General features: G+C 40.4%; 1 protein-coding gene across 1 annotated transcript; it reads left to right on the top strand.

Annotated features, from left to right (window-relative positions):
* Nucleotides 1-2,035: 2,035 nt before the first annotated feature.
* THBS2 (thrombospondin 2) lies at nucleotides 2,036-47,430 on the top strand. Its single transcript, XM_074948787.1, has 22 exons — nucleotides 2,036-2,370; nucleotides 3,850-3,924; nucleotides 4,832-5,388; nucleotides 6,611-6,695; nucleotides 16,561-16,757; nucleotides 17,593-17,733; nucleotides 18,106-18,202; nucleotides 19,243-19,413; nucleotides 20,468-20,644; nucleotides 22,902-23,075; nucleotides 23,557-23,684; nucleotides 23,809-23,961; nucleotides 25,246-25,464; nucleotides 28,752-28,859; nucleotides 31,021-31,180; nucleotides 33,412-33,530; nucleotides 35,898-36,132; nucleotides 38,282-38,509; nucleotides 39,679-39,950; nucleotides 41,970-42,067; nucleotides 43,011-43,150; nucleotides 45,163-47,430. The coding sequence occupies exons 1-22, from the start codon at nucleotides 2,364-2,366 to the stop codon at nucleotides 45,168-45,170; spliced, it is 3,549 nt and encodes a 1,182-aa protein (XP_074804888.1). The 5' UTR covers nucleotides 2,036-2,363; the 3' UTR covers nucleotides 45,171-47,430.
* The last annotated feature ends 15,069 nt before the right edge of the window (nucleotides 47,431-62,499 follow it).

Here is a 62,499-nt window from a genome sequence, read left to right as displayed (position 1 = left end):
GAGACCACTTTGAGTTGGTCTTTCAAAACAGCAGGTTGCCTAGGAAGGATGATCTGTGTACAGATTTTAACTTTCCAGTGCGGGACCCACTTGCAGGGGTGGGTTACATTAAAAAGCAGATGATACTTCCATGATGATAATAGGAGACTGGTGGTTGTTGACTTAAATGGGAGCAGGAGCAGAACAGCTACCCTGGAGTTGGATTCAGGCTCCCATAAGGCAGTGTAGACCCTGGAGTGCCAGGTTGGGACTCAGAGTTCAGCAGTTCCGAACCTGGGGTTACAAATGAGTGTAGAGGCTGGGTCTGCTAACTCGAGTTCTACTAAGCCATGGCTTACATTACAGGACAGACATACAGTGGATCGCTTAGGAGGCTGTTGACTCAATGGTCTTCAGCAGTGGAGAAGACTCCTGTATATCCAATGTCTTGAAAAGTATCACATCAATCACCAGCAGCATCAAAGGTAAACAATGGCAAAAGGAAAGGTGAATTCCTCCGCCACTTTATTCAAGGTACTCAGCTTCATAAAATCAACCAAAAATTGTTCCTGGAGGTGGGGGGAGGAAAAGTGAAGAATTTCCTGCCTGCATTCCTCCCCCCCCCCCCCCCCCCAATGTCCTGGGGAGCATGACTGTGTTTGCACGTTGAGGTATTTTCCCTGGCTTTGTCTCGGCGCTGGTGTCACATTGCGGTGCAACTTCCCGGAACGTGCCAGGGTTTCCAGGAGTGAAACATACATTTCCCCCCCCCCCCGCCGCCCCCCGTTCTTCGACCCCCATCCACAGCCTGACACTGGAGCTGGAGAGCGGCGGCTGCTGCTGGCGGGCCTCCAGCCATCCACCGACCCAGCTAATGAGGGCCAGGTTTATTCCGCAAGTATGGCTGCCAAGGAGCCAATGTAGCTAGAAGAAGGGAAAGAATTTCACGTCAGACACGACTTTCCCTTTCTTTCTTTCTTTCTTTTTTTTTTTTTTTTAAAGTGCATACATTGGGGGGGGGGTGAGAGAGAGAGAGATCTGCTGGGATACATACAATATTACACAGCACTGCAACCGATGAATAAGCATGTACTAAATAACCCCCAGGCAGGGCTGTCTAACACGCACAGCTTGCGCTATGAAGTGTGTGTGGACAATCACGCTGCACTGCATATAGGCAGCAGAGTCATATACTGGATACAATGCTTTAGCCATCGACCCGTTTTCTCTGGCAACACACAGCCCACTGCTTCCGTCATTCAGGCCGAGCGCTCCTCTTCTCTCCGATCCGGAAAACAAAGGCTCCCACGCGTGAGGGGGCTGAGGTGTTATCCAAATGCAACGCCGGGCAGCCCTCAAGAGACGTACAACCCGAAAGGACCCCTTCCCCTCTCCCACTCCCCTCATTTTTTTTTTCAAGGAGGCCAGGGGCGATTCAGTTTGCGCCCGTTCTGGCTTTCTTGCCTTCTGTTTTCAGACAGTCCGTTCTCCAGATCGGTTGCCGGTGCGTTTTAAACGACTTACGGGGGGCACCCAACTTTTGCGATGCAACTTTTGCGGTGTGTTTAAAAGCGAAGGTTCCGGGTCATAAAAAGAAAGGGGGTTCTGGCTGGGCGGGGGGGGGGGGGAATGTGGTGATTGCACGGGGCGACCCGAGGGGAATTGGCAGAGCCGGGCCGATTTCCGGGCGCACGGCGAAGGTCTGAGCTAAGCGAGACGTTGCGGGGCGATCGAGGCGAAGGACGCCGGGTAACAGGCTCGGCCGCCCTTGGGGGCAGGGCGCCGTGCGGTGGCCTCGTCTCGCGCCCGTCCCAGGGAAGGCGGCGGCGCCGCTGCCCGCCGCGTTCCTCGCGTCCACCCTCGTCAGAGCCAGGGCTGGAGGCGCCGGGTTCCTCTTCCCAAGAGAGTAGGGAAATGCAGGGCGCTCCCCGTCCTGCCAGAAGGCTAGGGAAAGTAAGAGAGTGACGTCCCTTTTTGCTTCGTCTTGCTCCTCCCTTGCCCCAGCGTAGGACCGTCCCTTGTAGAAACAGGAGAGGGGGCGGGGCGGGATGGCGCTGGGGGGCTGGAGCTGGGATCGCCTTCCAGGTAGGCGAGAGCAAATTGTCAGGTCAGAAACGGGAATTATGTCATTCCTGCGGAGGAATGAATGCAAAAGCGCTTCCTCGTGTGGCTGATTGACAGCAGTACATGCGAAGGAGAGTATATAAAAGCGGAGAGCAGCCCCTCGCAAGCCACTGGAAGGAATCTCAGCCAGGCTGCAGCGGATTCTGCAGCCCCGAGGAAGCTTGGAGTTTGCACTTCGCTTTTTCAAATAACTCCCGCTCTCTTTCTTTTTGGATTTGATTCGGAGCGTGAACGATAAAAGAGCAGCAGCAGAGCCTTTTATGCCGGGTAAGGGGGGGACGCCTTTTAAGAGTTCACATCTGTAAATGCCGCGATTGGCAGAAAACTGCTGTTGTTAGCTGTGGGTGATGGATTTGTCTGTCTGCTTATCTGTCTGTCCCTCCATCTCCTCTTAGGTCTGCTTAGCTCAGTATTAGAGCATCTGTTATTCAATCCATCTTTCTTTTGGACGACTATCTTTTCAGCTGTGATGATAGCTGGGAATTTTGTCCCCTAAATACTTCGTGTTAACTAGTATTCATGCTTTGTGCACATACAGTACAGGTTAATTTTTTGCACAAACAGATTATAGGACATCTTTCCTGGGGATGGTTAGTGAGGTAGATAATACGATTACAGAAACAGCATTTAGAAATGGGGTGTAAACACGTTTGTTATACTACTGCTCATTGTATCCTATCTACCATAATATGTACATTAGATAGAAAAGAAAATATGTGTAAATGACTGGTGTTGCATCTGTCAAAATGTACTTGAAGTAGGATTTTTAGCTATCCCCCCCCCAAAAAAAATTTTTTTTGGCAGATAAATGGTTTTGTAGTAATGTCCTGAACAGCAAACACTTATAGTTTTATATTGAAAGTTTGTCTTTGTGTAAAAGAGAATGTCCCTGAGCTTTTTTGGAAATGTAGGTTAGACATTTTTTAAAGTGTCAAGGTAGCATATTCGTATCTTGAAATGTGTGTATCTATACAGTACAGCTGGCAAACTGGGTTTGCTCTGTTTAACAGACATGCATGTACATACACAAGTTTAGATGAAAATGCAGATATACTGCTTACACATCTCTATAACCATACAGGAATACCTAAAGGGATTGCTATCTACCTAAAAGTCAGCATTGAGATAAATATTGTGTGTGTCACTTTAGAAAGTCACATGTTAAAAAGTTGAATAGAACTCATGAAATTCCATTATCTTGCAAAGAATTCAGGTATATGTTGTGATTCAAAGTGGAGTTAAGATGGAACAACTAGTATACTGTCTATCCTGTCATGTAAAGCCTTGATGATGTCTCATGGAAAAACCTTGAGGAAAATTCTGCTCACATAGCATAGATTTTCTGTATATCTTTCCTTTAGGGACATGTGCATAAATACAGGATCTTTATTTTTAAGAATTCACTTGAAATCATCATGCTCTGCATTTGATGTCAAAAATCAAGTCCAGAGCACACAGCTGTGATGTCATAAACATAAGAGCATGACCACATATAAGGGAGAAGCAGCAGAACTCTTAATCGCAAACATCCTGTTTCATCTTAAAATGAACCAACAAGCAAACCGCAAACAAACAGGAAGAGAAATACTGTGAATTAGAGATTTTATTGTATATTATATGTGCTGTTGGATATAAACAGAATTGCTTTTGGTCTAAGTTTTTTTTCATTACAGTCTATGAGGCATTTGAAGGTCTTTACAATAGAAAAATAACATTTTCCTAACTGATTTTTTTGTTTATTCATAGGAGTTATGCTACAGAGGAGCAGGCTGTTGTGGCTAATTGTCTTGCTAACTTTGTGGGCTTCTTCAAATGCTCAGGGTAAGTCCTGAAACTTCCTAACTTCCTGAAGCTTGAAGCATTTGAAAGCAAGGAGAAATGACAGTAATTTGCAAAGCTAAATGTTGACTTTAAAAATGAGACAGCTAAACCACTGGAGACAATCCAGTAGGAGCATAATCTAAGGAAAACCTGATTAAAATGAACAAAGTAACACAAAAACTTTAAGATAAGTCTTATTACTACTGGCACATTTGGATGATAACATTTACCTATTACTGATAAAAGAAATATATAAAAATAGTTTTCCCCTACTGAGCATTGACCTAAATTTACCTATTCTTAATTGCTAAATGATTTCCTTCTGTAATGTGTATGTAATATGAGACTTAATGGACTGGGTGGATGGGAGCTGCTTTGTCAGAAATTAGAGAGAAGAAAATCTCTATGGATCAAATCCAGGCTGGGTGTAAAATGGCACAATGCCAGATATTCATTTCCAGGTGGCCTCCTGGGCAAAATTCATATCTCGTGTAACTCTACCCTCTTCTTGAGAGCTAACCTGTTGTAACATAGTGGGTGTTCATAATTTGATTCTTCTTCACTGAGAGTTAGAGTAGGTAGCTTGAAATCCTGTCCCTGTAAAAATAAGCATGTTTATGTATATGGAATTTTGTTCACTTTCACTGAGGATTTTTTTTACATATAAAGTTGCCAAATAGATGAAAGTGCTAAATAGATGGAAATGCTGTTTATTGTGCCATGCCAAATATAGCACATGTGCTTCTATCTTCCAAGCAGTTGGAAGTAATGGGTTTATTGTGCCTGACAGGTAGCAAACATGCTAGTGTCTATCAAATTGTTAGAATTATTCGGTGTATTATGCACGCTTGTTTTCCCTTATGCCCATTTTTGTATTCACATTGCTACATGCTATTGACTTTTGCAGATGGTAACAAGGAAGATGAGACTACGTTTGACTTATTTCAAATCAGTAACATAAACCGAAAGACAATTGGAGCAAAATTATTTCGGGGTCCAAATCCCACCGTCCCGGCATATCGTTTCATCCGATTTGACTACATACCTCCATTTAACCCAGAGAAATTCAAACAGATTCTCAAACTCATCCGGAAAAATGAGGGCTTTATTCTTTCAGCCACCCTAAGGCAGGACAGGCAATCCAGAGGTACTATCATTGCTTTAGAGGGCCCTGGCATCTCACAGAGACAGTTTGAGATTATTTCCAATGGCCGAGCCAATACCCTGGACCTTATCTATTGGGCAGATGGCTCCCAGAATGTGATTTCCTTGGAAGATGTGGACCTAGCAGACTCACAGTGGAAGAACATCACAGTGCAAGTAACAGGAGAGAACTACAGCCTCTATGTTGGTTGTGACCTTATTGACAGCTTCATCCTGGAGGAGCCTTTCTATGAGCAGCTGAAAGCAGAGAACAGTAGAATGTATGTGACAAAGGGGTCCATTCGAGAGAACCATTTCAGGGTAGGTAATGTGAAAGCGTTAGGGTCAGTGGTGAAGTAAAGAATTTAGCTACATTTAATATTAGAAGACAATGAGCCCAATTCTACTTTCACATGCACTCCAAAGTCAATGGGGAAGCATGGGTGAAAGAACAGAATTTGCTCCAGTGTGTCTTTTAGTTGGTTGCTTGGGGTGAATTATATGAATCTTAGTCCTCATGAAAGTGAAGGACTGATACAGCACAGTCTAGAGCCAGGCAAAATGCACTCCACCTCTGTATACGTTTCCCCATGCAGTGTCCAACAGCCCTTTTTCCCATTTGTGAGGCTTCCCATACCAGAGTGTCAAGCATGCCATATTTTGCAGTGAATTTTAGAGCTGGTCAAAAATTTTCCAGCAGAACATTTTCTGTCAGAAAACAGCGGATCAGTGAAAGTAAAACATTTCATGGAAATGTGTCAATTTTGGTGAAATTTCATTTCAAAAGAAAAATGTTAAAAAACATTTAGACAAGGTTGAGACATTCCATTTCAACCTTTTCAGAACAGGACATTTTGATTTTCTAATTTTAAGTGACTTTTGTTTCAATTTTAAAGAATTTCTTTGATATAAAATAAAATTTTCAAAGTCAAAATTGGAATGAAACAGTTTGATTGACCCAAGATTTCGGGGGGGGGGGATTTTGTTTCAAGCAAAATTTCAAATTTTTTGAGTTTGTTCCATTTCAGAATGGAAAACATTTTGAAATTGTGGATTTTCCTGCAAAATGAAAAATCCAGCTCCTATCCTGCTCTAGTGATTTGTACAAAGTTCTTTAGGGGATAGGTTGAGCCGTCCAATTCTTTATACCTGAAATCAAACATGAACTCTTGTCTCCAGAGTTGAAAAGCCAGTGTCTTGCAACCCACTGTGCTACGAATTGTATGGAAATAGAGATTCGAACTCACAAGACAGTAGCATGAAAATCTAGTCAAATATTACTTTATCATGACTCATTCTGAAAAAATCGCTTCCTTTTGCACTTCATTAGTATAATAAATAATAACGTAACCAAGTTATCAAAGTTAACTTTTAGTATGTATTTCTCATGGATTGTATCCTAAATTACTTTTGAGTATTTACGTGAGATTAAATCCAGCCAATGGACTGGGGAGGTTGATAGATGGAAGAGAATACATACAAAAATCCCAATGCTATAAATTTAATCCTGAATTGATCTGAAAGTTGTTTTCTTTAATTACAGGGTCTAATTCAAAATATTTATTTAATATTTGATACTTCAGTAGAGGATGTTCTGCGTAACAAAGGATGTCAGAGGAGCCAGACAAGTACGTATATTTTTTCACACTATCAGTGTTCAATTGAGTCTGAAAATGAAGAAGCCCAAGGTTCATATATTAACCTCAAACCATGGCATAGCTCCCATTGAAGCCAGTGTGAATTGGGGCAGAGGTAGAACATGTCTCTGGAAGGTTTGGAATTGCTGGCAATGAACATTGTTTGGCAGTGACAAGCAAAGCAAATTGTTGTAAACTTTGCTATGAAGGTAGTGAATAGATATAATCAAAATATTGCTTCTGCCAGATACTCTGATCTTTTATCCCTGCTGCTCAGATTCAGAATTTTGGTTCTTTATGTGCAGGTTGGGGAAAAGCTAATGACCAAGGAGACAGTTATTGAAAGTTGGAAAAAAAATTTAGTATATGTGCAAATATCCATGTGCTTCCATGAAGGAATGTTCTCCGACGATTAGAGCAAGGGATTGGGGATGTGTCTACACGTCAGTGTCATTTATGTGAATAATGCATACCTCTGAGTGACATAAGTTATACTGACATAAGTGCCAGTGTGGACAGTGCTATGCTCTCCCGCCGACATAGCTACCACCTCTCCCAGAGGCAGGAGATATTAAGCTGACAGGAGAGCTCTCTCTTATCAGCTTAGAGCAGCTTCACCAGAAGCGCTACAGTAGCGTAGCTGTACAAGTGCTGCTGTAGTCCAGACAGCCTAGCAATCACATGTCTGGGTTCTAATCCTGGCTATTTGACTGGCTCACTGTGTGACCTTGGGCAAGTTTTAAAGAAGTGAAATTGTTAGGTGCCAGATCTATTGGAGATATTATTGAAAGGGTGTTGTGGCTGAATCTTCGTCGGTTGTGATTCAAAAAAAGTATTAATTGGGCCAGAGAGTGAGTGAGAATGACGCTTTGGCCGAGTCGGTGGGGCACTTAGACTCTGCCCTGCTCTTATGTCAGTATAACTGTGCCGCTTAGGGGTGTCCCCTCACACCAATGAATATTTAGTTATTTATACGTGGTGGAACAGTTCCATCAAGAGAGGCTGAGAAAGTCCTGCCCTAGAATACCTAGTGCTTAAAGAATTGTGTTGAGAGGGGAGAGACCCAAGTCCAAATCACTATTCCATATCAGGTAGAGGTGGGAATTGAACCCACATGGTGGGTGAGTGCTCTAACCACTAGAATAAAAGTTATAAAGTGGACACCAACTCCTCCTGTAGCCACTTTGTGTGGGGTTAGATATGTTCCTAGGATGCCTAGCTGATTGACCTTGCATGCACCTAGGGAATTTTTGAAACATTTTATTAAGGCAAAGTTATGATAAAACATTAACATAGTACATCGTACATCACTTATTAAGGATCAGGTTAATATTCAAAGAACCTGGCTAAAGATTCTGGCTTGCTGGCTGGGGAGATCTCCTCCACTGAGTACTCTAAAAAAGGTGACCAAATGTCTAAATACCTATCCTCTTTTGGCACTTCTCTTGTGTGTGAACTTGGTATGAAACTTTTCTACTACAAAGACACTCCATATTTGATTAATTCCACAGGAGAAGTCAGATGTTTCCCATAATGTGCAATTCAAAGTCTTGATGCTAACAATAAAAAATGAAATGAAATTGTCATTCTGTTTATAAGAGAGATCCTGTACTGGAACATTAAGTAAGAAGCCCAGGGGATTTCTAGGAAGACAGCATTTTGTCATAAGAAGAATCTTTTAAATAATTTCCTCCCTAAACTCTCTAATTCCTGGACACAACCACCATATGTGCAAGTATGTCCCCCTTTCCCCACAACCCCTCTAACAGAGCGTCTCCCTAGCAGCAAAAATCTGATGGCTCTTAATTGGAGCCAAAATGCCATTTATGCAATAATTTATTAAAATGTTCTTTATGAACCACACAAATTGAAGATGTATATCCCCTCTCTCATACAGAGACCTGCTCATCCAGATCAATTTCTTTGTCCGGATCCCTCTCCCATCTTTCCTCTGGGTTGTTTTCTCAGGAACAGCTTTTTCAATCAAAATTGTATGTATCTTAGAAATTAAACCTTTTGTTCCAGCTTGCTCCTGCATCAACTCCTCAAATATAGTTGAAAGTCTAGACAGAGCTGCCCTGTGTCCAGATTTACAATAAAATGTTTGGCTTTTAAATAATGAAAATCCCATCTGTTTATATTATTTACATCACATATCTGTTGGTATCATTCAGATCAGTACCTAGAAACAGCTGTCCAAACTGAGTAATATCAGCTGTTACCCACAACAAATAGCCACTTTGAAATTTCCTAAGGATAAATTCCTGATTATTAATGAAAGTAGCTAAGGGAGAGGACAGGAATTTAAAAACATTGTCTAAAGCTGTGGTCGTTTGGATGAACGGGTGATATTTCTTTTTAACCCAACAATTACTATGAATAGCTATATTTGTCTTCCAGTTTTGTTTGAATTTTACTCAGTGTTTGGATGGTCTATTGTTAACCAAATCAATCACATCTTTTATTTCAATGCATAATGATAATAAACCAAATTGAGGCATGCTAGTCCACCCCACTTTGTAGGTTTACACAGAACTATAGCACTCACCCTTTGTCTCTTCCATTTCCATATACATTTTAATAGTGTATCTCGCCGTGTTTTTAATGTCACGGCAGGGATACCAGTAGGGATGCACTGAAACAAAAATAGTAACTCTATGAGGATATTAATTTTTACCTATTTAGCTAAGAAATTTAATATTTGTTCCATTCCTCCGAGTCTTTTATTACTGTATTCCACAGGGAGAATAATTTGCCTTAAAAAGATTTTTATATTTCTCCACAATATTTATTCCTAAATATTTTAACAATTTCTTGCCTGTTTAAATTTATGTAGCTGACAACAGTTTGTTTTGACCCTTTTGGGAATATTAATTCCTAACATTTCAGATTGATTGTAGAGTATTCTGAAGCCTGATACCTGCCCAAATTCTGGAGTCAATTGTTCTATAAATTTTAATGCGGCTTCTGGATCCTGAAAATACAACAAGGTATCGTCAGCATACAAAGCTATTTTGTGTTCCAGTTCAGAATGCGTTTTAATGCCCTTTACCAAGGGGCTGTTTTTTTCATATTTGTGGCAAATGGTTTCATTGCCAAAACAAACAATAAGGAGCAGCCCCCAAGGGAATTGTAATGGTGGAAATTTAGGTGCCTAGGGGCTTTGGCAATCTACAAACCTAGGTGACAGCTGAGCAGGGGTTTTGAGGACCTCAGTGGTGCCTAAAGTAGCAGCTACGTACCTAAATCCACTTGTGGATCGAGCTCTTAGATACTGTAGTGATGGGTATTTTAAACATTTGTAGGCTTGATAGTTGAGTATCTTACTTTAGGCAGCATAGGCATCCAGGCCTACTATCATTCGATCATTGTGGCACATTTCATTTAAGCAGGCTCCTTTGCTCGGGTTAGGCGAGAACTCTACATAAGTCATACATGCCTTTCCCACCATTGCTGAATGGTAAAAGGGAGGAGGGAGTAGGCAGGGAAACATCTCATTGCTAATGTTTCCATTCTGAATAGAGAGCAAATCAAAACCTGTGATCAGTTTTATCCATGGCTCCCTTGTTAGTGGCAGGACATGTGTGGGTGAAGGGACAGGTATGAGAAAGTGTAAATCTTGTTTTGGTCTATGCCATGGTGCATTCAGAGTAAAGCAGAAGGCTGGCTTCCAGGATGCCAAAGTTCAGGCATCACTTCCCTCATTCCCAGCAAAGAGTGAGCTTTGTAAATATCAAGCTCATGTGGACACCAAGGACCACATTAAACCATCTGATCCACAAGGCAGAGCTCTGAAATCTAGAGTAATTGATGTAATTAAGGGACTGACAGAACCCTCTCCACCTAGATGAGGATATAATGGCATGATCTGTTGTGCCAATACAGAGCGGATCTCCAGATCTTCTCTATTTGTGTTGGAAGATTACTAAGAAGGGAAATAGTGTCATTAAAAGTAGATTGGATCATGCCAAAACCCATGGAAACATACTATAACGAGAAAGTAGAAGGAAAATTATGACAGTACTGCATGCTGATACTAACCTTAGCTGGAATACCTTGCACACTTCAGCAATTGCAGTTGTTTAGTCAACTAGGGAGTTGTTTTGCTACAGGTGTTCCTCCCCCAGCCATATCCGTCAGCTATGTCTGGGGTACAAACACAACAGCTACAAATCAGGTACATTACACAAATTTGTTTTTTTCACCCTCTCTGGAAGAAGGTGGGTCAACAGACCAATTAATAATGTTCTTATTTTTATTTTACAACTCTAAATTGAACACAATGGAATGGAAATTCCTCATTCAAATACATGAGGTGAAGTCGCGTCATTTTGTGGCATGCATGTGAGTAACATGAGACATGCCACACACATGGTTGTAGTTAGCAGCTTCATGACGCTGCCCATATAGCTTAATTACCACAGTAGAAAAGCCATCGGTGATATACTACTCACTTGACTAACAAGTTTAACACATGCCACACTGTGCTGCATTCCTTAATGCACTGCAACATATTGATGGGGGTGTAACATTCTGTATTTCAAATCATCTTAATGATTCAAATCATCTTAATGATCTGATGTTGAGTAAAGACATGAAAGGGAACACTGGATTGCTATTCAGGCCAAGCCTGTATGTGCCTCTTCCAGTTTAAGGTACATATTGATGTTCTGGCTTATTATTATGTGGACAAGGGCCACCTTCCCATTATGAACTTTTGGTCCATGTTTGTGACAGAAAGTGATTGTTTCTGCTGCAGCTCTGGGTTAGCACCTATCACTGATACTGGCAGGGAATTCTGCAAATGTGCCGGGAGCTGCCTGCAAGCTCAGCAGCACGGTTTCTGTCCAGGCTGGCTTGTGCTCCTGCCCTTCCCCTTGGCTGGATTGCACCCTTCTATGGGAGGTTTGTGAAAGAACAAGGCTAGGGCTTTAACTGAGCATGGTGATGCTACACACTAGAAGTATTTGATCAAGTTTGGCAGGTTCAAAACTTGTTTGGGGACAATTTAACATTTTATTTGAAAACCATTTAAAATACAGCTGAGAGAACTGAGAAGGTTGGGAAGTAGGAAGGTTGAGGGATGTTTTCTTGGAGCCTGGAGAGAGGCAGGAATGGTTGTTAATCACTTGGACTCTGGAGAGAGGCAGGAGGTGTAGGACACTGGACCAGCATGTCCATGGGAACACTGAGCAGGCAGGAATATAGAATGGCCCTGCTACTTCCTGTTCTTTGGACTGTTCTTTGCACCCGGGGAGCCTTATATTAGCAGTTCTTGTTGCTTCTTGCTTGGAACTACCATGAAGATAGTCTCAACCTTTGTGACCTGTGACATTCTTGCAAAACACATTCTGGGATCTATGAAAATCCATCATGGAGCAAGCTGTCAGATTATACTTCAGAACCTTGGTATTTCAGCACAAATCTAAATTAGGTTTCACATATTCTCTATTTAGACAATTCTCTATTGTCTAAATAGAGGCTATTCTCTATTTAGACAATCGCTGTACTTTCAGATAAGAAAACAACTAGTTAATCCTTGGTATGGTTTGATGCCAAGACAAATTACTTTCAATTAACAACACACACCTTCATCAAGCCCCAGATGCTAGTCTGTCCGAAGATTGACCAAATGTGACTGACATATGGATCTGCATTGGGTCTTTTTGGATCCTTAGTTGCCTCTAGATGTTCAGATAGCAGCAGTGACCAAGAAATCTTTGTCCCGTCTACACTTGATTAGCTTGCAACCTATTCTTTAGAATTTGGACCATGAGTTGCCACAGTTATTCATGCCTGTGTTACTTCCAGATTGGATTACTGCAATGTACACTACTGGAGGGTATCTCTAGGGAACTTCAGCTACTGCAGGATGCGGCTGTCCACTTACTGAGAGGAGTTTCTTGCTGGGAGTGTGTGGCAATGTCTTCCACTATTTTCCTGGGTGCAATTCAAGGAGTTAGTTTTGATTTATGAAACCTTTAATAGCTAGAGACCTCTACTTTTATTATTATTATTATTTATTTGTATTATGGTGGCATCTAGGGAATCCAACCCGGTTCAGGTCTCTATTCTGCTTGGTTCTGTACAAGCACATAGGAAGAGAGAATCCATGCCCCCATCTAAATAGACTAGACAGACAAAGGGTAGGAGAAAGGGAATGTGATTATCTCCCTTTTACAGGAAGAGAACTGAGTCACAGATAGATTAAATGATTTTCCCAAGAAAGTCTGTGGCAGGGCTGGGATCCTGCAAGCTTTAGGACAATGCGTGAAACAGAAGGCTGCCTTTCCTTTCTCCTTCGCTGATTACATGACAGCGGAGCTGAGGTGCCTGAGCAAACTGACTCCAGGTTTAAATGTGAGGGGGGCCAGGCATTGTCAATGAAATGCCCTCAACTCTGGGATTACTCCTGTTGCTTTTCTGAAAGGGGCCTGCATTTGTTGACTTTCAGGGCACAGGGCAAGGCCTATATATTTTTAAACCCTTTCTGAGAGGAAGGCTGACTAGAGAGGTGGTCCAGGAGGGAGCTATTGGGTTGATGGGTGGGGGAGCCTCACTATAATGTGTGCATTATGTGCATTGTGTGCATTTTAAAAAATGATTTATACATGTGCACAGAGATTTGGAGAGGCATGTTTAAAAAAGCTAAATAAATACATAAAATAAAATCCCACCCACGGCCAGGTCAGAGGAATGAGAGTTGTGTTTGGGAAAAGATGCACGGTTTTACCTGTATATTAACATTTGCAGTTTCAACACCTTTACCTTCCAAAGCGAGTCATCTAGCCCTAAAGAAATGAGCAGGAAGCCAGCCCTGTAAAGCTGACTCCCCAGAAATCCCCAGGTGTCTTCTTTCGCAGATTGCCGGGGGGAGTAGGGAGTGTAGATGTAATGCTTCTAAGATAGTTTAGGACTGCACTCTCTGTTGAGATTACAGATTTAATAATGTTCTTAAAATGCTCAGGTCAAGTCAAAAATCTCCATTGACTTGACAGTATGAAATTAATGATTTGAAAAGTATCACATGGCAAATCATAGAAGCCTAATGTTTCCTCATGGTAAGAAAACGGCATTCATTTCAAGGAATCAAAAGGCAACTGAGGTAAAGGGAGTCACACCACAGATGATTCTGGCCCATCGTGCCACATATGTAGTTTCTTTCTGTCCTAGTTGCTAAGGTACCAATATTTTAAAATTTGATAACTGGAAACAATTCAAAGTCGACTGTGTCACAGGGTATTCACAAACCATGAGGTAACCAAGAATAAAATCAGCCTCCTCGCTGCATTTTTTAAAATTCCTTTCACCTCGTGTGGCTGTTTACTGAGCTGAGAGTGAGGAATGGTGCTGATGCATTTGTGATCATATGCTATATTGCAATCACTGGACGCATTTCTCCTTTGGAATATTTAAGGAAGGGCAGAGTGTTCAAATCAGTCTCTCTAAGCTATGTTAGGCTCTGGCTCACCTTACCAGATTGAGGTACTATATTGACACTAAATATGGTGAATGAATCTTTACTGAAAGGCAGGGAAGTAAAGCTTTCCATATAGCTGAGATTAATATTGGGCCACATCCTGTAGCTGTTACTCACACAAAGCTCCCTTTGAAGTCAAAAGGAGCTTTACCTATTTATGGTGCGAATAGACACTGAGTAAGGACCTCAATGGTGCAGAGAAGGATTTTAGTCCCTGTTTATTATCATTATTGTTTGTTAAAAAAACTAGTTTCATTAAATAAAATCTTTTGGCAGAAAGAGAGTCCTCTTGCCACAAAATGTTTGGAAGAATTATTTCTGCTGTTTTCTGTCATGCTGATTTCCAGCAATTTGCTATGCACAGGGAGAACTTTTAAACTGTGACTTCAGAACTCTTCCCAAGCCTTTGTTCAATTATCCCTACGTAATGCACCATCGAGTGCATTTTGTAGAACATCTGCCTTCTTTGGGAACATTTGAAGTGCCCGGAGCCAATTTATAGCCTGGTCTTAGCTGGGCCTACAGTTCACTCCAGAGTTTCCATGTCAATGTAACAGCTCCTATGAGGGCTGTCACCAGCCATTGCAACTTAGGCTATGGCTACTCTACAGAGCTTACAGCAGCTCAGCTGCACGGATGCAGCTGCGCTGTTGTAACACTGCTAGGGCAGATGTTCTAAGCTGGTGGGAGAGAGCTCTTCCGTCGACTTAATTACTCCAGCTCCCGTGAATGTCAGCGGGAGGAGCAATCCTGCCACATAGTGCTGTCCATACGGGTGCTTAGGTTGGTGTAACTTACGTCGTTCGGGGGGGTGGCTTATTCACACCCCTGAGCAACGTAACTTATAGCAACGTAAGCTACAGTGTGTACATAGCATTAGACTAGACTGGAGACTTCTATAAATTGCACTGGTCCCTGAACTAGACTAGACTCAGGCAGCACTAGGGCTTAAGTGGGCAGAAAGGTTGCAAAAGCTGCTTATACTCTCCCTGCCCTTAGAAGTGCACTGCACTTAAACATCTAAGAGTCTGGCCCTAACACCTTCAGTAATTTGGGAAGTAAACTGTAACTGGAAGATATCCTTCGGTTCCATTCAGTATTGGACCATGTTGTTCCCTCATTTACTCAGAGGGGGGAACAAAAAAGGCCTGATTCTGTAGTCCTCACACTGGCAAAACTCCAGGGGACTTAAATGGGAATTTTGTTTGCACAAGGACTGCAGGATTATGCCAAAAGCCATTTTTCGCTGTTCATTTTCAGTGATGATATTTAGCTGTCTCCTTTCTTTCTGCCATAATTTTCATTGCAGTTTAATAACCAAGCCTTGGGTTACTTAGACCTCACACTCAGGGGTATGGTACACTAGCTAAGAGACCTCAGGACACTCTATCACTGGTGGAATAAGTAGAAGAACAGAGTTTTCACTGCCACCCGTTAGTAAATGTAGCAGCTCAGCTGGTGTCTTAGTGTTTTTGCCTGGTTTCATGGGTGAAACTTTGAATAAACTTCTTGCTAGCAAAACAAAACCTCTCAGTCACACAAATACACAAAGCTGTTTGCAACGATTGCCATTACAGCCGGCTATACTACTTCTCTGGATGTAGAGGGTTGTACCAATGGGGAGAGAGCGTTGACTGGACCACAGTGTTTTTTGGTGTGTGTGTGTGTGTGGGGGGGGTCCCAGATCCCAGAGATCAGGTTCTAGCCTGGTCCTGACAGTCTACACTGCAATTAAACATCCCCGTAGCTTGAACCCTGTGAGCCCAAGTCAGCTGACACCCGCCAGCTGTGGGTGTTTAGGTTCAGTGTACACATACCCTAAGAAGCTGTTACTAGCTGGTTAAATTTAGACGAGCCACAAGGCTGCTATGAGATGTGCATGGGGCTGAAGAAGGCCAAGAAGTTGGGGGAGCACAAAAGTGGCTTAAAAGCCACCTTGGCCTCTTAGTGGTGGCCTCATTAGTAGAAGAGTCCTGTCTCTGTGACCCAAACGAAAAGGATAGTCCTTGTCGCCTCATGAAAAATGCAAAACTTTTCATGGCCTTGAGAGGACTTAATGTGTATGTTTTTATGACGTTCTATGTTTTTATTATCTTTTCTTCATAAATGAGTGTTTTACATTGCCAGTAGTGCCTTGAAATGATGACTATGTGAGACGGAGCTGGGCTCATAATTTTGAAAGGGAAGTCTATAATTGGAAGCAGCTGACATTCAACCCCACTCTTTTATTCTTGGGTATAATTTAGCATGAAGCTGTTCCAAAAGAGCTGCAGTTAAACCCTACCTACAGGTGCCAGTCTATAATTCCAGCTGTAAGCTATAATCAGCAGAAGACTGTTGTAGTCACAACTGTTTTTTCCCCTCTCTCTCTACCAGCTGAAGTGAACACTATCAATGAGAGTACTGAAATCCTTCACCTTAACCCTGCTGTCACCACGGAGTATGTTGGTGAAAAGACAGAGAAGCAGATGGAGTTCTGTGACCGCTCCTGTGAAGAGCTGGGAACTATGTTCACTGAGCTCACTGGGTTGCGTATTGTTGTTAACAATTTAGTTGATAATCTTCAAAAAGTGGTAGGTATCTCTGGACTTAAGAATCAAAAGATACAAAACGTCAATTATAGAATGTTGTCTTCTCTGTCGCCCTCTGTCACTTTGCTTAAACATCTATAAAGATGTTGGGGGAGGGGAATCCTACATTTTCAAAAGTGACTACAAATGATTTTGCGTGCCTGACTATGAGACTTTACTTGGGCTTGATTTTCACAGGGCAGGTTTAGAACAACATTTTCTGAAAATCAGGCCTTTTAAAAATATTTCAGATCTGGTAATCAAAATTCAAAGCACCCAACATCACGAGTCAAATTTGGCCATATGTGTACTGTATATCCATATGTCTGTATGTCCATATCTATGCATGTGTGTACATAATTTATATGTTTATCTTTATGATATCCACATATTATAGCTAAGGGGCAAATGAATGCATGTGAGTTTTATCTTTTTATCTTTCACCACTGCAGTATGATGAAGTGTGTAGTTACTTAAAGTCTTAGTTATGAATCATGTTCATACTTTCTAAACAAAGTTTTAATAATTTACTGCATGTGATGAGATTAGAATTATTTTCCCTTCTGAAGATGATGAACTACATTGGGGAAAAAAACCCACCTTTTACAGTAGATTTTATTGAGCGCTAGGTAATCATGATCATAACGTTAGCTGAAAGAATTGCACCCTGTGGTACAGTGACTGACTTGTCTTTTTCTTCTTGGCTAATGTACAGGAATGCATAAAAGTGTAAGTTTTCAATCATAAAATTAAAGTCGGGTGACTGAGCAACAGTTTCTCTGTTTTTTGATTTAAGGCCCTTTAGTTATTTAATTAATTTATTTGTTTAATCTTTCAGTCTGAGGAGAACCAAATTATGTGGGAATTGATTGGGCCTAACAAAACTCTAAAGAACCAGTCGGTCTGCTGGCAGGATGGCCGTGCCTTTTCAGATAATGAAAACTGGGTTGTGGATAGCTGTACCAAATGTACCTGTGAGGTAAGACTAAAGAAGGAGTCCCCCTATTTCCAAAATGGACAGTGGACTGAATCCAGCTTGGCTACTCAGTCCTGTTCCAGCATCCAACATTTATTCAGGGCTTGATCGAAATCTCACTGAAATCAATAAACAGACTCCTCATTGTCTTCAATGGGTTTTGGATTAGGACCTCAGTTTATAATGGACAATACTGCAGACTTATACTGGTAACTGGCTTGGTTTAAAAATATTTCAATTCAACAAAATATTTTTGTTTTTTAAAATGATGACAAGGAAAATCTTCAATGTATGGGTATAATTTTTCCTGGATACACAGATTTGCCTGTATTTGAACATAAACACAAGCCAATATATTGCTTTCTTTGTCTGTAGAATTCTAAAACCGTGTGCCATCAAATCACCTGCCCAGCAGTGTTTTGTGCCAATCCATCATTTATTGAAGGTGAATGCTGTCCTGTCTGCTTTCATTGTAAGTACTTAACAAAAGGAAAATCCACCTGTTTGGCAGTTTTAAAAAACCTTTTCATTTAAGGGGTGGTAAAGGAAGAGTTAAAAACCAGCTCAGCCAAAGAAAAATCATTATTTAAGCATCAGGATAATGAGGTTTAACTGCATTTTCCGTGGCTGCACATTCCAATTTCTCATTGCGTATGCTTTTCTTTTCTTTTCTTTTCTTTTCTTTTCTTTTCTTTTCTTTTCTTTTCTTTTCTTTTCTTTTTCTTACTAACTGGTTAAAGTAGACTGTGGTGAGAGTGGATTAGTGTGCCTGCCATTCCCCTATAAAATGTGTTTAGATTCTAGAGACTAATGGGAATTTCCTGTGTTTCAGTATAATAATTGTTGGAAAGGCAAAAAGTCTCACAAATTTCTTTTCTCTTTCAGTTGTTTTGAATCTTACAATATTTTACTTATGTGGAACAGAATAACAAAAGGATTTTTCCAAGATAGCACTGCAGTTTGTGGCTTGCCTTTGTAGTGAGAATAGTTCTGGAAATATATCTTGCTCTGGGCTGGACAGGTCTATTGCAGAAAAAAATTGCAATACGTTTTTAATAGTTTCAGTTTTCTGAAGTGTAATATTTATTGCATCGTATTCAGGTTTCTTGCCTATTCAGATCATATACAGCACATGTTTTCATTGTGCTCTCAATCACGTTTATGGTTATATTGTGTTCAGAGATGGGTCCAAGCCTCACCTTTTGGATCTGGGTCCCAAAGTATGTGGATGTCTGGAACCAGAGATTGGGTCAGCCCATTACAGAGATCAGTCCCAGATCTAAATTTACAAAATGTGAGGGTGTTCAGATCCAGGGATCTGAGTTGGGCCAATCTCGAACTATGTTTTCTTTTTAAATAAAGTTCTCTAACTTTTCTGTGATAGATTAAAATAAAAATCAGAACCAGAGATCTAAATAGCAAAGAATAAGTTCTAACAGAAAGACATGTGAGAACAAAAATCTTATGACAAAAGGAATTCACAGTGTTAAGCAGTTTTTGCTTCTTCTGCAGCCAAAGACAGCGAAGATGGTTGGTCTCCATGGTCTGAGTGGACAGAGTGCTCAGTGACGTGTGGCTCTGGAACACAGCAGAGAGGACGGTCATGTGATGTCACTAGCAACACTTGTGTAGGCCCGTCCATCCAGACAAGAACGTGTAGCCTTGGCAAATGTGACAATCGCAGTGAGTGCTGACATCTCTCTTTCCTAATTAATGTTCCCTTTGCTTCTCCCTTTCTAACCATGTAGCAAAAAGAATCCTAGCCTGGATTTCCTACGCACACTTTGATAGTCAGAACTGTATATATTTGAATACTAATTTATGCATTAGTAAACTAGTTATCAAGACATATTTTTGTTCCTTTACTCCCCCATCTAATATTCCTCACCTTTATTGTCAATCTAATATGCATGTGTATTGGCCAGTCTAGTTTTTGCTCTGTGAAAGGAAAGATCTAACAAGTAGGGCCTCTTGCCTTGAGTCAGCATATATGCAGTACTGGCTTCTGTGCAGGGGCAGCTAATTGCTTGTGTCATTGAGCCATGATTCTCAGCACAGTCCTTAAGCACAGAAGTGTTTAGGACATGGGGGAAAAATACCCGCATTAAGTGGTTATAGAAAACTTTTGTAAAATACTAAGTAATCTTATATTTATTGTACCTACAAGTTAGACGAAAGGAACACTGGTCATGATCACTTTCAATGACTCCTGAACAACTGTTTAAGACAAGAAGAAAAGGAGTACTAGTGGCACCTTAGAGACTAACCAGTTTATTTGAGCATAAGCTTTCGTGAGCTACAGCTCACTTCATCGGATGCCATAGCTCACGAAAGCTTATGCTCAAATAAACTGGTTAGTCTCTAAGGTGCCACTAGTACTCCCTTTCTTTTTGCGAATACAGACTAACATGGCTGCTACTCTGAAACCTGTTTAAGACAAGTATTTTCTTATGTTCTTACAACACATTTATTTTTAAAATATCTGTCCTCTGAACTGAGCTAACTCTAACATTCCCTTCAGTCCTGTGTTGATGGTTGTGTTTCATAAGTAAGATAGTCTCTGATGTCTGAACCCAAATGCTGGCTTTTGTAATAGATAGGTGTCCCACCCTTTATTACTATTATAAAATGGGAAAAGCTCTGTTGCAGGGCTAGGTTCATAAGTGAATTGCTATTATGCCCCCAGATGGATCAAGCACTTCCTTATGTTGTGTGGGTTTTTTTTTTTCTCTGTCAGTACGTCAAGATGGTGGCTGGAGTCACTGGTCTCCTTGGTCTTCCTGTTCTGTGACCTGTGGAATAGGCAACATCACTCGCATCCGTCTCTGCAATTCCCCCATCCCACAGATGGGTGGGAAAATTTGTAAAGGAAGTGGCCGTGAAACAAAAGAATGTGAAGGAGTCCCATGTCCAGGTAAGTTTGAGGGCTTAAACCCAAATTGAAAGTCGAATAGAACTACATTGTGTCTTCCAAGAAGGCAGGCTCTGAATCAGGGGTTCTTAACCTTTTTCTTTCTGAAGCCTCCCAACATGCTATAAAAACGCCATGGCCCACCTGTGCCACAACAACTGTTTTTCTGCATATAAAACCAGTGCTGGTGTTAGGGGGTAGCAGGCATGCTGGGGCCCCACGCCATAGGGGCCCACATGAAGTACATTGTTCAGGCTTCGGCTTCAGCCCCGCATGATGGAGCTCAGGGCCTCGGGCTTCAGCCCCATGCAGTGGGGCTTTGGCTTTCTACCCTGGGCCCCAGTGAGTCTAATGTTGGCCCTGTTTGTAGCCCCCTGAAACCTGCTCACAGCCCCCCAGGGGGCCCTGGACCCCTAGCTGAGAACCACTGCTCTAAATGATAATGTTAATGATACAGGATCTAACATGTAGCCTTGGAGATGGACTAGTATAAGCCTATGGTATGTGGTCACTTGGCTCTGTTCCTTTGCTTTGATTTTTGGGGCTGTGGCATTGAATACAGAAAATAAAGTTCAGAATCAATGTGTTCTTGTGGGTTGATCAGGGGCATTGAAATCAGACATCCAGGGTTCTACTTGTGCCCTTGCCACTGACTCACTGTGTAACCTTTTGCAAGTCACATTGCCTCTCGGTGCCTTGGTTTACTTATTATCATGCTTACTTAGCTCACAGGGGTGTTTTAAGAAGAGATGGGTGACAGTGGTGTAGCCTGAGGCTTTCCAAGCTTCTTTCATTGTTATTTGGGTTTAAAAAATTAGAGTTTGGGAATCTTTCCTTCCTGTAATTTAAAGACATATTTTCCAAGGATAATACAAATGTACAATAACAAACAGATAAATATGTTTTCTATCTAAAGGGAAACCTGTGCTATGTATTAGGAATGGAAGTAGAATCCCCCTAAAGCTGGCATAATTATATGCCCTATATAGAATACACATATAATTTATATTTAAAAAAAAATTCTTTCTCCTCCATTGCTTTCTTTTCTCAGAGTCAGTTTAGATTTGTTTTTCATTCTGCCCACTTCCTGCTCAATTTCATCCTATTTTTTACAGTTTTTTTTTCTCTCTCTCTCTTTCTCTGTTCACAGTCTCTCCAGTCTATCATGGAATGTGAACCCAAGTATGTTTAAGTGAAAGTTGAACTTCTGAATCCACTGTATATTTGCGTGGATTAAAAAACAGGCAAAATGAATTTACTCATCTCTCCCTGTAAGGCCAAATTACCATAAGTGCCAGATGTTTTTTATTTATTGAGAGCCATCAGGGTGCTTGGTGCTGTACAAAGCATATGGGAACACACAGTCTCTATTCTGGGAAGTTAGGTCCTGATTCTATTCTTATACTAATGTAATTCTGGAATAACTACACTGAAATCAGCAAAGTTGTACTAGCATAAAAGGTGCATGAAATCAAAATCAGGCCAGTATAGCCTGAGTTAGCTAGGTGGTGCAGTTTGGAATACGAAACGAGAGGGAAATCTGCAGGTGGTGTATATGTCACTTTATTGTAAACATGTCATGTAAGTTAGCAGACTTACTTTCAGGTTTTGATAGAAGTCGTTTTCTTAAGAAGGGATTTGAATGTAAAAAATTGAGGTCATTTGCTATCTATAGAAGGAGATCCCAAAATGCAGTTAATTGCACTGAGCTGGATCTTCATCACCAAATGTAAACAAAAGATTCTCAGCACCAAGTGGAAGCTGAGGGTTTTTGCAGCTGTAAATTCTGATTAGAAACAGCTGGTTCAGAATTGGCTACTAACAAAATGACTTCTCAGGTCACCTTTATCATGGAAGAAGTCACAGAGCTCAGAGTTGGCATATGCAGGTCATATGCTTGGTGTTCTCCAGTGCCATGTTTCCATAATAGGAGTTGTTTTAATAACAATCTCATCAGTGAACTTTGAAAATCCAGATGCATCAGCCAACCTAAACTGCTTCTGATCACTTTAATTGGAAATATACCATATGAAAAGGCATTGCATGCTGTTATGAGTTGTCAACAATGACTAAAATGGCTGAAAAATCCATGTATTTTTCTGGAAATATTGTAACCTCAGTTTTCAGTTGTCCAGTTTCATTTCTTCCTCTGGGTACATTTACAAACTGTTTATAGTCAGAGATCTGAAGGAGGCGTTATTGAATGTTGTCCACAGTACGTTGCTCATACTAATTTTGCCCTTTGTCCTGCATGTTTCAGTTAATGGCAGATGGGGTCCCTGGTCTCCATGGTCCACATGCTCTGTCACCTGTGGAGGAGGGATCCGTGAGAGGTCTCGTCTCTGTAACAGCCCAGAGCCACAATATGGAGGAAAGAAATGTGTGGGAGATGTCAAGCAACATGATATATGCAACAAGAATGATTGCCCAATTGGTGTGTATGCACTGAGTGACCAGCAGTGAGCTATGTAGCTTGCAAACTTTGTTATTGCTAGTTATTTACCTCCTGTCACATGGATAGCAACACTGATTGATACTAGAGAGTCTACATGTATGAAATACACTAATTCAGTCCCTGTTTCAGAAAAGCACTTACATAAATGCTTATGTCTAATTCACTTCAGTGAAACTTTTTGCATGTGCTGAATGTTAAGTGTTATTCGGAATAAGAAGCTTTCCTGCATCAGGGTCTCAGTGTATTATTGATATAGTCAACTGTTTGTAGCAGTCCACGAACCAAAAGGGAAATGCTTTCATATATAGTTGAAAATTCAAATATTTTTAATTGTCAGCATTCCATCATTTTTATCTAGATCTATTTCAATGAATGGAGATTTTTTTTCTTTAATAAGGGTTATGGTTCTTTACTTTCTGCACTACTAACCTTATTTACATTTTTGCCTGTGTTTTGACAGATGGGTGTTTGTCAAATCCTTGCTTTCCTGGAGCAGAATGCAACAGTTACCCTGATGGATCTTGGTCATGTGGCCCATGTCCAGCTGGGTACCTTGGAAATGGAACAGTGTGTGAGGATCTTGATGAGGTATGCGTTGTTTCAGTTGTCAATCAACATGAAACATTTCCTTGAGGCTATTTATAAAGATTGTATGGTGATTATACAACAGGCTAACTTGGTTCTTTCGTTTTGCTTCTTTGTTTCTCCATAGTGTATAGCTGTGCCAGACGTTTGTTTTAAGGTGAATCAGGTCCATCGCTGTGTGAACGCAAATCCAGGGTTCCACTGCCTGCCCTGCCCACCACGCTACAAAGGAAATCAGCCTTTTGGGGTGGGCCTGGAGGCTGCCAAGACAGAAAAGCAAGTAAGTGATGTTGGAGAGGGGTCAATGGTTAGGAATGTGATGGAAACTGAAACCTATCTAAGCATTCTCCATAAAAAAGAAATTGTGAAAGAATATTTAATAGATTTGGGCAACAAACAAATATAGCCTCAAATAGCTAAGTGCCAGATTTTCAAATGTATTTAAGCAGCTACAGATATAGATGGACACCAAGTGGAATTTTCACAAGCTCGTAGGTGACTAACTCTCGTTGAAATCAATGGGAGTTAGGTGCTAAGTTGCTTTTGAAAAATCACACTAGGCATCTATCTGTTCCGTAGGTGCCTAAAATCCCTTCAAAAATATGGTCCTAAATGTGGATGCAACTTTTCTATTCGTACGATGATGCATTGGGCCTGATTATCCACTGCTCGTCACCTTGTGTAGTCATTTCTACCTGCGCAAAATGAGTGTAAAATGCTACAAGGCCAGAATGGTAGCCTTTTACAGCCAGAGTTTACAATCCCTTTTCACAGGTGTAAAAGACTACATAAGATGCAAGGCAGTGGAGAGCTAGGATGATTATCTTGATAAATGCACCAAAGTAAGTCATCAAACATCTGTCTGAAGATCTCACTTTCTAAATATCAGTAGGTCAAGATGTATGTGTGTGGGGAGGGGTGGGGGAAAGGAGAGGAAATGACACAGAGGAATGTTATCTCATAGAAAATTAAGGCAACTTCTTAAAAACAGCTGCCATGAGACTTCATCAGTCTCTTCCTTTTGAGCCATGCTGTAGTTAGCCCAGCAGGTGAAGTCTAAATGTACAGCACCCTGTTAAAATTAAGCCACTCAAACCTTACCAGGAAACACAAAAGAGAAAAGAGGAAAGTGACAGCGCACTTGCTGACAGGATATTAAAATCAATTTGTTTGTCTCTCTGGTTTAAGAAAAAAATGACTACGCACCATCTGGTAGACTTAGACCATTATATCCTGACGACCAGTACTCGAAAGGAAATGGCTGTGTGCCGTCTTTCCTGTCCATGATGAGAATTAATGGCTCCTAGGGGAATGCAGATGTAATTCCAAAAAACCGCAAACAAATTGTTTCAATTTATTTATTGAGTAATGTCCATTTTTACCTGTGGGCTTTATGCTTTTTTTAAATGACCAAAAAAAAAAGTGTGGCTTAGACCAACTTTTTTTTTAAAAAGTGCCTAACTTGAGACATCTAAATATCTGGCCTGGGTTTGGAAATGTGCTGAGGACCCAGAAGCTCCTACTGATATCATTAAGTTTGAATGAGGACGATCTGTTCTTGTAGGTGTGTGAACCTGAAAATCCATGCCTAGATATGACACACAGCTGCCACAAATCTGCAGAGTGCATCTACCTCGGCCATTTCAGTGACCCTATGTACAAGTGTGAATGTAGAACAGGATATGCTGGTGATGGACGCATCTGTGGTGAAGATTCTGACCTGGATGGTTGGCCCAATAGCAACCTGGTCTGTGCTGCCAATGCTACTTACCATTGCATGAAGGTAAGCAAGAAGTGGCAATAAAAAGTCATTATGTTGCAACCAATTTTCTTTTTTTTAATAGCTAAGGATACTACTTTTCATTATAAAACTGGTGATGGTTTCTATGCAGACTTAAACTGTTAAGGTATCCAGTCTTTCTATGAGATAGTATAGAAGGTATATTCACTTCCCCCTTAATGGAATGCTGTGTTTCACTGGCACACAATGATCCTATTCTGTAAAACACTTCATAGGAAAAAGAGGGATCACTCCTGGATCATTGCTTCTCCCAAACTGTCAGTCCCCTCCCCTTTGTAGCAGAATTCTTTTTCTGTTCTGGGAGGTCTTCTGGGGACCACTAGAAAGAGTTCTATGGACCATCATTTGAGAATCACTCAAGCATTACTTGCATGAAAATCTCTTCTCTAAAGAGTTATCTAAGAAGACTGAAACCATGCAGTCACCACAATTCAGTAGGAGCTTGTGTACTGGTAGCCAAATATTAATAATGTTCTACAACAGAATGCAGATTCTGTGGGTTATTATGGCCCCATGCATCTCCATCCCCACTTGTGATCTGGCACACCTCACTCAACAACAAAACAGACAATAGGATTACAATGCTCTGGTATTGCTGACGGAAGGGCAGATGGAGCAGGGCTGCTGAGATAGTAGAGAAAGGGTAGATGGTGGTTAGGATAGGTGTGTCTGGGACCATGGGTGAACTTGGCCTCAGCTCAGGAAGGTCCTTAAGCATGTACTCAACTTTAAGCACTTGAGCAGTCCCACTGAAATCACTGCACTATTGACATGCTTACAGTTAGGCATGTGCTTAAGCACTTTGCTGAGTTAGTCTTCATGCAAGGACATTTGCTGCATAGGCCTACAGATGGCACTGTTTTCTTTTGATTGCTCTTTTTCAGTTCTAAGCATGACCTTCTTAGATTTCTGCTCCCGCCCCATGTTAAAAAACCATAGGTCCTTAATTTACTTGAGAATGCAACCAACCTATCCTGAATGATGGCATCCTCTTCTAGCACTCTGAGAGTGGCAACAAAACCAAAAGAACCTTGTCAAGTTCTGAACTAGCGTAATGGGTAAACAAATGAGTAACTTTACACAGAGACTAACAGTGTTTGAGCTAAGAGTGTTAAATGGGGCAAAAAGTCAATTGAAGTCAATGGCATTACACCAGGAATGAATTTGGGCCAAAGCCTTATTAACAGAAAGGGTGTATTAGATAGACCCTTGCTGAACACTAGTCTCAGATGCTGAACTTTCTCACGCTGCCTGCTGTCAGCTCATTGTAGATCTGGCCAACTCAGCTTTTGCAGTTCATATATTCTTTTTGGCACCTGTCATCAGGACATGCAACATGTTGACTCAAGATGCAACACAAAAGATCTGCTTTCGTTAAGAACATAATATGTTGAACATATTTAGAGGAGACTGTTCCCAAAGGTTCAGTCTTGTCTTTCTGTAAGACATACATTAATTTTATAGAAACAAATGTTTGATTAAAAAAGGTCTATTTAAAAAACAGAAAATATTCTCAGGCAGTAGCACTCATTAGAAATTATTCTAGTTTAGCAATTTTCTTAAAAAAAAAAAAAAAGATATCCTTTTCCTAACCTGTGAAAGTGATTTGAAAAATAACTTATTGTCTAAATAAAATTAATATTTTGAATTTAAATGTACTTTTAGTTCTCTCAAAGTTTTCATGTATAGACATTTTTTTCCTCCAGAATTCCTGTACTGAAAAATGAAACATTAGCATAAATATGATACTTTGGAGGCTAAGATTGGGTCAATCATTCAGGGAGCACCTGTATATACAAAAAAAGGAGTCCTAAAAGTTTGGAGGTTCATTTTGATGTTGATAATCATCCAAAAACTATAATGCTTTTTCCTCAGCTTATCTAGATGAACAGAATCTCTTGAGCTTGAAAATTTAGGCTGGAAATCTCATGAGAATAGATCTTTCCCAGAGAGTTCAACATTTTCTTTGCTGATCCTGGACACAAATATATGTGCTATAAGAATAATATTTCTGCAGTGCTTTGGCATGTCCAGTTTTGGTTTCTAGCAGAAGTGGAAAGGTGAAAATAAGTGAAAACAGCAATGAGAACAATTTATAACCCCAGAAAATGTTTTGGGATAGGAAATAGACAATGGTTCGAGTGGCTTTTTACATTTTCACCCATTCTTTATCCCAAGGCAGAATGATGACCCAAGGTAAGGCATAAATTTGTAACAGTGAGAGTAATTAACCATTGGAACAATTTACCAAGGATCATGGTGGATTCTCCATCACTAAAAATAGCAGTTAAAATGTTTGATCATTGTTTCACTTTTTTATTTTTATATTTATATTTCCAATTTAGAAAGCCCACGTAATTATTGTAAGAGATAGTAAGTCCTTCAGTCGCCAAATCCTGCTCTTTTTTGCACCATTGTGATGCCACTGGGGTACATTCATGCAACCTCCCTGAATTAAAGAGGATTCTATGAGTGTAAATGAGAGCAGAATTTGCCTCCATGTGTTAATCAGAGTAATTGCTTTCTTGAACTGCGGTTTTTGAAAATCTGTACTTATTTTTTCCCCCAATTCAGAAAACTGTTCACTTGGAATAATCACCCTTTCCTCAGTTCTGACCTTCAATGAGAAATAAAAAAGGATACATTTGTCTTTTATTTTCAAAAGTCTTGGAAATCTAACAGTGCAATAGGACACACATGTCTCAAAACTACAACCCCGTGTCTATGTCTTTGTTGCATTAACTTTCCGTATGACAGATTACATCTGAAGATCATCCTTTTAGCTTTCATCTTCATTCTTCTGGTTAAAGGCAGCCAAAGCCAGCCACGTTACATTGCAATCTTCAAAGTTCCTTCATGAGCTGCCCATAAGGAGCTGACACTGTGTGTGTGTGTGTGTGTGTGTGTGTGTGTGTGTGTGTGTGTGTGTGTGTGTGTGTGTGTGTGTGTGTGTGTGTGTGTGTGTGTGTGTGTGTGTGTGTGTGTGTGTCCCTATCAGATGCTCTCAGTTAACATACACTCCAAACATTCCTTCTAACAGAAGGAAGTTGGGGAATGTGATTTGCAACTTCATTTAATTTATTTTACAGCATGAAAACTGGATGAACTAATATTTTTGGCAACAAACAAACACAAAGTCTTTAAAACGTACTTGTGACAGATTTCCTCAGCTATGTGTTTTATAGCCTTTTGTGGGCTATATAATCTTCAAGCCTATGTTATGAGCCTGTGACATAACATAAAAATAATGTACTGATTTTTCTGGACAGGATAACTGCCCTCATCTGCCTAATTCTGGACAGGAAGACTTTGATAAGGATGGCAAAGGTGATGCCTGTGATGAAGATGATGACAATGATGGGGTAGAGGATGACAAAGTATGAGATTTTATTTAATGTTTGATTTTTTTTTTAAAAAAGTCTTTTATCATTTTAATGCATATGATGGATTGGGGGGAGGGGGGTCCCTGTCCAGTGCGGGGTGAGTGCACCCTGTCTCTCAAGCCGCCTTCTGTCTCTAGGCCTCAGAGTTTGTCTACCAATTGGCTCTTTGCTGTAGGGCTGTGCAGCCTAGGAGTCAGGGTCTACAGCAGTCCCCTGACTGCCTGGGCTGTAAGACCTAGTTGCCAGAGTCCCTATCAATACCCTGGCTCCCCGGGCAGTGACGCCTAGTGGCCAGAGTCCCTAGTAACACCCTGAACCTCGGGGAAGTGAGACCTAGAGGCCAGAGTCAATAGGGTTGGGCCCAGGGGGGTAGCGGCCATGGTAGTGGCTCCACCGGGTCTGAGCCCAAGGCCCTGGTAGTGAGGTGTAGGCTTGCCACTTAGTCAGCAGGGATCCACCCAAAACATGCTGACTGCTTTAGGGACAATGACTAGTCCCTCCCTGGGCTACTTAGAATCATAGAATATCAGGGTTGGAAGGGACCTCAGGAGGTCATCTAGTCCAACCCCCTGCTCAAAACAGGACCAATCCCCAACTAAATCATCCCAGCCAGGGCTTTGTCAAGCTTGACCTTAAAAACTTTTAAGGAAGGAGATTCCACCACCTCCCTAGGTAATGCATTCCAGTGTTTCACCACCCTCCTAGTGAAAAAGTTTTTTCTAATATCCAACCTAAACCTCCCCCACTGCAACTTGAGACCATTACTCCTTGTTCTGTCATCTGCTACCACTGAGAACAGTCTAGATCCATCCTCTTTGGAACCCTCTTTCAGGCAGTTCCTACTGTGACTCCTGCAGTCCTGGCCTGGGCGTCTGCTCCCACAATCTGAGGCTCCAGCAGCTCCTGGGCTGGAGCCTGCAGCATGCATCCTTCCTCTCTGGCGGCTAGCCCAGACTGAGCTGGGCTGCTCCCTCTTATAATGGGGTGCTACACTTCGAGCACGCACAGTTGGGACATGGGGGTATGGCTTCTCAGCCCACAGTCAGGAGTTAACCCTTCCCTGTCCAGTGTGGGATGAGTGCACCCCATAACACTCCCTTACAAGAAATAATTAAGGACTGTGTGGATCAGAACCTCAGTTGCATTAGGGCAGCTTTGAACTGTCCTGTTTTCTCTCAATTACCCTTGGGGGGGTACAGCCTGGTGCAGAGAAGAGTAGGATTGCAGGAGGGCAAAGAGGACCTAATGCCCCATTTAAGCCTTCACCCTATCCCGTGCTGTGCTGAGTGCTCTGTGGCATAATCTTAGGGTTTTGGTATATTGACTAGAGCAGGAGCTGGTCCTCTGGGGTTTAAATAAAAAATGACATTTGATTGCTCTGTCTGCACTGGGGAGAACGTAACAACCAGAGGGGAAAATGAGGTATAGTTTGCTGTGTGCCTTCATGTTCTGGATCTGTATTTGGAAACTTTAAAAAAAAAAGTTTAACAAGCATTTGATCAATAACATTTATTTTGCATGTGCAGTTACAGAAATTATTGCCATCAGTTACATTGTCCAGTTAGGTGACACTGAAGTGAGTATTCTTCTCTCTGTCAGGCACATTTATTTTTTTGTTACCCTATGGCAGTATTTGATAAACTAGGACATATTTTGCCTTTTCTTTATATCTTTTCCTCGAACATCCAGAATAGTGAAGTCTGGCTGTTGCATTAAGACCATAATTTGTCTTCATGGAAAATGCTTGCACAACAACAAAATTGTGCAAAATATTCTCCAATGACTTCTCTTAAGGTTCTGTGAGATCTAGTCTCCTCTCTACACATGTATGTTGGGCCTGATCCTCCACTGCCTTGCACATTAGGTAGTCATTTACATTTGTACAAAATGGGTGTAATATCCCTACCAATCTGCCTTAGTATTTTGCACCCGCTTCATAGAGGTGTAAATAACGACACAAGGGAAAGGGCTAAGCTCATCAGTGAAAGGTACACTTGTACATCAATTTATATGTCTTAGTTTCATTTTCACTTTTATTTCTGCCTAAGTGGAATACGAGGGACGGGAGGGTGGGGATATACTTCTTGATACATGAAATAATGTCTCAGACCAAGCTGTGATTTATATTCTTAAATCCTTTGCTTCTGCTCGCTAGGACAATTGTCCTCTTCTGTTCAACCCCCGTCAGTTTGATTATGACAAGGATGAAGTTGGTGACCGCTGTGATAATTGCCCGTATGTGCACAACCCTGCTCAGATTGACACTGATAATAATGGAGAGGGTGACTCATGTGCTGTGGATATTGATGGTGATGGTATGTTCTTATTCAATAAACCAGACAGCAACTGGTTCAGAATTAGTTACTATTCCAGACCTAATACTTTGCCTTATGGTCAAATGGGTGGGCTGGTTGCATTTGTATGTAAGATAAAATCAGTTCCAGCTTATATTTTGCAGTCAGAAATATAGGGGAAAAAATGGGAAGACCAAGGTCCACCAATCCCCATGCTTTGCACTGAACACAGGACATTGATTATAGACTCATAAGACTTTAAGGGCAGAAGGACCATCAGGATCCTCTTGTCTGACCTCCTGCACGTTGCAGGCCACAGGACCTCACCCACCATTCCTGTAATAGGCCCATAACCTCGGCTTGTGTTCCTGAAGTCCTCAAATCTTATGTGAAAATAATGTGAAATGTACTCACGTGAATGTAATAGATCATCCCTGCCCAACATTCTAGATAAATCACACTTCCCCACCCCATTCCAAGACCCTTGCAAATATCCCTCAGAGGAGGGGAAGAATTTCTTCCTGACTCAAAAATAATCAGGATGCAATATGCTACTTTTGTTTCCTGTTTGGATACTAGAGAAAAAAAGATATTGGTTAAGGCAATATCTAGAGGATATTAATCTGGGCCAGGGAAAATCGGAATTGACCTGGATAATCATACAAAGCTCAAACCAATCCAAACTCAAACACCCTCTGAGTTTTGCTTATTTGTACACACCTCTCTAGTCTTGGTTCTGGCCAGAAATGGAAGCAAAAACACTGAAATATCTTTAGAAAGCTTGTTCTTGAAGCATTTCTAATACGGTTGAAACCCAGAAGTGTTAGAAATAGAAGAAAAACGTCTGGTCTTGCATTTGCTTCAGTAATCATGTAACTTTTGGATGCTTATCTGAATTGAACTGCTGAACCTTTTGAAGTTCTCCCATCACTCACAACATCAGATTCTTACTAGAGCTCATGGGATTTCTGCATGTGCAATGAATGGAAATCATAACTCTGTATCTTTGGCTGAGACTCCATATTTTGACGTTTATATAAAGCTCCAGAAGCCATATAATTGAAGAGATGATCATAGTGTCATCTTCTGGCACTTGTGCCAACACTGTCTTAACTTTTTTTTGTCACCATGATAATAATTTTGGAAGGAGAGGACAATTTGTTGCAAAATGAGAAGGAAGGGTGTCTGTTGAATATTTGGCAACACTGTACAATTAATGATATATATGTTATACTAAGATGAGTTCATTTAGCACTAAAGCATAAACTCATGCAATGCATTGCTATATAGAATTCCTCAGGAATTCCATTGTGATATAGTATTTATTGCAGAACGTTACTCAAAAATTCTGGGGAGGTAGTTCCAACTCTAAGCAATAAAACTCCAAGTAATTTAAAATGAAAAAAAAAATCCTACTTTTTTAGCAATACACATTTTCTTTAGGCTCACAAATGTAAAAGGCCAAATTCTTCAAAGCTCACGCATCCTTACAAAAGCAAAACTTCCATTGAAATATATCTGGGAGTTTTTACATTAGTAAGGAAAGCAGGATTTGGCCCACAGTGTGAAATTACAGTAGAACCTCAGAGTTACGAACACATCAGGAATGGAGGTTGTTCATATGAACAAAACATTATAGTTGTTCTTTCAAAAGTTTACAGCTGAACATTGCCTTACTACAGCTTTGAAACTTTACTATGCAGAAGAAAAATGCTACCTTTAATCATCTTAATTTAAACGAAACAAGCATAGAAACAGTTTCCTTACCTGTCAAATCTTTTTTTTAACTTTCCCTTTATTTTTTTTTTAGTAGTTTACGTTTAACACAGTACAGTACTGTATTTGCTTTTTTAATTTTTAGTCTCTGCTGCTGCCTGATTGCGTACTTCCGGTTCTAAATGAGGTGTGTTGTTGACCAGTCATTCGTAACTCTGGGGTTTGTAACTCTGAGGTTCTACTGTACACCCATTCCTCAGTGGCTCTTTCATTTCTTGTTGTGATGTGGTAGTACAATAAAACTGAAGCAGCTTTAATGGAATGGCAAATAAAATGTACCATGAATAAAACTCACTTCTGACAGAGGATCAGCAGAGGGCTACGAACCTCTTCAGAGCCACTTAAACCCTCAAAATAGGGCTTCAATGGAATTTAAGTAGGGGCCTGACCTCTGCAATGGTATATCTTACTGTATGTGAACCAGCCATGCTAGATTTCTTATCTGCTTCAGTCACATTATTTTTTTACCCTCACAGACATTTTTAATGAACGAGATAACTGTCCATACGTTTACAACACTGACCAGAGAGATACAGATGGGGATGGAGTAGGCGATCATTGTGATAACTGTCCATTGGTGCACAATCCTGATCAGGTAAACACTAAGCCCATTGGGTGGGAGGATTTGCTCTTGAAGTGGGAACTGTGAAAGCAACCTTTTAACTGCATGTATTAATGCTGACCTCAGAATAGGAGAGAATGAGAGAGAGAAAATGTTTAAGGAACTAAACTAAATTATGATGATGATGATGATTTGCATTAGAGTCAAGCATAGAGACCTCTACCAAAATCAGGGCCCCATTGAGCTAGGCACTGTACAGACACATAGTAAAGGACGGTCCCTGCCTCAGAGAACATATTGCTTAAATAGACAAGAGATGGGAGGGGAAAGAGTGACAGAGAGGCTAATTAACTTACCCAAGGACTCAGATCACCAACAGAACCAGAAATGGAGTCCAGGTCTCCTGACTCTCCGTCCAGTGCCCTGCCCATTAGACCATCTTGCCTTCCTTTTATGATCTTTAGCTAGCTGCTTGCTCTGTGTGGGTGTGGGAGATACAGTACAGACTTGTTGGGTAAAAGGCCAGGAAGCTCTTCTATTATCACAGGATACAGAATAATTTGAATGATGTGATTTTAAAAGTCTGATATCCCACAAGCCGCCAGTGCAAAATGCAGCATAAATTCACTTCTGAACTGGAGGGGCCCATTTCTCCTATCACAGGACATGAGTAACTGCGATTGATTTCAGTGACAGTAACTCAGACCTGTGGTAGGAGAATCATGCCCCTTCCTTCACAGAAGAGACATAACAATGCGTGGAAAAGAAAAGGCCGTATTTTGCTCATTTTTCATTTCCACATAAAACATAAAGGCCCATTATGGCAATGATACACTCTGTTTAGTGACAATTCTCTTCTGCTTGCAATCCACCCACTTTACATGAAAAGAAAACTGCCCTGGTTGGCAACATAATATATGAACAGCTCTTTTATGGTATTCATGGTAAATTGCAGGTTTTGGTATGAACTGAAAGCAAAAGTTATGAAAAACAGTTTTGCAGGTTTTCAATGATCTAACAATGAATATTGCCTTGGTTCAGGTGAATGCTTTGGAATTTATAATTATGCAAAGTTATTGCACTTAGCTTCACCTCAGGGCTTATAATAACTAAACTTCATTGAGCCCAATAGCAGCCACTCATACCTTAAGAACCTTGTCTGGGCAAGACAGTTCATATGAGAGCTACACAGCTTGCACAGACTTCAATAATATGAGGTAACACACTCTCATGAGGAACTATCGGGCCAGCTGAAATGCATGATATCATATATGCATCTATTTTTTGCTTGCAATGTTAATTATGTTCCAGGGAAGAATTTTATCACATTGCACTATGTTTTATTAAATAATTACATCAGATTTTTGTCCTGCAATGTATCTAATGAATACTCTAGTGTCCATCCCAGATTTCTAAATTGTTATAACAGTTGCAGTCAAACCCCAAACAGCTGGCTTTAAGACTGAAAAGTTAGATCTGAATTGTCCATCCTTCTTTTGGACCTTATACATATAAAAAACCTCTCCTCTTCAATGTAGGCATTAAACTTCCTTATATGTGAAAAACAACAGCCCTGATTTTCAGGTCTGGCTAAGTGCCACTCCATGCAGAGCTTGAGGGATTGGGGCAAAGATGTCTTTAACCCCACCTTTTCACTCCCTGTGCCATTTGGAGAATAATTTGGCTCCCACTGCAAGTTAGAGCAGCCTTAGGTCTGCTTTGAACTTCACTTGGCTTTCCATGGCTCCAAGGGCTCTACGTGGCAACAAAAATTGCCAGAATGCAGTGGCACTCCAGGCAAACCTCCTACCTTGGCCACATCCCTGGCATGACCTTTATGACTCTATGTCTACACTGCATTTAAAACTCCTCAGCTGGCCCATGCCATGAAGTCGAACCCGGACTTCAGCCTGAGCCCAAACATCTACATCACAGTTAAACAGCCCCTTAGCCCAAACCCCGCAAGCCTGAGTCAGCTGGCATGGGCTAGTTGTGGGTTTTTATTTGCAGTGTAGACATACCCTATGATGCACAGAGAACTCCTTTACATCAGGGTTATTTCCTGTGGGCTAGATCTGACCAAGGTTCAGCAGTGTAAAGGGGATGTATCAGACCTGTGAGTTAGGACCAGTAGGTTCCAACCAACAAACGTAAACTAGGAGCCATGTCGGAAAATGTTTGCCCGAGTTTCAGTAAGGTCTTCATTAACATTCCTCATGTTAGAGTGAAAAAAACTGAAATTTGATTACATTTCTACTTCATAGAAATTTGTCACCACAATATAGGAACTCTTCAGGAAGTTAGTGGAAGAGAAATGTAGAGAATAAGGAAACATGTCATCTCAATTTTGTGCTTTGTAACAATCAAGATGCTAATGTTTTTGCCCGTTTTTTTCTGTAGACTGACATAGATAATGACCTGGTTGGTGACCAGTGTGACAACAATGAGGACATAGATGAAGATGGTCACCAGAACAACCAAGATAACTGCCCCTACATCCCCAATTCTAACCAGGCTGACCATGATAAGGATGGCAAAGGGGATGCATGTGATTCCGATGATGACAATGATGGTGTTCCTGATGACAGGGACAATTGTCGGCTCATGTTCAACCCTGACCAAAAGGACTCTGATGGTAAGAACCAAGTAGTGTGGGTTTGATTCAGTTCTAAGTACATGAAGAACTGGTGCATGCATAGACTAATGCCGAGGATATTTTTTCCCATGGATAAAAGAAATAAGACATTTCAGACCAAATTGAGCTTGAAGGTAACAGGCCTGATATCACTGACCTCAGTGAAATTGCTCCTGCTTATGCCATGTCTGAACTTGGAGCACTGTATTAAGGCATCAAACTAGAACTTGTCAAACATATAATATAGTTTTGATTAAAAAAAACATTTTCTGGGAAAATGTTTTTTCCTTTTCAAATGTTAATTTTTGATGCAATATTAAACTAGAATTTTTTTTAATTTAAAAAACTGTTTTGGGTTTTGAAAACCAACACAACTGAAAAATTTTGGTATTCAGCTTCAGTTTTTTATTGAAAGAACCAAAATATTCCATAACATTTTAAAAAAAATGAAAAATATTCATTTATTTGTAAATACACATGGAAAATATTTGCCATTTTTCAACCAACTCTACTAAAAATTGTTTCACAGAGGAAACACTTTAGGTATGTGTTGATCATGTGCACCATACACTTGTATAAATGGATGCAGTATTTTTCTTCATTTCTTTTCCTGAATTGTTGCGCTGTAGTCTAGGTCACTGTTAAATAGGTGTAATGGTCTACCACGTAGATGGTTGCAGTTCAGTGGTTAATGACGTGCTACCAATATATATATATATATATATATATATATATATATATATATATATATATATATATAAAACATATATACATGTTATATATTTATAACATATAATACAATTTGTGATCCTTTAGGATAAAAACTGAGATATACTTTTGATATATCTATGAGTAATGACCCACAAAATAAATACATATGAGATATTTCCTAGTTACATGAGTGTATATGAAATTGCTGGAGTTCTTCCACATTGATGCTGGTGTAACTGAAAGCAAAATTTAGTTCATATGTTCATAGTGAGGATACGTTTACAGTGGACCAGTTCTCGATTGCTGCTCTGGTTACTTTGCGCTGTATAGCTGGTAGTTATAGTCCCCTGAGGATTCTATCTGCACTGGGAAGTCCTTGGGTGATATAGAACAGTGATAGCAGTTCCCACACCTCCTCTCCTCCCAGTATCCTGGTGTAAAGGGCCATGGCTAGGATAAAGAGGGAATGACTTACACAACTCTGTGCCCTGCCAATCTCTGTAATGGCCCTATAGCCCTTGGGCTGCTCTAACTTCTATCAGGACCTCTGTAGTCCAAGGGTGATCTGGGGATTTGGGCAGTATAGTTCCATTAAAGCCAGCTTTTGCTCCTCCTGGTCTTGTGCCAAGCACAGCTCAGCCGGGCTATGGAGGTCTAGGCCAGTGTATGTGTGAATGCACTTCTGTGAAGACTATCCCACAGAATCAATAGTACAGGTTGCCTAGCTCATCATCATCATCAACGGCAGAATAAATCTTGTTCAACTTTGGCAAAAGCCAGACTATAACTAAAACCAAAAGATGTTCATGTGAGCCACACAATTTTAAGTTGCAGATGTGGATAGAGTTTGTGGACGACATGGCTTGTTGGACAAATGCTTTCAATATCGTTTGAAACAAAATCAACTCTGTCAGCAGTCAGGACCACTGGGAACTTCAGCAACATATGCACTGAATAATTAAAATCCTCATATAGATTCAAGAATTGCTTCTTTGATATTGGCAAAGGGAATAAAGCTGGAAATGCATAGTTTTTTATCTTAAATGTTGAGATAAACAAGTGCAGGAGTGCACAGCTGGTCAGAATTTGGAGTTCTACTTGGCTGTCAGACAGTGGAATGTGGAACCATTTTCCCACCAAGCTGAACTGCAGAAAGTCTTTGATTTGTTTCCTAAGGTTCATTCTCCTTCTTTCCGTCGGAAAGCCTGTGGTTGAAGAATACAATGGTGATCAAGTGCACTAAAGACATTTTACGTCTGCATCTGCATTTTATGTCTGCAACAAGTCCTTGTTGGTGGCAGGATGGCACACTACATAGGCTACTGGTCTCTTCCAGTGTAGTAATTCCTATGTGAACAGCTGTTGACTTATATAAATAGAGAAGGAGAGAGGTACACAATGCTAACAATTTTTGCCTGTGTATGTGTTCTGCTTGTAGGTGATGGCAGAGGTGATATCTGCAAAGACGATTTTGACAATGACAGTGTCCCAGATATTTATGACGTGTGCCCCGAAAATATTGACATCAGTGAAACTGACTTCAGGAAGTTCCAGATGGTCCCCCTGGATCCAAAGGGAACAGCTCAAATTGACCCCAACTGGGTTATTCGCCACCAGGGTAAAGAACTGGTGCAGACTGCCAACTCTGATCCTGGCATAGCAGTAGGTGAGTATCAAAAGAGAAAAGAATTATCTGGATTCTTTGGAACAGTGCTGGCTCAAACACATACAGAATAATGCACAGCCCCAGACCTTAGGATAGATATAGTGCTGTTTATCTTCAAAGCACTTTACTTTAACTACAGCACTCTCTTCAATACCCCATTAGGTAGGTAAGTATAATTATTCCCATTTTACCGATAGGGAGAATGAGACAGAGGGTTTAAAATACACAGAATCACTGTCGGAGCTGGGATTAGGACTCTGAATTTTTCATAGTGACCTGAGTGTTCAAGCTGCTAGACCACACTTCTGTTATACTTGGTGTAGCACATCAAACAACTGCATAGTCTTGTTTCTCTTTTCATATAGAAGCCCAACATAGCATGGATTGGTTCATTTACTCAAACGGGAATGTATATCCTGAGTGTCTGAGAGTACCTGCGTGTATATACCTGTCAGAGTTTTTTCCTGTTGCTGTTGGCACAACTCTCTGCTCAGCTGATGAAGAAAAAGCATTCTGTATTGAGGTTGCATATGAGAGAAAAGCCTATTGAGCTACTTGATTCCATTTCATTTTGGAATGTCAGCTGCTATATGTTAGACCTACCTACAATAACCCCCACATGCATTTTTATAGAGTTAATTCTGATAGGTAAGAGGGAACATAGCTGTTTCACTGATCTGAATAAATCAGGACTGAGGCAGGCTTGCAAACATACAGCACATTAGTTTTTCTTCCTGCCAAATGCTTCCTCCTTGCTCCCAATTGGTACAGTAAGGGATCCTAATGTAAGACACTATAAATCTTAGTTTTTTGTTTAAAAGGGCTATCAAGTCATGTTGTTTCTGTAACAGCGGTATTACAAAAGGGAAAGGGACAGAGAAATGCAAAGAGTACTCAGAAACAAAGGTACAAAGAGAGGATGATATCATCTTATCCTCATCCCAGTTTAAGGAATGAGACAGAACAGATATATAAGTACTATATAAACAGTACATATGAGTTCATTCTCTCTCGCTCTCTCAACCCTGCCCCCCCCACAAAAAGACTCCCACACCAAACAAACTAGAAAGCCCAAAGCAACAGAAATGGTATAACAGTCTGCTTTCAAGCATTCTGAATTTGCAACACATGGAGGAACTGAATATCTTGCACATTTAATCCCCTACCAGGTTTTGATGAGTTCACCTCTGTTGACTTCAGTGGCACATTCTACGTTAACACAGACCGTGATGACGATTATGCCGGGTTTGTGTTTGGTTATCAGTCCAGCAGTCGATTTTATGTCCTGATGTGGAAGCAAGTCACACAGACCTACTGGGAGGACAAGCCCACCAGGGCTTATGGTTATTCAGGGGTATCACTCAAAGTAGTGAACTCTACGACTGGCGCTGGTGAGCACTTGAGAAATGCTCTCTGGCACACTGGAAACACACCTGGACAGGTAAGAGAATCAAGTCTTCATACCACTGAGGAGTGACGAATATTGTAAAAAGGGGGCTGACACAAAAAACGGTTACCAATTAAAAAAGGGCATTGAGGCTCAGTATGCCAATAAGAGTAGGGAAAATGGTAAATGACTTTTCAATGTTATTTTAATTTTTGGATAAAATTGCCAGTCTTTTTAGATGGTTTTGTTCTGATTTATTTGTACTGTTTTCAAAGTAATGCAAAATATACATAGATAAAAGAGAATGTGCAAAGTAGTTAAAAAGAACCTGCAAAATCAAAGGACAAGGAGTACAGGTCATTCTTCCAGCTTGGAGATAGTATTCTTGTTACACTACTTCTAAAAGCCCTTCATGGGCTTTATTCTCTTCAGATGGGTGTTTAAACACCCACCTTTGGGGCATCACATATATCTGATGTTTATATTTCTGAATGTGGCTGTGTTCAGAAAGTTTGCCGCAAACTCCCATGTAGATCCCGATCTTGCAATAACTTCACACGGTGGCCCTTGTGACCCTAAGGAAGTCCATTGAAGTCAGTGGGGCACCACACAAGCACAGGGATCCAACTGCATACAGTTCATTCCAGGGTCTGGGTCTTCCTGGAGAGTTTTATTGTGCCAGAGATTTGAAACAATGTACAATAAATATTGGGTCAGTCTTGCAGTAGCCCGTACTCAGCTGATTAGTCCCATTTCTTTCAATATAGCTACTCACATAGGTAAGTGTAGCAGGATCAGTTCTGTAGGGTGAATGTTGTGTGAGAGTGTGTGTGTGTCTGAACATGTACAGAACTCAAAGACAAAATATATTCCCAGGTCTCCACTCCCCTTTACCTTCCTTGCACTTTTTCATCAATTATCAACATTTTCATCAAGTGGTCTGGAAATAAATATAAAATTACTGCTGATAAAATTTTTGGATGACACAAAGCTTGCCAGAGAGGTAAATAATGATGAAGATATGCCAGTCATATAGCGTGATCTAGATCACTGGATAAGCTGGGCCCATTACAAACAAAATCTAGGCCATACCTACAGAATGGCAACTGTATCCTGGGAAGCAGTGATTCTGAAAAAGATGTAGGGCTCAGAGTGGACAAGCAACTGAACGTGAGCTCTTAGTGTGATGCTGTGACAAAAAGAGCTCATGTGCTCCTTGGATGTATAAACAGGGGAATACCGAGTAGGAGGAGGGAGGTTACATCCATATGCAGCATTGGTGAGACCCGTTCTGGAATGCTGCATCCAGTTCTAGTGCCCATATTTTAAAAAGGATACTAAAAAATTAGAGAGGGTGAAGTAAAGAGCCAAAAAATGCTTTGAGTAATAAATAAAATGCCTTGCAGGGAGAGACCTGTTTAATTTATCCAAGAGAAGACTAAGAGGTGACTTGATTACAGTGTCTAATACCTTCCTGGGGAAGGGGTGGGTGTGTGTGTGTGTGTGTGGGGAGGGGGGAATTCTATGCACTAAACGATTCTTTAATCTAGCAGAGAGAGGCCTAACAAGAACCAATGGCTTGAAGTTGAAGCCAGACAAATTCAAATTAGAAATTAGGTATAATTTTTTTACATTGAGGGTGGAACAAACTAGCAAGGGAAGTGGTGGATTCTCCATCTCTAATATCTTCACATTTTTCTGGAAAGATATTCTTTAGCAGAAGATATTCTTTAACACAAGTTATTGGGCTCAATACAGAGGTAACTGGTTGAAATTTTATGGCCTGGGATATACAGGAGGTCAAACTAGAAGATCGAATTGTCCCTTCTGGCCTTAAACTCTATGAATCTGTGAATTAATCTACTTGTTTGAGGGTAACTGATGTATAACTGAAGATGGCAATTTTCATGTGACTTAATATAGGTGATCAGAGTGTGCGGGGACTGTAGTTCAGTGTCACTAAATTTTAAAGTGATTTTTAGTTTGATGATACAAAGAAAATAAGCTGTGATCAGATATCCAGTTGCCTTAGTACAAACTGTTTCTAATGAAGCATTTGTATTCCTATTGTAGGTACGTACCTTGTGGCATGACCCCAAGAATGTTGGCTGGAAAGATTATACTGCCTACAGGTGGCAGTTGATTCACAGGCCTAAAACAGGATTAATAAAGTAAGAAGTGTTTCAGTGCCTACAAATTTCCTAGTAATATAGCTTTCGCTTCGAATGAAGTAGTGGCTTTTAATGGTTTGTTTGTTAATTCCAGTGCTGATGATTCATTCATGGCAGAGTGTCTCTCTATTTTTGGAACATTTTATTGGATTTTAAATAACCTCTCTCTCTCCTCACACACACATCATATGTGTTCAATTTCATTAGGACTGTTCAGTATTTACATAAACTAAATATTATTAAATAAAAATATCTTGAATTCTTACTAAATAACGTATAGAAAGATACTCCTGTTATGGGCAGGTTATTTCACAGTTGCGCACTCACTATGGTGTTTCTTGCACTTTCCTCTGAAGCAGCTGGTACTGGCCACTGTCAGACAGGATACTGCTCTAGTGGGCCCATTGCCCTAATCTAATGTGGCAGGTCCTGTGGTCCTTGTCCGTGAAGCTCTTTCATCCTACTGGGAATTCTAATAGAAAAAGAAAAATTAGCTAGGTTTTTGAATAGTCATTAAAGTATATTTATTTGTGAGGAGGTAACAGACTTACTGTGAGTCAATTAAATTATGTGTATATTTCTCAAGCTAACCTCTGAGCATAAAGAGGCTTGTGGCTAATCAACATTAAGAACGTAACACTCCTTCTTGACAGTCCAGAAGACATAGTTGTAATAACACAAGGATTTGGGAAATTCTTTGCAGATGATGTTCATAAAATTATTCATGGAACAGCACCAGGGCTTCCAATAAATGGGCTATGACTACCAGCCAGACTCGGGGGAGGTACAACAGAGGAATGACCCATGTAATGAAGTTGTACTACATGGCATCTAGCATTAGAATTCAACATCATATCATCACCTGACAGCTGTTATTACATGTCCAACCTTGGAATGTTCTGTTGATTCACGATACTAACCCAAAATATGTCTTTCTTTCCAGAGTTTTAGTATATGAAGGAAAACAGGTCATGGTAGACTCTGGACCAATCTATGATAAGACCTATGCTGGTGGACGATTAGGTCTTTTTGTCTTCTCTCAAGAAATGGTCTACTTCTCTGACCTCAAATATGAATGCAGAGGTTAGTTTTTCAGTGAACTAGGCAATTATGAAAGTTTTACGTATGCCTCAATTACTTCAGTCTCCCAGATAAACAGAACTATTTGAAAGAGGCCAGTGCACATAAAATGTATGCACTAGGGCAGTGGTTTTCAAACCGTGGGTCGCGACCCAGAACTGGGTCAGAGCATGGAAGGCACTGGGTTGTGGTGGCTCTGGTCAGCACTGCTGACTGGGCCGTTAGAAGTCCCATCGGTGGTGCTGCCTGGCTGAGGCAGGCTAGTCCCTACCTTTTCTGACACTGCGCTGCACCCCAGAAGTGGCCAGCAGCAGGTCCGGCTCCTAGACGGGGGGTTCCACTGGGCTCCATGCGCTGCCCCCACCCCGAGCACCGGCTCCACACTCCCATTGTCCAGCAAATGGCCAAAGGGAGCTGAGGGGGGCAGTGCCTGCAGGCGAGAGCCGCACAGAGCCGCTTGCGTGCCTCCATCTAGGAGCCAGACCTGCTGCTGGCTGCTTCCGGGGTGCAGCATGGTCCTCAATGCCAGGACAGGCAGGAAGCCTGCCTCTGCACCCCTGTTGTGCTGCTGACTGGGAGCCGCCCAAGGTAAGCCCGTGTCCCAATCCCCTGCTCCAGCCCTGAGCCCCCCGCAAACCCAGAGCCCCTACTGTACCCCAAACCCCTCATCCCTGGCCCCACCCCAGACCCTGCACCCCCAGCCCAGAGCCCTGACCTCTTCCTGCACCCCAACCCCCTGCCGCAGCACAGAGCCCCCTCCCACACCCTGAACCCCTCATTCCCAGCCCCACCCCGTAGCCCTCACCCCCACACCTCTACCCTCTACCCCAGCTCTGAGCCCCTCTCACACCGCAAACCCTTCATCCCCAGCTCCATTGCATCTCGGGCATCAACAATTTTCTTCAACTGGGTCTCCAGAAAAAAAGTTTGAAAACCACTGCACTAGGGAGAAATGATGGAAATAGAAAGTATCTTCCAGTTGTTGAATGGAATCCTTAATCCGTCAATCCATTCTGAAATAACTCAATCAATTCTTCACTATGAATGAAACAAGAGGGAGTTTATTTTGAGTTGATCAACATGCTGTCCTGAAACATGGACTTAAGCATGTGCTTAACTGCTTTCCCGAATCAGGGCATGACTGTATAACATATAGCAATAGTCCTGATGAGTTTCAGCCAGAAGACATGTTCCAAAGCCGGAAGGGACCACAGCATAATTTAGACACTGATTCATTAAAATAGCTTGGATCCCACTAGTCTTAATGTAAATCTGAATAATCACAAACACATGCTTAATACAATCGGCCTGGAAAAAGAAGATGGAATTATCTGAGGGAGATATTTGTTTGGAACTGTGTGTGCATACCCAGCGCATTAGTGCGTGTTGCATGTGTGATGGTTACCTTCATGCCTGACACACAGGGACTGAAGCAGGGAATCTCTAGAGCTAAAAGTATAAACTGCTACAGCTTGAGCTAAAGAGCCAATGTTACCTATCTGGGAGAAGTAACAACTTATATCCTCTGTTGATCAGAGCAGGACTTGTAACATGTATTCAGCAGTGGGTTACTCATGCACTTGCAGATTTATGGATAGCCCTTCTTTAAGGAGGCATTAAGGATTCAGTGGATATTTTCAATTATCATTTTATGGAAGTGTAGGACTGGAGGGGACCTCAATAGGTCATCTTGCCCCTGGACTCAAGGCAGGACTAAGTAAGAACTAGACCATTCCTCACAGGTGTTTGCCTAACCTATTCTTAAAAACCTCCAAATATGGTGATTCATGCATTCTCCAATTTTTTTTAAATATAATGAAACCATCCACAATGTTTTAAATAGTACTATATTTTCACATTTATAAGAAAATGAACTCAGAACAGGAAAAGTTATCTTTGTATTACTCAGGCTGCTTCCCTTTACTGTAGCACATTTGAGCTCTTGTTCCATTTTTACTGGTTCCAAACCAAATATGCCTCTGCACCAATTAATATCGGTTTCTCTTTTGCTTTAGATTTCTGAGCTATGGTTGCTGCATTACCAGCAAAGTACTGTAGATGCTGTGCAACCTAGACACCTCAGTACATCCTGGTACTCCCAACATCTCTTTCTGTGTACCTCCTCCTCCTCCGGCCTTCTGTTCAACTGACCTTGTACCTCCCTGCTGCCAAGAGTGCTCAGCCAATCCTACGCTCAAGTGCCTTCTGAAAACAAGGACTAATGTGAGCGTCCAACCCACCACTGAAGCAAAAGCAGATTGATACATTAGAACATTTTTGTAGAGTGAAAACTTAGCAAGACTTGTTTGTTTGTTTTTTTACAAAGGAATGACGTTTACATATAAAGTGTAATTACTTAATGTATTTATATATATATGGAGAAAAAGGGGATGAGTATCATCCATTGTCTTAAACAAGTGGGGAAAAAAAAGTGTAAAAACCACTTTTTTATGCCTAGGGTTGACACTTCCCTTGCTCCGATCAGGGCTGGACCTCAGTAACACAAAACCTCTGAGCCTAATTTCGGTAAAATAACAAAGGGACAACACCAACAATATCTAGCCTAATAATGAAGAAGCCATTGGAGAATAAAGTGAAGGCCACATAATATGAAGATGGCTTGATGCAAAAAGATCTTTCAGCTGATAAAGATGCTTTTACTAACTCTTTCAAAAATACCTTTTAAGATTAGAAGTTGCTGAAACTTCAGATTTTTAGTTTCAAATAATGTCTCACTAGAAATAACAATGCATGTTATTTGTGTGGACTTAAATCAGGACAAATACAATTGAACCAGAACTTAAACATCAACATAAGAAAGCATAACAATTCAGTTAAGCACTTAAGGCCATCCACTGTGGCTTTTATAAAAGGGTTTCCAGTTGGCCAGTGTACATCTTATTTTGCATTTCCTCTTCATAAACATATTTCACGACCATCTGGAACAAGTTGAACCTGCATCACTTTCCCATCTCTGCTGCAAAAAGCACTTTGACATCCTGATCTAGAGTTATGAAAAGGTAGCCACGCTACCATTACCTAATTTGGTAATTCAGAAATTAAGGTTCCAGTTATAAATATTTTGTTAATATTTCTCATGATTACACATACTGCTACCTTCTCTGATAATTTATTTTTAAAGCATGTCATACAGTGCATTAGTAATGCATTAACAAATAATGCTAGAACAATCTGTTAAAGCGTATCACACCATGAAGCTATCATTGTAGCAATGTACACACTTGTTTAAACATGCGGTTTTATGTCATGACAATCCAGCATGCTCTAAAGTAGCACATGATTAAATAAATAATAATGAGGAATTTATAAATGGAACCTTAATATATATACTGTTATCCTAATTTTAGTATTTTGTATTGTTACCTATGTCTGCTGTATATAGAACTGTTTTATTTTTTAAATAATGCTGAAGGGATACCAGTGTTTATTCTAACCAGATACAACAGTTATTCAGTTATACAATAGTATGCAAGTATTTAACACTTTTTTGTTTTGTTTAAGATGTATGAGCTTTGTTCACAAAAAAAACTCGTGCTGGTGTAATTTTAATCGCAGATGAGGTTTACTAAGGGAATAATACAGTATCTCTTGCCTTATCATAGGGCATGGTGAGCCAAATGTTGACTCAGCTCTTTTTTTCCTTTTAAATAGATTTTACTGCTATATTCATTAGAAAGAATTCACAGTTGCACATTTTACAGTCTCTTCATATGAACAAACCCTTTAAAAAATCCTCCTTATGAGGTTTTTTGAATTTGTTGCAATTCATATTTTGTTGTTTCAAATTGTATCCCCAAGTCCCAGTGAGAAAGTGGGGAGACTTCATTAAATGTAATGATTGTGATGGATGTGTAGGGTTTTTTGGTTTGGTTTTGTGAAAGCAAGACATCAGTGTGGGGATGAAGATGTTAATATTTAGATTGTACCATAATTTTCCTATTCTATGTAAATTATTTATGAAGATTTTCTTTTTTCTTTTCCTTTTTTCTTTGCAAGTGTGTGTGTGCCTGTGAGAGAGAAAAGGAGGGAGAGAATGAGATCAATGAAACTTCACTTTGTTTTGCCAAAGATTGTAAATAATTATTTATTTGTTTACACAGTCAAAATTCACCATTTAACATCCTGCTTCATTTAGTTAGATCATTTTTTATATTTTAACAATTAATGATAGGAAATAAACTGTAAAAAGGTTTTATAAAAAAAATCTCTTTACCTTTTTTATAGTTAAAAATGTTTCTTAAAAAAGAAAGAAAGCGCTACCATGCCCTGAAACTCTCTGGTACCTAAACAAACCTGTTGCTTGGTTAAAAATCATTTCATAGTCAAACAGATCTGCTGGTTAGTTACAAATCATTGAGTATATTTTAAGGATGTAACAGCAGGCTTCCTGGGCTCATTGACAGGAGCCATAATTCCACTTGAGCCATTTAATCTCTGGTGAACCACCCAAAGTTGTTTTATTTCTGACACTATAATTGAGAAATTCACTCCTGCTTCTTGTCATTGCCAGACAAATGCACAGGTTTCTGCACTGGATCTTGGCCAGCGTAATTGAACAGATGTATAGGCTGATCCTATAATCCTTACTCCCACACATACTATTGAAGTCAGTGGGATATATTAGTGTGAATAAAGATTACCCACACAATCAAGGGTTTCAGGAATGAGCACAAAAAATGAGAAAAAATTCTCAAAACAACACAACAATGCTTTGCCAGACGATGAGCTGCAATCATTTGGAGATGGGGGCAGGTGAATTGTTTTAGAGAAAACAAGAACACCCATCATGCCAAAACTTCGCACACTTTGCGAAATGAACCTGAACCAAACCTTTCTTTAAATTTCTGAATAGGCTTGCACACCCCCAACTTTAATTTTCATGTGCCTTTCCAATTTGGTGTTCCAATGCGGATAGGAAACAAAAGGTTTTTTTGGGTGACACTTCCAGATAAGATCTGAAGTACGAGAAACGTCACACAGGAAAGCCATAGAATCTTTTGATAAAACCCCCAAATCTTTTGAAAGCATATCTGAACTGATTCCGATCTCCAGGCTTGCGGAGAGTTATCTATCACTAGCTTTGACTGCCGTTTGGGCTGCAGAGGCAAAGGCTTCTTTTGATATACTGTGGCACATAGCCTCGGAGAAAGGAAAAGTCTAATAACAGCATGGCAAAAATACAGGGTCTCTGAAGAAAATAGGGATGAAAATGCCTGAATAGAAGGTACTGCTCCCAGTTAATGCGTTCATATAAAACAATAACATACTCTGACCTTTCTTCATACGTCTAGCTCAATTAGAACTGAGGATCTTGAAGTTCAGAAACATTTGGTTAACGTTTGAAAAAAAAAAAGCAATTTAATTTTTGCAGCCTCTGAACTTCTTTCTTCAAGATGGAAATGGAAAGAGAAGTGTTGAAAGAGACCAAAAGGCAGACTGTTTCTTCAGTGTAGGGAGCAGTGGGCCAGTGAGTAGACCTGAGTTCTGGTTCTGCCACTGATTTGTTTTGTCCAATGTCACACATCACTTACAGTCCCTGGGCCTCGGTTGCCCCGTATATAGAACAGGAATGATCAAATTTGCCCTCCATTGTAAAGTGCTTTGAGATCTGTGGGTGAAAAGTGCTATGTAAGTGCCATGTATTATTATTTCTGGACCAACCAAACCAATCACTACTGAAAATCCCATGAAAGCACGTTGTGACTAGATTTCCAGTCCAATTTTGTAGCAGTTTAGCTATTTTAGATAAGCTTCAGCTAGGCCTCTGAATTTTAGAGTGTTTATCTGAACTGAGCTGCTGAATCTTTAAAGGTTTGTCCAGCACCACCAGGTTAAAATAGCTACAAGGGTTTTCATCTATGAGGAAGACAAAAGCAAGAGTCAGACCTGTGAACTCTCATGTTAAACAGCCTGGAAAGTAGCATAAGTAATGTTAACATCTGTGTCCACCATAGGTGCTGGAACTAGGGATGATGGTGGTGTTGCCTCACCCCCTGACTTGAAGTGGTTTCCCTCATATCCAGGGTTTACAGTTTGGTTCAATGGCTCTCAGCACCCCCACTATATAAATTGTTCCAGCACCCCTGATGTCTACTGCTTGCTAGTTTCATTCTGGGGCAGCAGAATGTAAGTCAGTGAGCCAAATCCTGATCTTGGTGAACTCAGTGGGAGTTTTGCCATTGACTTCAATGGGATCTGGGTTAGGTTCAGTGTTCAATTTGCACAGCAAATGTAAGTAAAAGAAGAGCTAATGCTCACATGGGAACATCTGCTCTACAAAGCCATTTGAAAAATAAATAACTATGTAATAACTTGGCAGAGATTTGTTCACAATATGGAGGGGACCACCCCTGTAGAGCAGGAAGGGAGACCTTGAAACAAAAGGAGCATAGAACCACTCAAACCAAAAGGCCATCTGATCCAGTATCCTGTCTCTTGATAGGGGCCAAAATCAAATGCTTCAGCGGAAGGTGTAAAATCCATATGATTAAAAATTATACATTAACATGCCTATGGGGGAAATGTTCTTCCTAGCTGCATGCATTAAAGGCTAGTGGTTGGCTTGTGTCCTGAAGCATGAGTGTTGTTTACTTTAGCAAGCTAATATAATTGCAGATAGTCTTATTATTCCTGTTGGTGTCTAATTTATTTGAATGCCACTTCTTGGCCCCAGTAAACTCTAACAGTGAGTCCCACAGTTTGAGCATGCATGACATAAAATACATATTTTCTCTTCTCAGTTGTAAATGTATTACCTTTTTCTTTCATTGGATGGCCTTTTTTTCTTGCCTTATGAGAGAGGGTAAATAATATGTACCTCTATCATGTCAGTTCTGAATTGTTTCCTTCCCAAACCAATTTGTTCTTTATAAAGCTACTGGAAGGAGATGCTGTCATTCTCTGTGTGTGTGTTGTGTGTGTATGTAGGGAGATCACCTCCCTGCTGATGGGGGAAAGCTGCCATTTTGTATTTCAGTACAGATACAGAGACACTCACTGTAGTCACTCTCTCACATGGAAACTCTGTAATTTGTTGTTTTTCTTAATCTGAAATAAATCATCTAGACTGAAACATACTTGTTTTATCTGCCCCCAACATTGTCTCCGCCTAATTTCTAACTGGTAGAGATTGGTTTAAACCCTGAAACGTGAGGTTTAATATCCCTTCCATAGTTTATTGGCATTAACTATAGCAGCACTAGACATTCTTGTTATTTATATAAATGTCCAATCCCTTGAATCTTGCCAAATGTTTGGCCTCAGTGACATTTTGTAGTAATGAGTTCAACACTCTAATTATACGTTGCCTGGAAAAATGATTTCCTGTCAGTTTTGATTTTGCCACCTTTTAATTTAATTGACTGCCCATTTGTTTTTGTATTGTGAGACACAGAGAACAGACGATTCCAAGCTACCATTGCTATCCCATTCAGTATCTTATAAACTTTTATCATGTCCCTCCTTATATTTCTCCTTTCTTCCTACAAGAACTTTTCTATGCCCTTAATCATTTTATTACCTTTACCTGAACCCATTCTATTGCCGCAATATACTTTCGGGGGGTTGGAGCACATAATATTCTAGATGAGACAGTATTATTGATTTATATAATGGTATTATAATATTTATCATGTTGTTTTCCATCCTGTCCCTTATACATCGTAACTTCTTGTTTGCTTTCCAGACTGCAGCTGCACATTGAGCAGACGTCTTCATTCCGTCATGCACAATTATGCCCTTTCCTGAGTTGATACAGTTAATTTAGAAACCTGGAAGGTGTATGAGTCATACAAATGTTTCTTTCCAATGTGTATTGCATGTGGGAGTGGGGTCATAGTGGAGGGGTGGCGCCACAGGGGCAGAGTCACATGGGGCCTTATGTCTCAGTGTGCATAGGGAACTAGATTGCCTTACTTCACCCTTGAAATATCTGTTCTAGTGAGGTCCTTTCTATTGCTGGGAATTCAAGCGCAGCTATTTTTGCCTTTAATCTTCTTGTATTAGCACATAGACATTTGTAGACTTTATTCCTGGGTGTACTTTCTTCATATAACATGCTTATCTGCACCATTATCATTTTGGATTGTACCTCAATGACTTCAACTTCTGCTTCCTGCAGTGCTGTTGTAATTCTTTCCTCTACTGCTAGATGCATAGTTTCTCGTGTTACTGACATCCCTAGCAGATGTCTTTGTCTGACCTAAATGTTTCTCAGAACCCGTCAGCCTTTCCCTTACCACCTAGTTTAAATAATCCCCCAAATCTTCCCAATTTTCTGTGCCAGCAATCTGGCTCCACTTTGTTTAAAATGGAGTCCACTCTTTCTGTAAAGAATCTTCCTCAAAGGATTCCCCAGTGCCTCATAAATTTGCATCGCTCCCTCCTATACCATGTTCTTCTCCGTAGATTGAGACCCTGTAGTTGTACCTGTTCTCTGCATGAAGCCAGAAGCATTTCAGGGAACGCTACCCAAGAAAAAGAAAGGGACAACTAGAAAGTGATAAATAAGAATGGGAGGGAGACTGTAAGAAAAAGATGAAGGCTGTAATTTCCCTGTGTTAAAGTGGTGATATGCAACAGGCAGAAGCAACCATTTCTCAGGAACACTGTCCTTTGCATTTTCATGGTCTCTGCTAAGCCTCCTTAGTGCAAGGTTCCCCTCTTACAAGAACTTTCCCCCCCCCAGCATGTCCTTTCTTTAGCTGGCCCTTTAAATTTGGCAGAGCCAAACAGCTGCATCCTAATATGACCATTCTTCAACTGGCTGCTGCTTGTGGCATCTTTATCCCTTCCAGCTGATAAATATTCTTAACTCCCATAATGTTTTGCCTTTTTTCCCTATGGAAAAAAAATCAAATATCTCCAAAAATTTGAGGCACAAATGAAAAATATTGTTACTGTAAGCCTGTATGGAATGGGATTTTTTGCTTTGGTGAAAAATCCTCTCCCCCCCCCATAATTAAATAAGAGATGAGCTCAAAGAGTGGGATGCTTGAGTCCCACCACCTGGGGCCATATTATCTCTGGCCCTGGAGTGGGTATGCTGAAGACCAAAAGAAAGGGACTCTTCCCTGCTGCTAAGCAGCCTGCTCAACAACCAGTGACAATGCCGTAGCCTCAGGGGAACATGGGAAGCTGAGGGTCAGATAGCTCCTCAAAAGGCCAGGGGGAGGGGAAAGAGAGGAGGCGGGGCCATGGTCCACTCCTTTCCTGTCCTCCTTATACTGGCCTACAGGTTGCCTGGCATGCACAGTGCAAAGCAGGCTGGATTATCCTAGGAAGATGAAGTAATGTGTGTGTCCCCTTCTCTACAATCTCTCATCAAACCCTTCCAGAAGAAATGCAGTTCCTAACTGCCCCCCCTTTCAAGGATGTGACTGGTACTACACAGCCAAACCCCCAATGTGGGTGACGACACAGTTTGGCTTAAATGAGGTGTAAAACTAAACAGTTGTACAGCTTTTCCCTTGAAATTGGGTGGGTTGGCAGTTTGAATTAAATAAATAAAAGCTGTGAAACTTACAGCAGATGGAGATACAGTTAGAAATACGTTCTTGTGAAGTCTCCCCCTTCCAAAAAAAAGTTGCTTAAATGTGTGCTGCTTTAATGCACGAGTGAGTGCCATTTTTCTTAACTGTCCTTTTTTCTCCTTCAGTCTCATAATTTTTTGGATTTATGTCCTCCATAGCTGAGAAAGAGCTACCTGCTGCAATGCATCCATATAGAAAGTATGTAAACCCTGAAAACCTCACGCCTTATGGGCCAGATTCTGTCTGGCCGTGAAATCCCAAGGAACTCCACTGATTTCAATAGACTCAGAAGACGACCATACCAGCGCAACTAATATCAGAATCTGGCTCATAAAATCCAGAAGTTTCTGCTTTACTGTATAAAATCAAACCAGCAATGTTGGTACATGGTATATTGTGGAGCAGTATGCGGACAATACTTTTTAGTTGTCATGGGGCTTCTGTAATGCCTTTTCTTCTTCAGTGAGAAAAAGGAGAGCAGTTCTTATCTACCAGAGCTGCCCTGTTCTCCAAGGATGCTTCTCTCTGCCTATCCAGCCAGCGCCTGCTATTTTATTAAGTGAAGTGGGGTGGGTACTGCATGGTGTATCAGGAACTAGTGCTCATATTTGCTGCATCACCGTGTTGCAATCACAAATAATCTGGGTGGAAAGTGGTTTTCCTCCCCCCCCACCTCCCCAAAGTCAAGATTTTGAAAAATATTCCTGTCTGAAATCAGGACAAAAAGTTGAAATCTCAAAGATTTTCACAAATAAAAAGACGGGGGCGGGAATGGTGATGGGGGAGAAAGGTGAGAAAAGAAAGAAAAGACAAGTTTGGGTCACTCAAACATTGCATTTAGATAATTGTGAAATGTTTCATTTCAATTTTGACCTTATGTTTACATGTGGGTTTTTTTTTTAAGCCTACTGCATGATGGGTGACTCCATTTAGGTGAAGAAGAACTAAGTCTTTAGAAACATTTATAGCTTAAGCTACAGTATACTTTTCAGCCAACCAGTTATCGAATCTATATCTATCTACTTGTATATATCACTGTAGTATCCATAAACAAAAAAGATTATCTTTTCTTTAAAAATACTTTAAAAATTCTTTAAAAAAATACTGGAGATTTCTTTAAAAGTACTGGAGATTCACATTCTGCAAATCACACTTTAAAACTTAGTAACCGCTGTTAACAGTGTGTCTCGGAAATTGTTTATAGTCATTTAGATTATGTACTCACTGAGTAACTTCTAATAGATACATTCCGAGCACTCCCTTTGTGAGTCATTTTCCGCTCTTTAAACCATAACTGACATAAAGAAAAAGTAAGGTGGCTTGTATGGGAGGCAGAAATCAGCAGTCACATCAGTTCCTGACATGGATATTTTGACCAAATGTCTTTTTCAAATCTTCGAAGAAAACAAAATTAAATATTTTACTGAACTGAGGACTGTTATTCATAAAAACCTCTGTCTTCAGAGGGCTTCCATTTCAGTTGTAGGCCAGGGATCTCACTGAGCTCAACTCCTAACAGTGTAGTGAACACAGTTGTCTGTCCAGTGTCTTTGCTATTGCAGTCTTTAAAGAGGCACCAAACATCAATCAAGATGGGGAGGGTGGAGAAGAATTTTCCTATCATTAATAAAGAATAATGCTTAGAAAGGAACACAACAGCCTCAGAATGTTTTCATGTAACATTCTAGAACACACTAATCATTCATTCATGTGTTTAAAGAGCTAGGTATCGAACGTTGTTTAAGATAATTAGGCAAAGGGGAAAACAACACATGATTTATTTTGAGAACAACTAGCACTGAGATGGGCAGGCAAGCAAAGAGCCTGAAGGGAACACTAAAAAGAAAGGGACTTATAAAAATAGAAGAGAATGATTTTTAATGGGGAAAAATGAGAAAAATCAAGCCAACACATAATCTTCATTCAATATTTATCATCAATATATCACAACAGAGTTCACACCTACCTTCCTAGGAAGTTTCATCTATTATAAATTGAAGATACTCATTCCAGAACCCATTATTTATTCAACAGAATCAAATTTTTTTACTTCATTTACAGATGTAATTTATACTTTTCTGGATTGCTTCAAGAATATTTAAACACAAGTGTAAAAACAATCCTTATTCCCTCAGGCAGGTCATCTGATATCCTCTCTCCCATTAAAAGTGATGCCCGTCACTTAAAATGTACATGATACCAAAATTCTTAATTAAATCGGAGGAGACAAGGTCATTCTCACTTACGGCCAAGAGGGCTAAAGTTCTCTATTCTATCTCGACCCTTATATATGCCCCATCAGTGTAGGATGTGAAAACCTTACAGTCACTCAGGTATTTATTCGCACAACACTCTGAGGTAGGAAAGTGCTATTATCCCCAGTTTACACATGGGAACTGCAGCAGAGCAAGACTCAGTCTCTTGCCCCAGGTTACAGAGCAAATCAGTGGCTGATAGGAATTGAAAAAAAATTTCCTGAACTCCAGTCAGTCTAGCCCAGTTATGCCAGCTGAGTGTGAATTTAGGATTTGGATCCTGATGATATATAGAGAGCACTAGCCTTGGATTTGAAGGGCTGTAGGGCCAATGGAGTTGCACCTGCTTACATCAAGTCATGAATTTGGTCAGCAGTGCCCATGTTTTCTTTGTCTGTTAAGTGGAGATAATAATACTTGATTATCTCACAGGATGAATGAACATATGCATTGCCTCTCTGTGCATCGCTTTCTCCATCTCTAAAATGAAGGTAATGATACTGACTTCCTTTATAAAGTGCTTTGAGATGTATGGATGAAAAACACTATATAAGAGCTAGGTATTATTTTTTATTATTATTAATGTGTGTAAAGTCTTTTGAGATTTTCAGATGGAATGTGCTGTATACATGCAAATTAATATTATTGCCATTTGGTAATCCTAGCTCATAAATTGTTTGTAATGCAGTAACTCGTATTTCCCTTGTGATGCAGTGACTCGTATTTCCCTTATGATGCATGATGATCAGCTCCAAGCAGTATGCATCTATTCCACCTGCATGCAGCTTGTCATATTTCCAACGTGCAATGGAGAAATTTGGCAATCATTTAAATTTAACTCCTGCAGATACCACTGGTAAACCCTGATCTATTGTCCTTGAATTGTGAGGTTCAAATTCTCCCCCATTTTATTTGTATTTAACTTTATGCAAAACATCTTCTTCTTCAGATAAATAATATAGAAGACATTTTTACTCATTTTTATTAGTGTTTTTGGTCCTGTCTAATTTTTAAAACACAGTGACTCAAAAGTTTTTAGTAGTGTTTTATTTTCAGAAATACAAAGTCCTTTGGAGAAACACTACCTTTTCTTTGCATAGCTACAAAATAAATGAAAGTTCCATTTACACATAAACAGGAAATGCCCCTTTTCCTCACATTTGATCCAAGTTTTACCATTAATTTAAGGTGGGCATGGAAATGATTTTATCAATACACACTTCTGTCCTCTTTACTTGCAATATTCTGGAACTGTTTTAACAAGAAAGGTTGTTTGGGAAACCATTGGGTTGTGTCTACTAAGTAATCCAAGATGTGTAACTAGTCCTTTTCAAGAACTAAAGATGCATTTTTAAAAGGTAGCTTGTAAAAATATCATTATATGGTGATTTATAAATGATTTGCTAAGTAAGAATAGTAGTTATTTGAGATACCTTTTCTAATCCATTGCTGGATCATATCATTATAGGGTCACACCTCACCTGGGATAAATGTGTGGCTAAATTGACTTCAGTGGGGCTACGCTGATTTCCTCCCACAGCACTCAAATGTCCCTTGTTTTGAGGGACATCACTCATTTTAGTGCAAAAATTACCTATATTCCACACAAACTGAGTGTCTCTTCACTTCTAGTGCTGAAAATTATTTACATTAGAAATAAAGAATGACCAAAGTGAGGCTATGGAAGGGATATTTATACTACAGAAAAGTATCCCACAGTTTATTAAGCTTCCTGTATTAACAATTTTATTTATTTATATTATTTATTTTGCTCCTCCACTTTGGGTCTTTGTCATACACTGCATCCCACAACTGGGCCTTGGCAGGTTGAGAGGCTCCCTGTCCAGCTGAAGCTCTGGTCTGTAGTCTCGTAGGTCTATATCTTTCTCTCCCATAGATAAACCTGCAGAAGAGGAAGAAAACTCTTCAAACTTTGCCTTACACAATGTTCAGGGGTGAGGGATCCACTGGGGTGCTGAGATAGAATGGGGTGATGTCTGCCAACCTCATAGATCCCCAGGATGCACAGAGAATGAAGCCATGGAACTGTGGAAGCAAAGGGGTCTGTAAGAAGAACCTGTGGCTATCTAGCATGCCACCAGTCTCTACTGGCAATGTGGGGAGGGAGGCTGAGTCCCAAAGCACTGCACAGTAGCTATCACAGTTGTCTACAATTTTAACATCAAATGTTTGTCATCTAAAGTTTCTGAGGACAAAGGTTTTTGTCACCTAAAGTTTACAACCTAAAACTATAAATAAGTGTATTTGTCATCCAAACCAGTTTGGTATTTTTTGGCATATCTACCTACGATATGCCAATCACCTTATTCTGAGTAAAAATCTTCTGCATTTGTGATATAAAATTTGTCCTATTTTTATGATAAAGAAACTTTATTTTTTGATGTACATGTGTGACCAATTTGGAATGAGAGTGGCTTTGTAGTAGAAATATGAAAATTCATATTTTTGTAATTTTTTTTTTTGGCGAGGAAAGACCCATTGTGCTAAATAACAGAAAAAAGTGACATTTCTGGAGGCATAGTAAATTCACCCTAAACTAAATGGCAAAAATATTAACAAAAATGGTCATCACTTTGTCATAGTGCTGTTTTGTATCTACCTACCATTTTCCTCAGTGAACTTCTGTAGGCAAACTCCCTTCTCAGTTTCTCACTAGCCCATCCTTTGTCCTGCATCATTAATATTTGCTTTCTTTTTGGTATTTGATTATTATTCTGACCACCCCAGCTCAGTTCCATCACAAAGGATTAAAAAAAAATTAAATCAAAAGCAAAAAAAAATCCTCACTGCACAATCTCAATCAGCAAAAATACAAGCCTCTGACATCTCATTTTATTCAAAAGTTCTGTGCAAACACTCAGTTCACCACACATTAGTCCATCTGCAATACATGGCTAATAGGCTGTCGTGGGCTATAGCTCTGAAAGCCATTCACCCTTTGTTGTGCAATACAGAATAGAAAATATCAATGTTAGCATTATTTTGCTCGAGCTATTGGAAAGCCAGGCAGCAATCTATCCTATGGTGTCATGTAACATCCCATATGTGGACTAGCGGAAATATTGTATTAAAAACCAAACTAAACCATAGCAATCTTGCTCAAAGTTTGTTCCAAGGCTCAGTCTTTGCTAAAACTTAGAGCCTAGTTGTATGCAGAGATCATCAACTGTGATCAGAACCACCTAAGATGCCTGGCACACTCCTCTACAGGGCTTCTGTTCAATGCATCAGATTCCAGGTGTTAGCCTTTTATTTTTACGGCATATTCTTAAATTAAATGATAAAAACAGAAGATGAAGTTCCTGTTTCATTTGTGCAGAGGCTTTAATGTCAGGCTGCAAAGGCTACACACACACATGAATTACGTAAGTGCAGACATGCTTTTATAAAAGCAGTTCTCGTTTTCCTGCTTTTTTCTGGTATTTTATTTTATATGATCATCTCATTGGAAACAAACCAGGGAACTGGTGTATTTTCAAACTTTTGAAATTCCATGGGCTCAGCTACAGTTCAGAGACCTGCTGCTGTGGCAGGTCATTGGAAGGCCTTGCCTGCTCACTGCAGGCAGCTGAGTTGGTTTCTGGAAAAGGAGGGTTTTGTCAGCTCCTTGCTTCTCTGGCCTCCTCCTGTTAATGAATGCTGCAGTTGGCTCCTCTGATATTCTGCTTTCAATAACTTGCCATGCAATAAAGCATGGAAAGGTGGCCCCTGCTCTGCTTAATAGCATCAGATCTCCCTTCTACACTGATTATACTGCAATTTTTGGCAGTTAGCTAGGCTCTATGAAGAGATTTCCTCAAGGAGAGAAAGGGGATATCTCTAAGTGTACAGGGTGTGCAGACCTTGCCATGCAGCAACATATACAATAATTACACTGTGTTGGCTGTGGTGGAAGGAAGTTAGGCCTGCGATCTCACTACTACTTTCCCCCAATAGCTCCAAACTCAGAGTCAGCCTGATTTTTATGGTTACCCTCACCCCCTCTCTCTAAATGAGTCAAGCTGTAACCTTGGAGCTTGACACCCCAATGTGTCAAAATGTGACGTATACACATTTTTCAACCCAGGCACATTTCTCTGATGATTATTATAGCTGATCATTTGTATAGAGCAGGTGTTGTGCGTGACACCAATAATAAATTGTGGGTGCAAAAGCATGGGCCCATTTTAAAGTCGATGCCAAATTACCCCTGCAGTAAAGGGGGCTTGGACTGAAAAAGTGACTCTGTGTACCCATCCTGGGTCCTCCTAGACTTTCTTAGACACACTTAGATGCTGGAGTTAAGTAGTTGGGGCATGCACTGTCAAGGTGTTCCTCAGCACTTCCACACCTATCTTATAAGTCCTCTACCACACATACCTGCACAAACAAAATCCAGTTTCAGAGTAGCAGCCGTGTTAGTCTGTATTCGCAAAAAGAAAAGGAGGACTTGTGGCACCTTAGAGACTAACCAATTTATCTGAGCATAAGCTTTCGTGAGCTACAGCTCACTTCATCGGATGCATCCAATGAAGTGATCTGTAGCTCACGAAAGCTTATGCTCAAATAAATGTGTTAAACAAAATCAAGGTTTTTATAGTCATTTTTGTGGAGTTTGGAGTTCCTAAACCTCACAGGGCCTCCTTCAGAGCCTTGGCAGAACCAGCTGGGTTCAAGGATTTTCAGGAGCCCACACACTTCGTTTCCATAGATTTACTGAAGCATGCATTTTTCTTCAAGTCACAAGATGAACCAATTACCCTGAAAGATTAAGAAGTCTGGCTTTGAAGAAATTTTGGTGCAGTCAGGAAACCAAGATAAGATAACTAGCACACCTGCAATATGGGATGTAATCTAATCCACATATTTGGTGGAGAATGAATAGTTCCATACAGCACTAAGGAAATTTCTGACAATGGAGTCATAGGTCTTTACTGGAAAAAGACCTATGACATGTCCTAGGTCATGGAGTCTTTACTGGAAAAAGACAAGCTGACAGAGAAACTTGGGTGTCACCTGGATATTTCTGGTCCAAAGACAGGCAAAGTTCTGTGCCAACAGCCTGACTTCCTCACAGCTGTGAAGCAGAGTGCATTGTATGAGAGGCCCCCTTCCATGGGGGATGGACATGGTTCGGAGCCAGGCTGCTGCCAAACACAAGTGGGATGGTGCGGCAGGGAAAGACTATGTAGGTCCCCTGCCTTTTCCCTGCAGGAAGCAGCAATAAGGCATCCTCCCTCCACAGTCCCTGAGAGGGTGGAAATGGCTGAAAACACATAGTCGGACAATTTTGGCATTTCCCCTCCCCCCCCCCACAATAATTACAACTAGAATGAGGCTGCATGTTTTAATGTTGGAGTGGGTAAGGTGGAAGGAAGGCACTTGGTGGGAATAAGGGCTGTGAAGGAAATTGACTGGCGGGTGGAGATAGGAGAGGGAGCTGGTTGTTACGTGAGTGGAAAGTGGGGAGAAATTGTACTGTCTGTATGTGTCTGTTTGTCTTGTCTTTAGCTTTAATCTCTTCTGGGCAGGGGCCATCATTTGTGCCTAGCACAATGGGGCCTTGGCCCTGGTTGAGGCATTTAGGATGTCACTATCAGTATATTGCTACCGGAACACAAATGTCAATTAATAACAATATTAAATAATAACTTTAGGGACACTTCCTTCACCTCCAGGAAGGAAGGAAGGACATAAAGTTGTCAGGCTTTGACCCAGGCAGCAAGAAGGAATGGGGAAACTCACCATCTTGCTATACAAGATATTTTGTAACTTAAGGATTGTATTAACACAAGCTTTTTTTCTTTCTTTCTTTCCAGGCTAAAGAAAGCTGTGATTCCAATTCACTGCATGCTGGACCAGAAAGGAGAAATGTGAAGTGCAGCGGTTTAGATGCCTTAAAATGTCAGGATTTTTTTTTAAGAGGCAAACAGAGAGGGGAAGTGACTTTCCCATGCTCATACATCAGGTCAATGCACAACCAAGAATATAATCTAGGTCTCCTGACTTCTAGTTCAGTGTCCTATCAAATTAGAATCTCAATTAAGCTCTCAAGCAGGATATGAAAAGGCAAAAGGAGGAATAAGTTTACATATGTAGTCTATCAACATGTAAGCTCCTTGAAACTTGGACTGTATCTTCTATGTTTTTGCACCATTGAAACTGATGATTTACTCACTAACTAATACTGCTGATAGAGCTAACAATGTTGAAATTGGGAAACAAAGTAAAAATAGGCTTATAAAGAGGACTGGCTTTAGAAATGTGTGTTACCTTTTATATCCACTTTCTTATATACTTCATTAAGGGCCAGATTAATCAGTTGACTTGAAATAACCAAGACAGGGAGGGTTTTAAAAATATTTTGTGACTGTTTGGCATCACCTAACCCTAACCCTAATCCATCCCCTGCCGTAATGCAGGCTTTTTTCCAATAGCATATTCTCAATGGCTTTGCAAAGTCTCATTTGAAATTGTTTAAACTAAAGGGTTTCTATCACTTACCGTTGGAGATGATTACAAAGTCTACTAGAGATCACTTTTAGGACCTTCCCCCTGCTATTTAGCCTTAACTTTCTTTGGTTCACGTTCATCCCAATACTCTATTTACATCACCTTGAGCCACTCTAATATTTTATTTCCCTCTTTGGTGTTTAAACTCAGAAAAGGAGACTCTGGAAAAAACAAACCAGAAAATTGTTGATGATTTTGAAATTTTATAATCTTACTGGTGGGAAAAGATTTTAAATTTGAAGCAAAGACAATAGTCCGTTTATTTCTGGAGAGTTTGGTCTTATCTGGAGTCCTGTTTTTGGAACAGATTCACCTAAAAAAATTATAAAAAGCTGACAAGGGAGAGACTCTGTCTACTTGATACATATCTGTTGATCCTACCCCGGCATTTAAATACACTGGAATTTAATCTCTGAGCAATACTCTCTGATACTGGGTAAAAGGCTAGTTGTGTCACAAATTAGCGCTTGTTATGGCTGAAAGGCATAATGGAATTTCTGAGATATTGACATGTGGGTGGCTAAAGCGTAAACGTGCCCCCTTTTGTTTCATAACATTATTGCCAAGAAGCTGATGATGCATTCTGGAGTCTCATTTTATATAATTGTTTTAGTCTTCCATGGTGGTTTGTCTTCGACTGTAATTAGGGTTGGGTTTGAACCAAAGCCCTGGATCTGAACATTCCACTGTTCAAATACATTCAGAAATATTGACGCTCATCTTGTTAGTGCCAACATTTTAGTTGGGACTTTTGTTATTGATGGGGAAGGGAAGTCAGAGGTCTGGTTTGTAAAAACTTCTCATTGGGAAGGACTGAGTTTTGTAGACTTGATAGAAGTATATTTTACAGAAGAGATTTAAAGGAGGAGATGGTGGAGGCATGGTGGACAGGGTTGAGGAGGTGGTCCCAAATGCAGAAGACTCCATGGAAGAAGGCACTGAGGTCGGAGAGGGAAAAGGTCCTGAAGGTGGCAGAGAAACAGGTTGTTTGGGCAGAGGGATATGCACAAGCAGGGGATCAGAGATAAGCAAG

This window comes from Natator depressus, chromosome 3, assembly GCF_965152275.1.
Source record: "Natator depressus isolate rNatDep1 chromosome 3, rNatDep2.hap1, whole genome shotgun sequence".
NCBI classification, from domain to species: Eukaryota; Metazoa; Chordata; order Testudines; family Cheloniidae; genus Natator; species Natator depressus.
Note: the sequence above shows the minus strand (reverse complement) of the source record. Positions and strands in the feature narration are given on the sequence as shown.

What these genes read in the sequence shown, in the direction of transcription:
- THBS2 (XM_074948787.1), top strand. An exon ending in TTGATAATCTTCAAAAAGTG is followed by an intron (nt 16,758 to 17,592) that starts GTAGGTATCTCT and finishes TTAATCTTTCAG; the next exon opens with TCTGAGGAGAACCAAATTAT. An exon ending in TGGTGCACAATCCTGATCAG is followed by an intron (nt 33,531 to 35,897) that starts GTAAACACTAAG and finishes TTTTTTCTGTAG; the next exon opens with ACTGACATAGATAATGACCT.